We start from the raw sequence: 72,089 nt of genomic DNA on the forward strand, positions 1-72,089 counted from the left end.
CAGTTAGTAAGCAGCATTCTCACGCGGCCAATCGGTGGCCAAGCTGGGTCTTCTTCTGGCCAGTCAGTCGCGATTGAGTGCATGAGCCCAGCTGCTGCGCGGCCCGGGGAGAGAAAGAGAGAGTATCTGTTTGTGTGAGAGAGATCCCCCTTGGGGGGGGTGCGTGTGCACATTCAAGCCATTCCGTGGCTGCAGGGGGCGCATTTTTGGGGGTAGAGCCCCCAAACTTTCAGCATAGCTTCAGAGGACCCTTCTTGCAAGAACCCCCATGTTTTGTAAATATTGGATCAGGGGGAGCGAAATATGGGCCCCGGAAGGGGTCCCCCCCTTAATATGCATTTTTATTCCATTTACAGCACACATTTGCACCATTCCGTGGCTGCAGGGGGTGCATTTTGGGGGTAGAGCCCCCAAACTTTCAGCATAGCTTCAGAGGACCCTTCTTGAAAGAACCCCCAAGTTTTGTGAAGATTGGGTCAGGGGGGGCTGAGATATGGGCCCCGAAAGGGGCCCCCTCCTTAATGTGCATCTCTGACAATGGGAGTTTGCAGTTAGCAGAGCTTGCCGCCCACGCTCAAAGCTCCCAGCCCCGACAAACAGCTGAGCTGCGGGAGCAAGGGCGGGGCAGGTGCGAAGAAGATGGAACAGAAGACATCCACAGTAAGACCAGTTTTGGGGCTTTTCGCTATAATATTTCTCCTGTGTGTGTGTGTGTGGGGGGGGGAAAGCAGAGTCTGTGTGTGTGTGGGGAGGGAGCAGTTTCTGTGGGGGGGGGAAGCCAAAGGGGGCTTTCGCCTGTTCTGCCTGGGGTGTGTGTGCCCCCTCGAGTCTCTATCTCCCTGGTTTGAGGGGGGGGGCTTCAGTTGTGTGTCCTCAGCTTGTGCTCTGGGTCCTTGTCCATCCTTGGTTGTGGAAATCATCTAAGGACCATATAAATAAATCATTATTGTCAGGACACCTTCCCTAGGCCACTCTTAGAGGTGGTCTTCCGCCCCCTTGCTTTAAAAAAAAATCCCTAATCCCTACAGAAAAGTGTGCCAACTATTGTCTCGAGGAATGTGATCTTAGATACATCTGGTCCAAATATATACCTGATAAATACTTTATCAGTATTTTTCTAAGTATCTTCAGGTATCTAGATGATATTTGGGATTCTCAGGAATACAGGTATCCGGTCTCAAATGTTTCTGGAAATATTCAGGAACACGCAGGAATATCTGGGGCTGGCATTTTAAGGATCCCAGGTCTGTTTCCCCCCCCCCTCTATTTAACAGATTACCTGGCCAATAAGAGGGAAGCATCTCTTCCAGGGAAATAGGATCTCACATAAGGGGGAGCTTTAACTGTCTGCCCAAACATGGCAATCCTCTCATAGCCCATAGTTTTTTGACAATGGGCAAAGAGGATAAAAAGCAGGCATGTTGATAGCTTGCCTATATTTTAGGACAAGATTTTTTGGAGTGCTGGAGTGCCTCTGGCCACTCTAACAGTGCATTCCTGACCTTCGAGGGCAAAAGCTCTTAGGAGGCCAGGAAGAGGCCGCAAACGGTCCCCTCCCCGGGCTGGCATCTGGGCTACTTGTGCCGGCGCTAGTGGCCCCAATGCCGGTGGGGAGGCCCAGATGCCGGTCTCTGGGCGCCGGTGGGGCCTTACACTGACGTCCCACTGGTATAAAGGCCTGCGCCAGTGTTCCAGGGGCATTCCGGCATCGCTTTTCTCAATGCCGGTGGGGCCTTCCATTGGCCTCTGACTGGCATAAAGGCCTGTGCCAGCGTTCCAGGGGCATTCTGGCATCCTGGGAGGTATTCCTGGGGCAGGCCGGGGGGAGGAGCTTCTGTTAGGCAGCCTCCTGTCCCCTTTCACCCCAGGTACGCCGGCGGCGAGAAGAGCGAGGCTGCACCTGCTTTTTAGCAGACTTTTTAGCCTCGCTTTTCTCAATGGGGCGAGAAGCTGCTGGCAGCCGTGGGATGGCTCAGGAGGCCCTGCAGTGGCATCTCCTCCCCTCTGTCCCCGGCTCAGGAATGCACTGTAATTCTATCTGTGTCTTGGAGTAATTCTGCTGTCTGTTACTGCCTGCCTGCCCAGGAAGACCCTCTTCTTGTTTTGTGCCAGGACTGGTTTGCACTTTGTTTTAAAATATGGTTTAAATTATTATTTCAAGTTTTTACATTTTTGTTTTGTTTTATTTGCCTGGAGGGTTGTAGAGGGGTGGTGGTTTTCTATCTGGCTCTTGGCTTGTTTTAGAATTTTTAACTGCTTTGCATTTTGATTTTTAAAGAGTTTGCGCTTGGGGGGATTTTTCAGGTTCTTAGTGGTTTGTTTGATGGTTTGTCTGATGGCATAATTCTGATTCTGGTTTTATAGTTCTTCTATAGCAGTTTTAAAGTTCTTTCTATGTTGTGTGTGTGTTTTTTTGGGTTTTTTGAAAACCATAGTGTTTCAGATACATGTAAGAGCATTACCCTGACATGTTGACATCACTTCTTGTTTACACTGGAAATGATGCCAGGGATTCCCAACATGGTAGATTCCTGCCCCCTCATGCACTGTGTGAAAGATTGCTTACAGATGCTGAGAATGTTGTGATGACCAGATATGGCAGATAGACATACCGTATATACTCGCGTATAAGCCGAGTTTTTCAGCCCAAAAAAAGGGCTGAAGAAGCCGGCCTCGGCTTATACGTGGGTCAATACGGTAGAGGAGGGAGGGGGGAGGGAGGAGGGAGGGGGCAACTTACGGCTGCCGCTGTCGCCATCGCCACCGGGCCCGCGCGGCTACCCCCGGCCAGGAGCGCCCTGTGATGGCCTCCTGTAGCCATGGGAAGGTCACGCCGCCATCGCCACCGGGTGCGCCCGGCTCCCCCCGCCCAGGACCAGCCTGGGGGAGCCTCCTGCGGCCGCCGGAAGGCCACGCCCCCACCGCTGCCGGGTGCGCCCGGCTCCCCCCGCCCAGGACCGGCCTGGGAGAGCCTCCTGCAGCCGCCAGAAAGCCGCGCCGCCACCGCTGCTGGGTGCACCCGGCTCCCTCCACCCAGGACCGGCCAGGGGGAGCCTCCTGCGGCCGCCGGAAGGCCGTGTGGCCGCCGCTGCCGAGTGAGCCCAGCTCCCCCCGCCCAGGACCGACCTGGGGGAGTCTCCTGGGGCCCCCGGAAGGCCTCGCGGCAGTCACTGCCAGGTGCACCCGGCTCCCCCCGCCCAGGACCAGCCTGGGGGAGCCTCCTGCGGCCACCAGAAGGCCGCACGGCAGCCGCTGCCGGGTGCACCCGGCTCCCTCCACCCAGGACCGGCCTGGGGGAGCCTCCTGCGGGGGGACCTGCCGCCGCCATCGCCTTCGCCAGGCCTGGAGTGAAGGTAAGCCTGCTTGGGGGGGGAGGGGTTATAAGCCATTTTTGGGGAGAAATTAGGCACCTCGGCTTATACGCGGGTCGGCTTATACATGGGTATATACGGTACCATTTTTTTGCAGTCAAAATCAGACATGAGCCGATCCTCCAGTCTCCTCAACTTGCCATCATTCAGCTTGAACAGCTGGTGAACAGGTTTGTGACTGTGCAGTAGCTGTGATTGGTAACTTTTGTTTCCTTAAACAATTGGCTAAGCACCAACCAACAAGTCACCGGTGGATAAGTCCCATTGGGCTTTTCAAAAAGGCACATCTATGTGAACTGCTGCCCATCCAAGCAACCATTAACATCATGGACTTCTCAGTAACTTTCAGTACCATTGACCACGGTATTCTTCTGGTCCTCCTGGCTAATATCTGACTAATATTAGCCTCCTGGATAATAATCTGGTTTGTTTGGCTAATATTATCATAATATGGGATTGGAGGCTCAATGTTGTGCTGGTTTTATTCATTCCCGGCTGATAGGCATTAAATGGGGTCTTCTTCTCAGTTCCATGAATAGCGCAGCTTTCTTTTTCCTTACCCTCAAAACCCATGGAGGCAATGGAAGTGTTTTAAATGAATGTGAGGAAACAGTGGATGACTGCATGAGTTCACTACATTTAAATTCCATTTATTTCAAGAGAAAGAGTTGTCATATACTTCACTGTTGCACTGAAAACAGTGTGACTGAAATATTATGACGTTTCCCTGAATTATGAGTTATTTTTATTTAAATTGTACATTAATTTCCTTGTCTTAAGTATGCTGCTTGCATAATGACTTTCTAAATGGACATTGAAATTAGTTCAATTAAGGCTAGGATTGCCAACATCCTGGTGAAAAAAATGTTCTACCAGGTGATAATATTTACCTATGCCATGAAAAGTTTCACCTGCCCATTTCCACAAATTAAGGTTTTACTAACAGGGCAGGGTATTATTTTCTCCAAGTTGTTGGCCACAAGTTAATTCAATGACTTTCATTAAGTTGACAAGAATTTATTCTGCTAGTACCTCAAGGTACTAATTGTCATGAAAGCATACAATCCATATAAAATTCAAGATACATATTTTCATCAGAAAATAATATCACCATTCTTATTGTTATAGTACTTGAGGATAGAAAAGAACTGGTTAGGGTTCTTTTTCTACTCCCTTTTCTGCAAATAAACTGGTTTTCCATTGAAATGAAAATGGATTTGAATGCAGAAAAACACTAAATTTGATTACCATTTGAATTTGACAGTCTCTGGTGATAATTATAGAAATGTTCATTTCAATTTAATCGAGCTACTTCCTACAAGACTGCTTCATACATCCTGTACAAAAAAAGAGCCCTGTTTCTAAGGAAAATCTGTACCTGGATTAGTCAATAGAAATTTATCTGAGAATGCTATTTGGTTTTTTGGTTTTTTAGAGTCCAATAGTATGACTCTATTTCATCACAGTTCAAAAGGTTAAACCAGGGTGCCTAAACCTGTGATAAATTATCAACTGGAAGACGTTCCAAACAATTAGTTCTAGAATCACAGTACCTGTTGCAGGATCATGATTCCTGACTTTTATTCCTACTTGTTTAGAGTAGAAACACTTTTTATAATCTTCTTAAATAGAGTGTTAGACTCCAGTGTTCACTATGTTTTAAGAGATTATGACTCTCTCTTCTCCTGGTGACTACTCTGCACTACACTTGGTTTTCACCTCTCCACTGCCTACCCTCTTATTCCTCCATGGGTGCATTTTATTGTCCCAAGTTCTTCAGATGATGGTTGTAATTGCCAGTTGGACATGGTAGCACCAGCTGAACAGCTCCTACACCAATATAGGCTTTATTCATGGTGTCCTTTAATTCCTGGTTGATTAAATTTCTGGGGCCAATGACCAGACCACATTCTTTCATCATAGCTGTATTTTAGGAAAACCTCCAGCACCTACACTGCCGTTGAATTGCAAGTTAGTATTCATGCAAAGCATCCATCAGTTTAAAAGTGCTATTCATTTCACCGCTAACATAAATTTCCTTGACTGGTGAATATTCAAGTCGGTGTAGATTCTCTGATATTAATTAATGCAGAAAATACAGCAACATTTTTCAACCATCACCAGCTGGTATAACACCTGACTGGTTATAAAGAAGCATATCCAATTGAAATTGCTCCTCTAGGCTAGAATATGCTAAAGGTGAAAAATCCTTCGCTCTTTCAGACAGCAGGTATTTTTCACATTGAATAATGAGAATAAAACATCATGCAGCCATTGATGCATAGAGAAATAACAATGGTTCTTTCCGATTGCCATTCTGATATTGTCTGAGAAGATATGGTCAGTGGAAAAAATAATGCAGGGAGGAAAAACCACTATATCAATAAAAGAAATCATCACTTAAGGTAGGAGCATGATAACGCATGAGGTCCTAAAAATGCTTTGAAAGTAGGCATAATTTACAGGTTTTATCTTAAAGGAAAGTATCTTTGGTGGCAAACCAGCACAATATGGCTGATATGTTACTCATAATTAGGTCTGCTGATGACACAGCTTCCTTCAGCATTACTCTATACCTTTGGCTATATGATCCCTAATTCTTCTCCTCATACCCCCAATTTATCACTCAAGTGCCATCAGTCTTTCTCTTCTCCACCACCAATCAATATCTATTTCCTCTTATAAATCCCTTTTGAAAACATATACCCTTCTTTATGTGTGTGTGTGTGACATCAAGTCATAGCTGACTTATGGCAATCCCATAGGGTTTCAAGGCAAGAGACATTCAAAGGTGGTTTGCATTGCCTGCCTCTATACCCTTCCTTAGCCATAAGATAACTAGTTTCATGTTTTTTCTGCACTTAACACTATCAGCAAGCATCCCATTCACTCCTTTCAAGATGCTGTTGTTTCAGATAGTCCAATGCTGACACTAAATAAATGTTTAAAACTAGTATTTATAGTTAACACCATCTCTGCATTCATAGCATTTATAATGAAGTCAATATCCGGCTTCTGTCTCTTGGTCATATTGCCCTTCCACACTTTTTTTTTTTTTGGGAGGGGAGTGCATATTTGATGTATAAGTGTCAGGTTCTGACATAATGGTTTGGGCTGGGTAACAAAGCCTGGAAATTAAGCTAGGGGTCAGGTAGCTATACTAACTAAGGTCAGAAATAAGTTTGTGAGCTGCAGCAGAAATAATGCTGGGGTCCGTCCAAAGATCTATGGAGGAGAAAGTTAGGCAGAAGCAAAGACGAGACTAGTCAAGAGGCCAGAATCCAAAAGGCAGTCCACAGCAGACGTAAGGCACAAGGTCAAAACAGGCAGAGGTGAGGAACCAAAATCTCCAGAGTAGCACAATCTTCACCCTATACACACATTTCTCACTCAGACTGCAGGGTCCAGCCTACAGCAATAATTTAACACTTCCTGGCTAGATAGTATTGTCGCTTTCAATCCCCTGCAGTTGCCATTGGGTCCTTCCAGGAAGAGTTTTGCTTCCTTTGCTGGCTATTTTGAGAAGTTTGCTGCAGTGCAGGAAAGATTGGGCCAAACGTTCTCCATAAAAGCAGGTAACTCAGCTGAGGAGTTGTCAATCTCCAGATTAGGGTTGCCAGGTCCCTCTTCGCCATAGGTGGGAGGTTTTTGGGGTGGAGTCTGAGAAGGGAGGGGTTTGGGAGGGGAGGGACTTCAATGCCATAGGGTCAAATTGCTAAAGCAGCCATTTTCTCCAGGTGAACTGATCTCTATCAGCTGGAGATCAGTTGTAATAGCAGGAGATCTCCAGCTAGTACCTGGAGGTTGGCAGTCCTACTCCAGATTGAGGCTGAAGTTATCCTGGAATTACAACTCATCTCCAAACTACAAGTTTAGTTTTCCTGGAGAAAATGGCAGCTTCAGGTAAGGAACTCCCCCTAAACCCGCCCTCCCCAGGCACCATCCCCAAATTTTCAGAAATTTGCCAAGCCAGAGTTGGCAACTCTACAAGCTGGCACACAGAACAAGGACTTTGAGTTGTAGGCCCCAGGTTCTGGGCTCAAATTGTCATGGCACCTTGACATCAAAGGATTGTGGAGGGGAAAGTGTCTCTGTGAAGTTCAGCATACAATGCCAAAGAGAGACATTTCTTCCCCTCTTCAGAGTTCTTTTCAGCAGGATACTGCTACTCAGTGAACAGGCAGAGGCAACATAGATCTACAGCCTACTTACTCCTCAACAGTGGCAATGCTGGCAGAAGCATGGAAAAGCATACAATGTGGGCACCGAAAGCCAAGGACACAGGAAATCATCTTTTTTTTATTCCCTCTTCCAGTGACAAGCCTGCTCTTCCAGGAACAGGGGGAGGGCTCCACAGAAATAGTGTGTGTGCCAAAACGTTGATGGATTTGTTGTCACTAAACTTCATCCTGAAAACTCAATTCATTCATCAATAAAATGTTATAGAAAACACCTGCAAGTTCTCCAACTTAGCTTCATATTTTCCAGCAGTATTGATAACAGTATCTGATTCTTATCACATTCCCAATGACAGTGAAATTGTGAATGTTTTGATACTTTTAAATCATTTTAGGAAAGCACATTATTTCTTACATAGTCACCACAATGATAATTCTTATGCTGTCAAGGGCTAAAATAAGTCTGATGTGGATAGCAGGCTAATAATTATAGAATACATAGTGAAGTGGATTCAGGAATGTCATACCAACAGGCTCTCTTTGAAGGAGGTGATGTTGTCACAATGCCTTGTAGGGGACAGTATTTTTCTAATGATCAAAATGTAATTTCTTTTCCAAGACGACCTGAGAGCAGATCATACCTTCCAACATAACTGAAGGACAAATTAATGCCACAGAATGGATATGTGCAAGAATGAAAGTCATAGGAGTCTCTCTTTATCCATTGTAGTATAGAGGTTAAAGTGTAGGGCTATGTTCTGGGATACCCAGGTTCAAATTTCCACTCTGCCATACAAGCTCACTGGATGAGCTAGTTTCTTGAGCTAGTTTCTGTCAACCTACCCTGCTTCACAGGGTTGTTGTGAGGAGAGAAAATGTTATAAGCCACTTTGGGTCCCCACTGGAGAGAAAAGCTGAAAGTAAATATCTAAATAAATACATGAATAACCCTTTTCAGAGACTATGTTTGGGGGAATTCAACCACATGTACTGAGAGTACATGCGGCCCATTAGCCTCCTGATACACATGCTTGCCATTCTGTCTGAAAAGGGCACCATTAATATTTTCATCATTAAAACCTTGAGTTGCATGTAGTGGAGCAGAAAATATGCACAGTGCACTATTCTAAAAAAATGGTAACCACATGTGCCAGGAAGATCATGGGTACTGGATACTGCTGGTACATGTGGTTTGATACCCCCCAAATAATGACTGAAAATGCAATCATAGGCTAGCCATCTGTGAAAATGTGAAAAGGCTAGGGCAGGGAGATTGCAGCATATTCTCACCCAGTTTGCACAGGGTGATACTGGATTTATGGGACAGGGGTTCAGAATAATTTTTGTTTGTTTAGGTAATGTTGTCCCTTTTTAATGGACACCCAAAGTGGCTTACAAAAATACCAAAATCACAATCAATCCACCATTTAAATTAAACAAATGGGGGGAAATACAGTAAATTGAGCTTCTCAAGCTAACCCACTGCTTAGTTCTTCTGCATTTCTCAGATGGACAAGCACTTGTCGGGGATGCTCTAGGCTGATCCTACATTAAGCAGGGAGTTGAACTAGATGGCCTGTATCACCCCTTCCAACTCTATGATTCTATGGTTCTATGTTCCTGCCTCCCTTCCTAGATGTCGTTAAGCTACCACAACCTCCCACACAACCCACAGGGCCAAGTAAGAACCAATTCTAGTCTCTACAATGCCTTCCCATGCTAGAAGATCAGTGACCTGCTGCATATTTTTCAGATGCTCCCTCTCTCAATGGCTGCCAACTGGCAAGGTGCACAGTCAAGTTAAAAACATAAGGCCTCTAGCACAGGTAAGATTTTCACGTTCAATATCTACAAACTTAAACACCTGCGATGTACAATCTTACATTGACCAAAGTAAGATCCAAAAAGGACCAAACGTGTTTCGGCCTGAGAAGGCCTTCCTCAGTGGTCAGTTGTAATCCAGTTGTTATGATACTGCAGTAGGCTTGCTCAGGGACACTGCACAAGGTTTTCAGGACTGGAGCTAATGTGCAAAGGATGGAACAGTGCTGTGTAGCCAGAGATTAAAAGGGGTCTCTTGGCATCCATCTTGTTTATGCCATGCTGAAGAAACCTGACTGGGCTGAATCCAGAGATGTTGTACTGGACTTTCCCCCGAAAGGAATGTTACTGCTTTTCCATGAAGACAAAAGAAGGCCAAGACAAGCATTTAGCATTTCAACAGTTATCCTGCAGTAGATCGCAAACACCCCGGCCAGATCTCATCAACTCTATTCAGATGGACTTCTAGCCCTCTGACTCAGTTCCTCCAGACCCCACCTTAATTTCCAGTTCTATAACTCAATGCTTGGACACTTAAATCTCAAGTGTCCAGCCATGATTTCTGATGACCTTATTCACTGTATCCTCCTAATCCTATCTCGAGCAATCAAGCCTTTGTCACTGGCAATGACCAGCCATTCCCAGAAATTGCCAGGCATAGCCTACAGCTACATTTAAAGGTATAAGTATAGCCCCATTGGCCACAGTAAAATTGCTACCACTTCCTGGATCCAAAGTGTGAGCCATGATACTTGTGTGTATTGTTTTCCTTGCCAGTAGTGCTGGTCATTACTTGCTTTTCACTCAGCTGCCTCTGTCTGGGACCTCTCTCTTCAGGAAGGTAACTATAACTCCCCTTAGACCCTTTTATCCTGGTGGCTACCCTCTCAAACCTTTGCTTTCTTAGCTCTGTATATGTTGGGAATTTTGTGTGTATGTGAAATTCCAACAAGGAATGTTATATGTAAAATGCTCTGTCTAAATCATTCCTTTCATACACAGGGGGTTAATTTGAGAAGAAGGGGAATTAATCAGGGAAACATCTGAGAATGCAGATAAGAGGTTGGTCAAAACTCCTGCTTAACACTGAATCTCCCAGAACATTTTGTATGATTATTTTCAGTCAGTTCCTCCCGCCCCAAATGGATTAACAAGATACTTGGGAATATACATGAAATTGCCTGGTCTTTTGGTCCTTGTACTCCCAGCTGATAAAACTCTATTAAGAGGAACTGGTGTGTTTATAAGAGCATCATAAGATTCCATGAGGAGGGAGGATAGAAGGAAATGCCCCCTCTCAATGAGGTGATTATTGCGCTTTTAAAGTAGTCGCTGTCAGTGTTAATGTACTGGATGAGTGATGTTCTTTGAGAGGAAACATGACTGAACATCTTGCAGGTCCAATGGAAGCACTTGATAGACATCCAAGTGTAGCTTCAGGCTGGGTGTGGGAGCCAAGATCACTTTAGTATTCGTGATTAATGGTATTTGGCTATAAGGCTATTTGTTGCACATTTATTTGGAATATATATATATGCCACTTATGCAGAGACCTGCTCAAGGCAGCTGTTGTGCAGGCCTACAGAGTTCTTCACCTTTCCCTCTGTTCATAGCTGTAGGAAGCCATTGTGAGAGAACATCTGAAAATTTGGGGTTATGGTAGGTGTCCAAAGAAGCGTTGAGATTTAGCTGTGTCCTTCTTATTCCAATAATCCAGGAGCAGTGATCTCCCTACTTGTCCAATGCCTGGCTGAAGTAGCAATTACATAAGAAAATGTACTTATTAAGTCTGAAGAGGTGCTGTTGGGAACAATCCTTATACACTAAGAAACTTTTGCCTATTATTGAAAAGGTAGTGTTAGTCCTCTCTAGTTACTCAGTTCCCTTATGTAAGGGATACTTCTAAAGCAAACCTTACTGCTAGAATCAAATGCAGAAGAAAATCAGGATCTTATTCTTTGAACTACATCTTGTTGGTTGGAATGTTTTATGGACTGAAAGAAAGTTCAGTGGGTATGTGTTATGGTTTAGAAGAATCTGGCAACCATCACCCATGCAATGGAGCCAAAAGACTGAACAGCCATCATAGGCTCTATATGGAACTTCCACTGGAGAAAGTATCAGAAAACTTGGCTTCTGGAGCCACACCTTCTGAAGGAGATAAATCAGTATGAACTTATCCAAGCAGTTTGCAACCTGCACACTTTGATAGCTTTGATTTTCTTCAAGCCTTGAAACAGAACAGTGATCATCCTTTAAATAAACTTGTTTTATGTGTGATAATTGGGAGATGAGGGGGTAAAAGAAGGCCTTTTAGGAAAACAACATAAAAATATGGGCACCAACTGAATGTTAAAGAACATGAATTCTTTAACTGAATGTTAAAGAACGATAACAAAACCTGGTGAACTCAGTAAATGTTTAAAGGTGATTTCTGGAACTGTAATAGAATGAGAGCAGAGCTCAAATAAAAGGGGACACATTGATTAGATGAGAGTCAGATGCAGTTCCAAGGATTAATTAAATTAAAGTTAGATGTTCGTTGTCTGAATTGGTGTTCAGGGAGATTAGGATGCACACAGCTGGGTAAATTGAGACAAGAAGGCAGCAACTAGACTGGGGATTTCAGAAACAACAAATACACATTTTGTTGCCTTGTCACCATCACAATCTTACTTCTATTCATTCTTTCACTGAGATATAGAGAGTAATGGAAATCAATATCTGAGACGCGATGCAGCGATCAAATGATGAGCACGTGGAGCTGCAAGCCACGGATCCTGAATTCTAGTCTCACTTTCACAAACACATTTGGCATGACCTTCTGTAAATGACTTTATCTTTTTCTGTCTGTTTTCCTTTCATGTAAAATGAAAAAGGATCAATAGTTCGAGCACTCTGACATCAAGGCCTTGATAATTAAATCTTCTAGTGAGGCTATGACAGTACCTGGATATGAGAGAATGGTGAATGTTATGTATTTCCACAAGGTAGCATTTTCACAAAGTAGGAGATCTAGCAAACAAATGCATCACTTGGTATTTCCATTGATTTTGACACTGAAGGAAAGCACCAAATTTAATTTTAATGGTGAGCTCTCTTACTTTCTAAGCAGACAAAACCTAAATATCACATTAAGGTGCACTAGGCAAGCAGTACTGCACAGCTGTATGAAGAAATACTTCACACAAACATCTTAGCACACTAACAGTGCAATCCTATGCAGAGTTACTCCAGTTTAAGCCCATTGGGGAGGGGGTGTGGCTCAGTGGTAGAGCATCTGCTTGGCATGCAGAAGGTCCCAGGTTCAATTTCCGGCATCTCCAGTTAAAGGGACTAGGCAAGTAGGTGATATGAAACACCTCTGCCTGAGACCCTGGAGAGATACTGTAACTGCTGGTCTGAGTAGACAATACTGACTTTGATGGACCAAGGGTCTGATTCAGTATAAGGCAGATTCATGTGTTCACGTGAAATGAAGTCACCCACTAGGGTTGCAAACCTCCAGGTACTGGAGGTCTCCTGCTATTACAACTGATCTCCAGCTGATAGAGATCAGCTCACCTGGAGAAAATGGCTGCTTTGGCAATTGGACTCTATGGTATTGAAGTTCCTCCCCACCCAAACCCCGCCCTCCTCACGCTTCACCTAAAAAATCTCCAGGTATTTCCCAACCTGGAGCTGGCAGCCCTTTCACCCACCCAAGTTTCCATGGAAAAGTGGGGATTCAAACCAGTATTGTCAGTATTGTCTACTGGAGATCTTAGACTGACATTCTAATCACGACATCACATTGGCTCTATCTCTGCCATTTTATATGAAAATCTAGAATTATATAATTTACGATGTGCTTTCTCAAGTGACTACACATGACATTCTAAAAGTCAGCCTCCAGTCACAATCCACACTGCTTCTTTGCTTCATTAAAACATGTATACAGCCATGTTCTTTATAAATCTCTCTTTAAGCATCCACTTTCTAATTTTTCCATGTATTATTGTAACTTTAGAAAAATTATAGTTGGATAGAGGCTTGCCTGACATGCCTACAGGCAACTAGCAGTGCATAATGGCAACCTTTCAGTAATTTTCCTATGTGTAATCTAGTGTTAGGAGCCCCATGGCGCAGAGTGTTAAGCTGCAGTACTGCAGTCAAAAGCTCTGCTTATGACCTGAGTTCGATCCCTGCGGAAGTCAGTTTCAGGTAGCCGGCTCAAGGTTGACTCAGCCTTCCATCCTTCTGAGGTCGGTGAAATGAGTACCCAGCTTGCTGGGGGTAAAGAGAAGATGACTGGGGAAGGCACTGGCAAACCACCCCACAAAGTCTGCCTTGAAAATGTTGAGATGTGACCCATGGGTCAGGAATGACCCGGTGCTTGCACAGGGGACCTTTACCTTTTTGGTCTAGTGTTAGGTAGAACAGATAAAGTCTTCCAACTTACAATAAGCAAGAGTTTAAATCATATTTTGCTCAACCATATGTTGGTTATCCAAGGGCTGAGAATATGACTATTGCTATAGTGTGACGTAAATAGAACCTAATTTGAAGGGGGGGGGGTTACAGAGCTTTGCCCCAATAATGCTAATGGTTTTAAATTACCATGTGTATTTCCTCAGTGAAAATGAATTATTAGGAGATGATACAATAATATCTCCTGAATATGATACCCATCAAAGACTGGAGAGATGTCACTCTCTCGCTGAGGGAAGGAGGCATATGTGTGAATGTGTGTGGGTGGAACACCAGTCTGCAGTTTGTGGGGGGGGGGGGAGAGAGAGAGAAGCTGTGAGATGGCTGAAAGAGAAGCACCTCAGTGTGCAGAATCTCTGGACCTGAGGAAGCCTTTCTAGCTTATAGAAAATAGAAGTGAATCCTTTGTCTCTTTCCAAAGATGCCAGGCTTAGGGAGTAAAATGAACATGGCTGTGGAAATGTCTGCATCTCCCCCCCATCCCAATTTGACTTCTATAATGTATGTATTTTAAAAAATCATATCCTACTGCTCCGATGGTTTGAAGTGACTTACAATAAATCAACAAGAATAAAATAAACAGAAAAAGGCATACAAATACAAAATGGATTATTCGTTTTCGATAGAATGTTTAGTAGAACAAGGCAAGCTTACATGCAGAGTGAAGGAGCAGTCCGCAGTGACTTCTTCCAAAAGCTTGTTCTAGAGGATAGGAACCATCACAGTAAAAGTCTGTGCTTTAGTCGAAGCCTGCAACATTGACAAACAGTAGGATACTCAGAAGACATTTGTTAAATGCCTAAGCTGGTGAGCAAAAGTGTACAGACCTGGACAATGAAGGATTTTATATATAAGAACCAGCACCTTGAATTAATTTCAGAAACAAACCAGCGGGCAGTGAAGCTGTTTTAAAACTGGCATCAAAAGGCTGGCTGCCACATTTTGAATCAGCTGAAATTTCTGAGATACCTTCAAGGGTAAACCCCCATACAGTGTATTATTAACTGAACTGAGACATTACAAATGCATTAACATGTGTGCCAGGGCCAGGAGAATCTATCAAAGGCAGTAGCTAAAGCTCAGTATGAATATGATACAATCACTCATTTCTACTGCCACTATAAGCTGCTTTTCTAGCAATCAGTCTATATCAATTAGTACCCCTAATCTCTTAATGTGATAGGACAGAGATAATTTCACTATGTCAAAGATGGGTAAATCTAGGCACTATCATGAATTTGTCTTCCCAATCACCATCACCTTCATTTTGGGAGGATTAAATTTAACCTTTTTCACTCTCATCCTGTTGGCGACCACACTGACTTAGAACATAAAGGGCAATATACAGTTGTAGTGTTAAATTAACATAGACCTAGGGTTTCCAACCTCCAGGTACTAGCTGGAGATCTCCTGCTATTACAACTGATCTCCAGCTGATAGAGATCAGTTCACCTGGAGAAAATGGCCACTTTGGCAATTGGACTCTGTGGCATTGAAGTCCCTCCCCTCCCCAAACCCCACCCTCCTCAGGCTCCGCCCCAAAAACCTCCCACTGGTGGCGAAGAGGGACCTGACAACCCTACCTAGACCTGAGTGTCATCAGCGTATTGATGACATTTGCCTACAAAACTGGGGAGCAATGCAGCAGTACAGAGAGAAAACAGAACTCCATGAAACACCACAATCCTACCTGAAGAAGCTGTCTCCTATTGACAAATCTATCTGACAAAACAGTAGGGCCGTTAAGGAAAATCTCTTAATTCTTCTTTACCCAATTTCTCCTTTCAATCCAACAACTCTTTTTCTTTTTAGGAGTTTGGAGTCAGTTTCTAACCAATTCTGTTTTGATCAAAAAGAAATTTGAAGACAGGAGGGGCAGGCAGGTTCTGCAAAAATTCAGAATTTCAGTGTGTAGATGCTCAGAGGCAGGCAGTGCCTTCCCATACTTTCCTATTCTCCTGCTAAAACATGACACTGTGGTGTATAACATAAAACAACTATCAAGTCTGAAGTTACTAAAGGTGCATTGATTTCTTTCCACAGAGAAATCAAAGAGATATGAAGGAGAAAGGCCTCTTTCAAAACAGAAAAAAGAAAATAAGAGGAATTGAAGTTTCTCCCCCGCCCCCCCACACACACACACACAGTTTGGGCTGTGGAAAACAGGAGTGATCTCCTCCTTTACTTTAAAGCCTGAAGTGACAGCTTGGGGTTTGGAAAAGGGAAGGGGAATCAGTTGATACCATCCTCCCTGCCAGTTTTTCTGCATTTTAGCACATCTAGGGGCTCAACTACATGATGTCACAGCTATTTTACTACAGGAATTCTCTTGTTTTAATAATGCTGCAGGGGGGTGATCCTGCTCTGGACTATGGTGTGGGAGAGGGCCTACTGTCCTCACCCTGTGCCATTTCGAAAGAGCCCAAATGCTCCAGATAAGAATTGATGATACATTAAGTACTGTGACACATTGGAAGTAACTAATGGTTGCGACTGAGAAAAGACTCTCTCTGCCCTCCTTATATTCTCCACATTAAAAAAACAAACATTAGTTACAGAAGATGGGTGATCCCCTTCAGAGCTTCCTAATTCCTTCATGTGACAGCCAACGAAATGGACAAGCAACAGGGAACACAGTGATATCATATCATGCATCATTTTAATCCAAATGTTAGCAGTGGAAGCAAAGAGCAGATGCAGGCCAATGGTAGCTATTTTTGTTCCTCGCATTGTGGCTTTGGCCTCCATTTCTTGGGTAACATGATTTTAGCCAGAAATTCAACAATCTACATTAACCAACCCTGAATATCTAGACTGAAATTTACAGACTTCAGATTACTTTCTGCTTGCAAAAATTAATCTTAATATAATGTCTTGATCACAAGAATCAAGAGAATATTTAGAACAGAATGTAAAATTAATATAATGGTCATCTTACTTCTACAAGGAGTGTATTACAGAAATGTCGATAATTATAGATGGTTTATGCCCAATCCTATTCACCTCTCTTTTGCATTTTTATCCCACCCTTCTTCCAAGGAGCATTGGGCAGCATTGATGATTTTTCCCATGTTATACTTACAGCAACCCTGTGAATTAGGCTATCACCCAGTGAGCTTTGGGACTAAATGGATCACAGCCCTTTCTAGTCCTCATAGTCTGATGTTGATCACTTCACCACAATGACTTATATGTTTATTCAGAATTCTTTATTATTATTATTTAAAATATGTCTATGCTTCCTTTTGACCAAACTGAGGGCCCCCAAGGCAGCAAACATCAAAACATGTCAAACATTAAAACATTCCAAACATTAAAACGGCATTTAAAATACAACTATATATAAAATATACAGAACAATTAAATAAAACACATATAAACACACAAACAGGGAGGAGGGCTAATAAGAGTTGTTGAGGGAACACCAAACAACAACAACAAAAGTCTTCACCATTAGAGGAAGACAATAATAGTAGAAGATAGACAAATCTCCCTGGGGAGGCATTTCCAAAAGTTTCAGCACCACCACTATGAAGGCCCTTTCTTGGGTTGCCTCATGTCTCGCCTGATGGTGGGGGCACCTGAAGCAGGGCCTCCAAAAAGGACCAGAGAGGTCGGGTAGGTTTATAGGAAACTAGATAAGTTAGCTGTGACTTGATAGCAAAAAATATATGACGGTCCTTAAAGTATGCTCCGCCAGGCTATATAGAACTTTAAAGGCTAATACCAGCTCATTGAACTGAGCCTGGAAGCAAATTGGAAAACTAGAATAATATAGTCCCTACAAACCACTCCAGTCAACATTCTGGCTGCAGTATTCTGTACCAACTGATGCTTTTCAAGGACAGGCCCACACACAGTGCACTGCAGTAATCTAATCTAGTTGGTGGCAAGGAATGCAACACTGTGCACCACTGTGCACCTTATCTGCCCACGAAGGGCCACAGCTGGCTCACCAGCCAAAGCTGGAGAAAGGCATTCCTGGCCACCGCTGCTACCTGTTTATTAATCAGGACACCAGGGTCCAGCAGCACCCCACTGCTATGAACTTCTCCTTTAGGGGAGTGCAATCCCATCAAGAAAAGAAGAATCCCAACTCCTGGGTCAGACCTTCCCCCCAAATATAGTACTTCCATTTTGTTGGAATTAATTGTCATCTTGTTAGCCTTCATCCATCCCAAAACTGTCTCCAGACACCTGTTCACATTTTCCAGAGCCTCACTGGAATCTGCTGGAAGCATGAGATAGAGCTGAATGTTGGTGACAGCTCTGTATATTGGTGACAGCTCATCCCAGATCTCCGATTGCCCTCTTCCAGCAGCTTCACATATATGTTAAAAAGCATGGGGGATAAGATGGAACCTTGCCAGATCCCTCAAGCCATGGGCTGAGCAGCAGCCCTCCAGTACCACAGCCTGAAACCTACCTTCAAGGTAAGACTAAAATCACTGCACAATGGTGCATTCCAGTCCTAACCTCAAAAAACAGTCCAGAAGGATACCTTGATTGATAGTATCAAAAGCTGCCAAGAGGTCCACCAGAAATAACATGGTCGCACTCTAGGGTTGGGAGGTCCCTCTTCGCCACCAGCAGGAGGTTTTTGGGGTGGAGCTGAGGAGGGCAGGGTTTATTGAGGGGAGGGACTTCAATGTCATAGAGTCCAATTGCCATTTTCTCCAGGGGAACTGATCTCTATTGGCTGGAGATCAGTTGTAATAGCAGAAGATCTCTAGCTAGTACCTGGAGTACCTATCTCATTCCCCTGTCCATTTCCTGGTGCAGGTCATCCACCAGGGCTACCAAGGATGCTTCAGTCCCATAACCTGGCTGAATACCAGATTGGAATGGATCCAAACAGTCCACTTCATTCAGAAATCCCTGAAGTTGCTCAGCCAGCCACCATTCATTCAATCATCTTGCTCAAGAATGGTACATTTGAGAATTATCCTACTGAAGTCACTATTCAAGAATGTTTATTTCTAGTTGAGTGTGTATGGTCTTCCAACTGTAGTTGTATAACCAAAATATACAATACCCTAGATCTTATTGCCTGTTCCTGTTCCTGGTGTCATATGGCACGAGTGGTAGAGGTGTCATATGGTACTGGTGTCATACGGCAGTAGAGCCAGTGTAGTGTAGTGTTTAAGAGCAGTGGTTTGGAGCAGTGGAGTCTGATCTGGAGAACCGGGTTTGTTTCCCCACTCCGCCACATGAAGCCAGCTGGGTGACATTGGGCTAGTCACACTCTCTCAGCCACCTACCTACCTCACAGGGTGTCTGTTGTGAGGAGGGGAAGGGAAGGTGATTGCAAGCCAGTTTGATTCTTCCTTAAGTGGTAGTGAAAGTTGGCATATAAAAACCAACTCTTCTTCTTCTTTTTCTTCTTCTTCTTGTAAGTCATTTTTTCAGATGTAATAAATCAGTACTTGTTTATACAGTTTCTCAAGGTATATTACGCCTCACTGCTCTTAAACAACATTAGTCATGGCATAACTGGTCAAGCCTGGTTATCACACAAAAGAGGAAGAAACTTTCATTATGCTTTACTGCAGTTTACAAAAGATTATGATACCTTCACCTGCAGTAAAGCATCTATACTTGTGAGAAGAAATATAAGTATTTTGATAATGCACCCATTTGTTACAAATCTCTCTATTGGAAATGGGGCATGGATCCCCATGGACTTTTCATTCCCACATCACTTGTGTGGCTTGTAGAGCAACATCTACCCTTCAATTTTTGCTGTTATTACCAGGTTCAAGTATATTGTACTACTGGCAGTGTAGTGATGTCTCTGTCAGACCGCAGTATCCAAATGCAGCACGTTATTTACTGTGGTGCTAGAAATACTGGATTTGCAGTATGACCTGACATTCACTACAAATTATCCAGCCCCAGACATAAAAGAGTAATAGATTCGGAACGATTACCTTATGTTGACTCCCCAAATCTAGTAGTATTAAGGAATAAAACCAGTCAGATACTATGAAAGTAGTAATACCTGAAATCACAACCTCCAGACTTCATTTTGAAATTATTCTTGAATATTTTATATTCTGTACTCTCAGAAATCAAAAGAACCTGACCCTATTGACAAATTCAGATAATGTCCTATATCCCTTCTCTCTCATACACACATGCACAGCCCATTCTTTACCTTTCGGCGTCTGGGGATGGCATGGCCGAGGCACCAACGACATGCCTCCAAACCCATTTCCCAGCCACCAAAAGGCTTTAAAAAGCCTTTTGCCAGCTTTTAAAATTTTAAATGGGGCATTTTGCCTTGTTGAGAACATCAACAAAAGAGAACTGCAAAAAAAGCAGTCACAGCAATGCCATTTTCCCTGCCTACTGGCAGCTTCCCCCCACCCCCCGGCACACCCCAGGAACACCTCCCAAGATGCCAGTGCAGGCCTTTCACGGGTGGGAGGCCCAGCTGGCATCCCTGGGCGGCACTGCCATGGCAGAGCTGGGAGACCAGCGTCCAGGCCTCCCACCAGCGTTGGGGCCACTCTGCATGGCATAAGTAGCCTGGGTGCTGGTGTGGGGGGCCCCAATGCCGGCGCAGTCCCTTTTTGTCCTCCGAAGGACTTTCATCCTTGGAGGTCAGGAATGGGCTGTTAGAGAATCAGAATAGCTTTAGTAATTTTCACTCCGTTTACTTAGATATTTTGAAAATTATCCTAGCTTGATTGTGCCTTTTAAGAATAAATCCACCCTTCCATATTCTTCACAAATTGTTTCTGTTTTTATTCTATGGCTGCATGTAGACATTTCTGGAAGAGATGAGAGTGCCCTTGTCATATGACACTGTAGGAAGCTGAGATGTTTTCATTCCAATTTGCATCAAGATTAGATATTGCTGATTATCCCTGCTATTTATGGTGCCATCCTAATTGACTTCTATAGACTTAGAAGGTTGTAACTCTGCTTAGGATGGCACTGTAAATTAGTTTTAGAGAAATGTACTTAGAAAGTGCCTGACACTTAAAGGGGAGGGGCTGTGGCTCAATGGTAGAGCAAGAGGTCCCAGGTTCAATCCCTGACATCCCTAGTTAAAGGGACTAGGCAAGTAAGTGATGTGAAAGACCTCTGCCTGAGACCCTGGAGAGCCGCTGCCGGTCAGAGCAGACAATACTGACTTTGATGGAACAAGGATCTGATCCAGTATAAGGAAGTTTCATGTGTGTGTGACACATCAATGGACCATCAATCTACTGGTCTGGAGAAAAGTAAAATAGTTTTGTAAAAACAACAGTCTTCTGTCTCAGTAAACCAGTATCCTGCATCAGAAATCCTATCTTTTTCTCATTAATTATTTAATTAAGATCAATAAATGTTTGAAATGGCTTTATTGTTGCTTCTGTCTGACTGACACCTCCAATAAAACCTGAAGAACAAAATCACATGGGAAGTTACCATGTAGCTATCATCAGTCCCCAGAAAGGTATGCTACTGTTGTAGGAATTTGCTACATAATCTTCCCAAAAGTGGTACTAGAGCAATATAGAATCAGGCCACATGGAAGCACTATCTACTGGTCCCGTAATGTATGAATTAGGTCCTGCATTTGAACTGGGCAGTAAAGCTTACTTTAAATGTACTGCACATTTTTTTACTCTATTCCCAATGTTGGGACTGTATGAGCTATTTTATAAGACAAGATGGTATTATCAGCAAATATTTCATCTTTGGAACATTTTATTATATTTTATTGTATGATAGTTTTGTGATGAGGTTGTCATAAGAATGGTGTTCTGTGTTTCCAAATTGTCGTTTATTATGGAGTGCACTGAAAAGTTAATTTCAAGACGAACATTCTCAATAAGCATTGTTGCAACATCCACTTGTATTGTCTGTAGTGCAATAAAATGTCTTCTGATTTACCTGTCAATAAATGGCTGATGTTTTCAGGACTGATTCTACCTTCTGAAAAAAGTCGGTGTATGGAGATCATATAATTATCACCCTTGAAGAAACTTTCTATTTAATGAGCTATCCAGATACATTCATCTGGGTAACACAGTAGGAACATTACTGTCAAGGTTTTAAAAAAATTGTTTGCTTTATTTTATCTTGCCCTCACTTGTTCCTTGATTTTGTTTTTCCTCTTCTTATGGAACAATCCCTTTCACCTTCACAGTGCAGAATAGTCCCTATAAATCTCTGTGGAACAGGCAGACAAATACATCTCCTAAGTCATTACTTGAACTGCCAGAAAACAAGCATAAAGAATGGTCGGGAGGCAGAATTTGTTACAATGTTGTTTAGCTACCAGAAGGACCTCATGCTCAGGCATTCTTGGATGAAAAGAAAAAGAAAAAGAAAGCAATAGGAAGATAGATTATTCCATGGTCCAACAACACCGCTGTCAACAAATACAAGGGCTCAGAGTTGAGTCAAAGTAAGCATATAGTTGCAGCACATGAGAAGTGTATCTGAAGACAATGCAGAGAGAGCAATCCAGAGCAGATCTACTCAGAATCCTGCCCACATCTATTCACTGTTCCATGCATGTACAGTTCCAACATAGGATGGGTCAAATAATTCCCCCCAGGGCCATTTCAGCTCAGGAACATGGTGCAGGGGGCCAGGAGTCCCTCCTCTCTCCATGCCATGGCCCTGAGCCAAGTTGAGGCCCCATGGACCTTTAATATGCTGGTCCTTGCAGATGTTGTGTGGCTATGGGGAAAGTGGGTCAGGTTCTGCAAACATGGACCTGAATAATTTGGAAAGTACCATGCTAACATTCAAGATATCACAACTCAGGCCTCAATTATCTGTGAAAAAGAGAACAAACCCAAACAAATATGCTATTCAGATGCATCTAGCCACCTAGCTAGTAGGATATTCCATCATTCCTGTCCAGCCAGGCTCAAAGCGGAACTATTTTATTTTAAACTTTATAAGCCTCTCACATCAGCTGGATTTGAAAGTTAAATATAAAATACAGCAGAGATAGCTGAAGTTAAAGGTTGTGAACAATTTTGTTCTAATCAGTGTGGACTTTATATGAAGATATGAGCTATGTCATATCTCAAAGACATGCTTTTTGCAGATGGATCTGCATATTTATAAGAGAAGCTGCTAAGTCTCTATGAAGAAAAAAATGACTTTGAAGTACTAGAACAGTTCTTTTTTTGGCAGCAACACCGGAGCTCTTTACTCCAGAAGGGCTGTCGATTATCATGTCAGTTGACTTTTAGGAAGTTGTGCCATAATTTTAAAAGGACTTTTAGCCACCCTTTTTCTTGTCCCTCTGTCTCATGTTCATCATATCCCACTGAATTCAGTGGACTTAGAAAAGACTGCCCTGTTAAAGCTGCAAGGTGCCTTCCTATGTCCCTGGTAACCATCTCACTTGGTCGTTGTTAGTGGCAAAAGTGGGTGTACTCTTTAGATCAGCATGAAATTCATTTGCCTTCTCTTGCTGACTGATGAAAACTCTTCTTGCCCTCTCCCCAATCTACCAAATGCTTGTTATTAAATCTTGTTTCACTAACAAAAGAGGTGTCTTGAAGCTGCACAGACTGTTTTCACTGCGTGGCCCATCTCACTGGCTCAGCCTCAATGTTTGTTAATAGGAAAGAGGCAAACTGTTCAAATCAGACACAATTTACACATGCAAAACGGCTACAAAACTGATTGGTGTTTTGGTTCAAATTGAACATGTTAAAGATATCTGTTGATGTGCCGACGATCAGTTTAATCATGGTAAATTCAAATATCAGTTAAGCAGTTCTGCCTTGTATATAGTAAGCATCCTAGAGGCACATGGTTGGCCACTGTATGAACAGACTGCTGGACTTAATGGACCTTGGTTTGATCCAGCATGGCTTTTCTTATGTTCTTATGTTCTTAAGCTTGAAGCAGACTACATGTTATTTCTGCTCTGCTGTAAGTCAGCTCATATAGAGAGTCATTCAGGAAGTACCAGTACCAGTCTTCGCTTCCTTCGTATGGATTGTACCCAAAATTAGGCCATGTCACATTGTGGCCTGCCTGCCCAGTCCTTGAAAGGGCCTGATGTTCCTTCCTTCCCCACTCTTTCTCACATGGTGGAGATAGAAAATCTTCTCCCTTTCCATGTAGAACCACCATGCCTTCTTCCTGCTCCTCTGGTTTTGTTGCAGTTTTTAAAAGGACTGTGGATGTGCTGGGCTACTTGAGCCAGTCACTGGTAGTCTCCAATCTCAGATCATCATTTCCAATCCAGATTTCTTTACATACAACTAGGCCATTCATTCCAGAAACAGTCAAGAAACCACCCAAAGTCTTACTAGGGTTACCAACCGCCAGGTACTAATTGGAGATCTCCTGCTATTACAACTGATCTCCAGCCGATAGAGATCAGTTCACCTGGAGAAAATAGTTGCTTTGGCAATTGGACTCTATGGCATTGAAGTCCTTCCCTTCCCCAAACCCCACCCTCCTCTGGCAGGAAAACTATAGAGATGCTAAAGACTTGTCTTTGTCTTCTTTTGTCTTCATGGAAAAGCAGCAACATTCCTTTCAGGGGAAAGTGTGGTACAATATTTCTGGATTCAGACCAGACAGCTTTTTGCAACATTGTCACAAACAAGATGGATTCCAGGAGACCCTTTTAGTCTCTGGCTACACAACACTGTTCCATCCTTTGCACACTAGCTCCAGTCCTGAACACCCTCTGGGGTGTCTCAGGGTAGCTTAGGGCCTATTAGGATACCATAACATTAGGAGTAAACGGACATGATTTTTTTCTTGAGGATGGTGATACACTAAAGAAAATTTTAGAAGAATAAAAGAAATGAAGGAAAACAACGTAGTAATATAATGCAGAGGAAGAAATAGCAATAACTGAATTTGTCACAAGATAAGGTATTTGCCTAGTTGAAATAATGGTCACTGATGCCCATCAGTGTGAGACTGATGGGGGATCTCCCAGCATGCATCCTCATTATGACTCACCTGAATATAATCTATATTGTAGATGACAAGCTGGGAGAGGCTGCAGCTAATGGTTCAGTAATGGACAGGAAGCTGTGCCAGTAACTATTTAATATGCTTTTAAAAAGCCTGCCTGTTCATTTGCATAAACTTAAATAATCAGGCTGGATGATTCTCAGATTACTTTGTGACTAAAATGACAGGTTGAGGTTACTGTGCAAGTGACTCTAGAGCATCTGGCAGCATGGATACAGCAATATAGATAATGATAAGTAGTGGAAAATATCAAACTGTATTAAGAACCCATTGACATGTTACCACAAGCAAGGAACATACCTAAAGTTGTATAGTGGTTAGAGTGTCACACTAGGATCTGGGACACCCAAGTTAAGATTCCCACTCAGCAATGAAGCTTGGTAAAGGACCTTGGGCCAACCAGTATCCCTCAGTCTAACATATATCACAGCGCTGCTGTGAAAATAAAATGGAGAAGGAGAAAACTATGTATACTGCTCCGAGTTTCTTAGAGGAAGGGTGGAATAAATATTAGACTGGGAAAGAGGAGCCATTGGTCAGTCTCTATCCTATTTCCATGCTTTTCCTGTAATATCCCAAAAGGGATTTCACATCTTCCCAATAGTGAAGATATGCAAAAGGAATAACTTCTCCATGAAGGCATTAATGAGTGTCTTTTAAAATATTACAGAAGATGTTTGGAACAGGAAGTATGTTGCCAGTTTCCCCTGGCCACTGGTGGGGAATAGGGAGTAGGGTTGCCAGATCCAGGCTGAGAAACCCCTGCAGATCTGGGGATGGAGCCTGGGAAGGACAGGGACCTCAGGGGAAAGCAGCCATAGAGGCCACCCTCCAAAGAATCCATTTTCTCCAAGGGAATTGATATCTGGAGTCTGGAGAAGAGCTGTAATTCCGGGGGATCCTCAGATCCCACCTGGAATCTGGCATCCCTAATAACAGTCTATATACTGACCATTCAAGTACCCCAAGAGAGAAAGGTTCTGATCGATTCCTAAAAACTGTTGCGACAACAAGCTCTGTCTTTTTGAAAGACATGGATCTCTGACATTTACATGCAAGAACCCATTTAAAACTTATTTAATACAGGGCATCAGAGATCAGGATCCCTTTTCCCCCTTCTCTTCCCTTTTCCCCTCTTCCCCCTTCCCCTCTTCCCCCTTTCCTTTCCAAGTATCCACATGAGAATGCTAATTTGAACAGGGAAGTAGCACTGGAGGGCAAGGTGTTTCAGTCTTTCCTTCCATGCTGTTTTCTCAGTCCAAACTGACCTCCTTTTCTGGAGCTGCTGTTAGCTCTGCGGGAGGAAAAAGGCAGGTGTACCATCTAATACAGCAGCAAATACCAGTTTTAAAATGCTGTTGACTCTGGATTTGTATAAATGATTACAATTAGAGTATCTCTGAATATGTTTCAGGTTCATGGCCTTGGTTATTCATAAAGTGCAGCAGGATATTAATAGGTAATAGAATCTGTGACACGATGTAGCTGATCGGCTGATATTACCTTCACAGTGTGAAAGCCACTGCAACATGTTATTTTCCTGGATCATAATTCATTTATCTTATTAAAAGACTGATACCCTGCCTTACCTTCATTTGAAGTGGCTGACAATCAGCAAATTGAAAAAAAAAATCTGTGTGATGATGTAATAAAACCTCAATATAAATAAGAAAAAATACATGATAAAATGACAGATATACAAGCAATCTAGAGAAACGCCAAATCCAACAATGTATGCTCCAGAAGTCATTCTAACAAGTATGGGCTTATATTGTCTTCATAAGGACAGTAGGGAGGAAGTATGGGTGCTTTTCAAACCTCTTCAGAGAGGCCATTCCAGAGCAATATTGGGGACACAGCTGCAAAGGCTCTGGATCTTGCCGAGGAGGTCCAGATTTTCTGAGTGGAAGGCATAATCCACTCAGAGGAAGTATGATGGCTCAATGGTATGGCATCAGCTTTACATGCAGAAAATCCTAGGCTCAGTTGGTATCTACTCTCCCTCCCTGGGTGGTCAGTCAATGCATGGACTGTATAGGGCTTCTGTAAGTCCAGAAGGAAAGTCTGTTTCTTAATCAAACGCAGATGACAAAAAGCCATCCTAGGAAATACATACACACCTGAAATTCAAGAGGTAGGGCAAGATCTAAGAGTACTCCTAGGCTTTTGCCTTGGCCATATCTAATGTTGACAGAACACCAGCCTTTGAACACATGAAGCTGCCTTATACTGAATCAGACCCTTGGTCCATCAAAGTCAGTATTGTTTACTCAGAGTGGCAGCAGCTCTTCAGGGTCTCAGGCAGAGGTCTTTCACATCACCTACTTGCCTGGTTCCTTTAACTGGAGATGCCAGGGATTGAACCAGGGACCTTCTGCATGCCAAGCAGATGCTCTACCTCTGAGCCACAGCCACTCCCCAGCCTTTCCTACCAAAATCACTCCATCTTATCTGTATTCCATTTGAGTCCCTTCCCCCATCCACTTAACATCTGAAACCCCAGTTTCCGAGAAGGCAGTGCCGTTCATTTAAGCCATAACTTGAGGAGCCATACTTCAGCAGATACCGCAGCACAAAGGTGATGGCAGAGAAGATCTTTTCACATTTTTGTGCAACTTTTATTTTCCTACCAAACTTGTGAATTGATTTTATGATATGCTTGATTGTACAAAGTTGCATTTGAGAGACAAAATTGAATTTGCTCACCACTGGTTAACACAAACAACTCCTATTACATAAAAAGCAGTTTTAAAAGGCATCCTTCTCTAAAGCAATCTGCTTACCTAAACATATACTGATGTCTGAAGGAACACTTCTGAATTGCTATCACATTATTCTTTAATTCATCAAAAACTCATGTCAACATAATTTATCGTACAAAACTGACGAGTGTTTTGATAAATCTCTGGTCTACAGTACCTAGCCAGAAGAGCACAAGGGAAATTAACACTTCCTTTGTGATTCTTCTCTGGTATCTGTAAGAAGTTACATATAAAGAAAAATATCAGTCAAATTTCATTAAGCAAAAACATTATGCAAATTAAAAATCATAACAAATCATTCTCTAATATTTAATCATTTTCTACTCCTGTAATCTCCCTTGTATAAATAAACCATCTGATTAAATGCATCTGAAATTGCATTTGAATTCTAGTGAAGATGCTAAAGATAACTTAAGGGATATGGAAATCAACCCTGAATGTGTAGATAATTCTTTGATAGAATGGCTTTAAGCATTACTTCAATTAAAATTTTGTTTAATTTTGGATCTGGGGGAGGACTTTATCATGATTCCTGGTTTTCAGGTAGGACATCACTGGTTCAGGATTACATCTCTGTGGTTTTATGGCTGCAGTTTTTAGGTTCTGGGTTAAGCTTCTATTCTCTCTAGAGTTGAACGGATACTTACACCTACTGCAAGCTGATTCTTATTACAGCTCGTGGAGCAAATTGATTGAAAGTCGTATTCAGACTTTAGGAATCTCTCTTTATGACTTAAAAAAATCATGGGCCATCAGCAGCTCTTTCTTTCATCCTGTGCTGCTTGCAAAAACTGGATTTTAAAAACACTATGAAAAAAGCATGTGAAGTATACCTAGGTTTAATGCTGCCGCATAGGGAGTGCTCAGCTTAAATGGGGAAAAATTGTCATTATGAGAAGGTAAGTTCAACTTTCAGACTTATTCTTTGCCAGCGTGGTATAGAGTTAAGAGTGGTGGTTTGGAATGGTGGACTCTGATCTGGAGAATCGGGTTTGATTCCCCACTCCTCCACATGAGAGGCGGAGACTAATCTGGTGAACTGGATTTGTCTCCCCACTCCTACGCATGAAGCCAGCTGGGTGACCTTGGGCAAGTCATGCTCTCTCAGCCTCATCTACCTCACAGGGTGTCTGTTGTGGGGAGGGGGAGGGAAGGTGATTGTAAACCTGTTTGAGTCTGCCTTAAGTGGTAGAGAAAGTCGGCATATAAAAACCAACTCTTCTTCTTCTTCTTCCTCTTCTTCTTCTTCTTCTTCTTCTTCTTCTTCTTCTTCTTCTTCTTTGCAAAGCAATAACAACAACCCTGAAATATCATTAGATCTGTCATCCAGGTACACTTCCAAGTATTATTAAGCAGAAAGAATATTGAAGTCACCTCTGATTATCCGCTGTGGCTAAACATGTGGGGAAGAAAAAAGCTCCTAGGTGTGAAGAAACAATACACTGAAATATGACTATCAATACTGAGGCTCCACCTGAAATCTGAGTTATCTCAAGATGCAGGGAGAAGTACTAGAAAAGGACACATTCCCTTCCAATCAATTGGCCAAATGAAGCAGACTGAAAGCACAATTCACCATCCACCTTTTTGGGCAGAGGAACATATTGGCATTGGTGGGATAACTTTTTATGTTGGTCCTGTTTGGTTGTGTGGCTAAACATAATGGGGGAGGCTCCTTACCCTTGGTGACAATTTGCAAGGTAACGTGTGTGTGTGTTTTTGTGTGAAGTGCTGTCAAGTCTATTCTGATCTATGGTGACCCTATGAATTAACGACCCCCCAAACATACTGTTAACAGCCTTGCTCAGGTCTTGCAGATGGAAGGCCATGGCTTCCTTTATAGAGTCAATCCAGCTCATGTTGGGTCTTCCTCTTTTCCTATTGCCTTTAACTTTTCCTAGCATTCTTCTTTTCCAGTGCTTCTTGTCTTGTAATAATGTGCCCAAAGTACAATAGCCTTAGTTTAGTCATTTTAGCTTCTAGGAGAGTTCATGCTTGATTTGATCTAGAACCCACTGAATTCTTTTTTACAGTCCACGGTATCCCTAAACTCTCCTCCAAAACCACATTTCAAATGAATTAACTTTCTTCCTGCCAGCTTTCTTAATTGGCCAACTTTCAAACACATCCATAGTAATAAGGAATACTATGGCATGAATTAACTTGGTGTTGATTACCAGCAACACATCCTTACACTTAAGAATATTTTTAAGCTCCTTCATGGCTGCCCTTCCTAGTCTCAATCTCCCTCTGATTTCTTGGTTGCAGTCTTCCTTTTGGTTTGTTGACGGAGTCAACAAACAGAAAATCTTGAACAGTTCCAATTTCTTCTTTGTCAATCTTAAAGTAAAGGTAAAGGTCCCCTGTGCAAGCACCAGGTCATTCCTGACCGATGGGGTGATGTCACATCCCAACGTTTCCAAGGCAGACTGTGTTTACAGGGTGGTTTGCCAGCGCCTTCCCCAGTCATCTTCCCTTTATCCCCAGTTAGCTGGGTACTCATTTTACCGACCTTGGAAGGATAGAAGTCTGAGTCAACCTTGAGCCGGCTACCTGAAACCAACTTCTGTCGGGATCGAACTCAGGTCGTGAGCAGAGCTTGGACTGCAGTACTGCAGCTTACCACTCTGCACCACGGGGCTCCTTTGTCAACCTTACAGTTGTATAATTTCCCCGTAGTTATTACATTTGTCTTCTTGATGTTCAGCTGTAATCCTGCTTTGACACTTCCTGCTTTAATCTTCATCAGTAGTCATTTCAAGTCTTCATTATTTTGTGCCAGTAATGTGGTGTCACCTGCATATCTCAATTGTTAATGTCCTTCCACCAAATTGTTCATGTCCTTCCACCAAGCACAAGTTGGTAAAATTAGGCTATGACATATTTGTTTTTCCTTTGGTTGAAAGTTTGGCAGAAAGGGCAGACATGGAAAAATAACTCTAGGGGCAGTATTGGAAAGTCCATTCAATCACATATGAGGTGAGGAATAACAGGTATCCACATGGCTGGAATGGCAACAGAGTGGAACTGCAGTCTGTGACAGTAAAAGTATGGTGCAACCAGCAAAGGGGGCAACCTCTTTATTCCTTCCCGTCAGGAAATCCTTTAAAAAACCCTGCCATTACTTTATTTCAAAGCACTTTTCCTGAATCCATGTAATAAATATTGAATAAGTTTAAAGCATATAACAAGAATGCATATGATCTCAGAAGGACTATAGAATATTGAAAATACTTTTCTAAAGGGAGATGCAACATTGTTAATTTTTATTAAATATGCATAATTCTACATTTGCAGATGAACACAGTGCCACAATTTATATTTTAACAAATCTCTCAACAGCTACTGAAATTAGAATGGCTATCATATAGAATTAAATCCAGAAATCCTTAAACTGAGTTACACCCAATGGATTATGACTTTGCTTAGGATCGAACTCTGTGAGGGCCTGCCTAGATGTGCTGGAGTTAGGGTTGCCAACCTCCAGGTAATAGCTGGAGATCTCCTGGTATTACAACTGATCTCCATCCGATAGAGATCAGTTCACCTGGAGAAAATGGCCACTTTGGCAATTGGACTATATAGGATTGAAGTCCCTCCCCTCTCCAAATCCCACCCTCTTCAGGTTCCGCACTAAAAATCTCCAGGTATTTCCCAACCCAGAGCTGGCAACCCTAGCCAGAGTCCACAGGTCCAACCCTTGGACACTGCTACCATTTTAAAGTAATTTAAAAATGCCATGAGGGCCAATTCCTGATATGGCCATAACATGGAAGGCTGGAGTGCTCTTATCTTTCCTCCACACCTTGTCAAGTGCCAAAACAGCTGTGAGAAGAGACAAGAGCACCTCAGCCCAATGTTCTGTGACCTGATTATGATCAGGCCCTTGCAGCATTTTTAAATTGCTTTAAAGTGGCATCATCATTCACTGGCCAAACCCATGGATGCTGGCACATCTAGCTTGGCCCTGAGTCATAAGGACCTAGCAAATTTGCTATACAGCTGTAATCCATATAGGCTCAGGACATTTATAGGATGATTTCAAATAAATATAGAAAATATATTATCATTGGAGTGATCTATCATTCTTCAGCTACCATACGGTACATTTAGATTCATCATCCTTATGCAATATATTTATCTTGTTTTGCACAAAGTGCAAAGTCAGCAGGCCCCAATTTAGACTGCTACGTGATAAATCATTTTCTGATAATGGGTCTTCTGGATTAATTTTCAGTGGCCAATGTAGTGTCATGTCTGGATTTTTAGCACTCTTAAAAGTATGGTAGCTGTAAAATGCAAAATATTTATTTCTGTCAATTCACATGTCTCATAAAATTTTTGGCTTGATGTTCTAAAACTCTTGAGATAAGTCCAGTGAACATTTTGAACAGAGCAGTTCCTCGAGCTCTTCAGAAATGTTCATTATAATACATTCTGAAACTTAAGAGCCCAACTTGGCCTCTTGGAGGGGAGGGTATACTGTTTTGGGTAATTGGGTAGTGGGTGTTTAATTTCATGCATTCAGGAAGCATATAAAATGGTTTTATTTCAAAAGATATTTGATGGATGATAAAGTATTTTAGCCGTTCCTGCTGTGTTTTTATCTTGCATGTTGTTTTTATCCTGTGGATGGGCTTTTTTATGTTGGCAATCTTTTGTTGCTCTGTTAGCTGCCTCCAGTGTAAGGAGATAAGGCAGCCTACAAATATTTTAAATAAGTAAACAACCCTTTTATCTGTGTGCATTTCCCTGATAGAAATCCCTTCCATCCCTCAGTGGAAAAATAAAGCCAGGTACCCATGTATGCCTTTTGCTTACCAATAGCTTAGGGGCGTGGCTTTCTACTGGATTTCTCCCATTGGTATTGCCTGGATTCAGTGCTCTTTCCCAGCTCTTTTTTAATTTTAAAGAAATGTTATGAGGTTCCTTCACAAACCTCCCATTTAATGTTTACTTTGAATCTAAGCTTATTCTTAGGCAAGGATCAATATCATAAAGTACACAAAAATCAAGCCATCTGAACTTTAACAGTTGGAATAGGAGCAACTTCATTTAGTCAGGCATGTCTAATAGTTAGGGTTACCAGCCTCCAGGTGGTGGCTGGAGATCTCCTGCTATTACAACTGATCTCCAGCCGATAGAGATCAGTTCCCCTGGAGAAAATGGCCGCTTTGGCAATTGGACTCTATGGCATTGAAGTCCCTCCCCTCCTCAAACCCCGCCCTCCTCAGGCTCCGCTCCAAAAACCTCCCGCTAGTGGCGAAGAGGAACCTGGCAACCCTAAGTTTCAGTGGTAGGTGCAAAGAATTGTTGCAAAGCTGTGTGCCCTCTTTAAATAGTGGGGTTGTTAGTATTATTGCCAATAAACATTCTTTCCAACACAATTTTAAATTTTCATCTCAAAGTGACTGAAGCAAAGGCCACTTTAAATCTCACATGTGAAAATTCTTTGTGTATCTGAATCAAGCCTCTGCGTGTTGGATTCTGATACAGAGAGTGCTCAGGAGCTCCATTTGCATAGACTGTTACTGCAAATGGCTGTGGTTGGTTTCAATTTTAATTCTGGATCAGCCAGGAAGCAACATGGCTAGGACTAAACGAAATGGACTCCTGACAAAGGGAAACCATAGGCATTGCTAGAACCATCAGATTCAAAACAATTGATCTTTCCTCCCAGTAGATGGAGCAAAATACAAAAGCAAATTATCTAATTTACTGAGAGTTTAAGTAAGACGTTATAATGTTGTGAATTTAGTGTCCTGTTACTGTAAATGGGTCTGTCCTTTAGGCTTGGCCTAAAGTGGCATGCCTTGGGAAGCCAGAACCTATACCAAGAGAATGGTAATGTTTCTTAACAACTGTGGATGTTTTTAGCAATGAGCCTACATTTTTAGGAAATGGCTGTGTCCAAACACAGTTGTAAGATGACTCCCTCTCTCATCTGAAAGATGAGTATTCTATACTTTTGGAGTATTCTATGAACCCAAAAGCAGTGTCAGGCAGGCCCTGACTTTAAAATAAGACAAATTGATATTATTTTTTATCCTTTTTTTGTATTTGGAAGGGTACTTTCAATATGGTACTTGCATTTTACTAATTTAGCTAACATAGTTTTGCATTTTACTAATTTAGAATATTTTTCTTTTTTATGATGTATATTTATACATCCCCCAACTCTACACTTGCCGAATATTTGGCAAAAAAATTAGCTATTGATTTTAGTACTGACAAGTAATAGCTATGCCAATTGCTTGTGTTCTTTGGTGCCTATAGTGAAACTCTATTATTGTATTATATTGAACTTGATAAGTACTGTACTATCTTAACATGCTTTTTCTATGCTTTTTTATGCCATTAAAGGTTTTTGATTTTGACTTTGATTTATACATCATAAAAATGGTAATTGTTGACATGTTTGTAATGGCCTATGGCTACATGCAAATAAAGCTCATTCATTCATATGGTACTTTCCATTGCAGACCACTACATCATGTACAGTGCAGTTCTTGGGAGTTCCTGACCACCAGCTAAGGTTGCCAACTCTGGATTAGGAAATTCTTGGAGATTTGAAGGTAGAGACTGGGGAAGGCAGGGTTTGGTAAGGGATATCACTAGGGTATAATGTCTTAGGGGCTACCCTTCAAAGCAACCATTTTCTCCAGGGGTACTGATCTCTGTAGTCTGGAGAGTAGTTGTAATTCTTGGAAACCTCCAGTCCCCACCTGGCGAGTGGCAATCCTACCAGCAACTGCTTTTTCAAGAGGTAGGGTGGGCTTCCTTGACCTGGATGGCCCAGGCTAGCCTCATCAGATCTCATCAGATCTCAGAAGCTAAGCAGGGTCAGCCCTGGTTAGTATTTGGATGGGAGACCACCAAGGAATACCAGGGTTGCTGTGCAGAAGAAAGCACTGGCAAACCACCTCTGTTAGTCTCTTGCCATGAAAACCCCAAAAGGGGTCGCCATAGGTCGGCTGCGACTTGAAGGCACTTTACACACACACACACACACATGGTGGGCTTCATCAGGAAAAAGGGTATACAAAAGTTCCATTCCACAAGCAAAACTGATTGGACTTGGATTTCAGAGAGTGTTCATTTTACAAAAGAACCTCACTTTTCTTAATTTTAATATTTTAAGAATTCCATCATGTCTTTATTCCATTCATTTTATCCAGCGACTGGGCTGCATACGCAATTATTCCCAATGTAAATTGGAAAACTCATACAGGGGCTATCTTGTTAACTATGAAATGGACTTCCATTGTTCTCTCTAAAATCACAAGAAAGAAGTGGAAGCATTCATACACTTCAGATGGAGACAGATGAACTCATTGTCAAAACAGATTACTTTATTCCCTGCTTTTCAATGCCTTTTGGAGAGTCATTTGAAATTATCATCTGTGGAATGGAAACTGATGCCATTTCCTCAGTATTAATGTATTAAATCAGACTTGTGAAAACATGTGATAAGGTTGCTGTTTACCACATCCTTGGTTTTCAAGGCATGGTAACTTGTAATCTTACCTCTGGGAAACCTTTCAAAGAAGCATTTTACCAATTGAAGACTTAGGGCGGGGGGGGGGGGGGAGGATGTAGTAAGTTTTCTGCCTCAGACATGCCTTGCAAGTGAATCAAGTCTCAACAGGAGACAAAGTGGGCCATTTATAGTGCCATTCTATACAGTATTGCATCCTTCTAACTCCACTGAATTCAGTAGGCTTAGAAGAGTGTAGCTCTTTTTAGGAAGGCACTTAGCTTTGCTAAATTAAAGCAACTGCCCAAGAACTGCATTGAACTGGGGCTTGGATTTTAGAGAGTGTTTGTTTTGCCATTTACTCGAAAAGAACCTACATTTTAATTTTAACATTTCTAGAATTTCAGCATATCCTTTCTGTTAATTTAGGGAACATGAAAACGTGAGTGTGATCTATTTGATTAAGACTGGACACAGGAAAATTACCCTACATGCCGATTTCAGTCCTCTCCAGGCCAGATAGCTGCAGTAACATTGTCAATTATGTTTCTTTCAATAGAGGCTACATGTGGTGATGAATTACTGTCATTTCAATACTCCCTGGTTTGGATTACTGTTTTCTTCCCCTAAGTACTGTGGAAAGCATGGACATAAACTGACCACCTGAGAAAAATTATTAGCGGGCTTTGCTATTGTCAAGAGCGACTGAAAGAGCTCGTTCAAAATCTTATAGAAGGAAGTCCATTAAAAGGTCTATCTCCATCCTTATATATTCACATGAGTATTATAATTTGATTACAAGCAAAATCAAACTAGGCAGAAAATCTGTCACTAATAGAGATGCAAGGTTATTAGTCCTAGGAAAGGAGAAAAAACCCAATTCCAATTAAAGTGCCTCTATTTTCACGATTTTCTTCTCTACATTTCCACTAGGTCAGCGTTTGCCAAATTTCTCTGAGGAACTTTTAATGAATCCATTTGTTCTCCAGTGGTACATTTGTTGCTTTGTTAAGGGCATTTACAATAGTTTTTCCTCATCTAATTGTCTTTTCTTCAAGTGGATAAACAAAATTGAGATTCCAGTACCGTTAATTTGTTACTTTCCAATCCTTTGTTGACGTCAAATACAGTTGAATATGAGTTCTCAGACCTTACAGCAAAGAAAGTGATCAATAGCAAACACATTTTTTTATTTCTGACATAGCAGAGAATTCACATAGAAGTAGGATTTTTTGAAAACCCTTCAAAATTGCACCTCATACACAAATCCTGCATATCAAAAAGTTTCTAGTCCAGCCTCTTCCCCGTCATATTACCTGAGAATACGAGGACACTTTCAGATGATACCCACACACACACACACACACACAAACTTTAATTCAAAATGGCACAATGGCCTTGGAGGACCACAGCACATCACAAACAGAAGGCCTTAATTGGTTCTTGAGTCAGAGACCTGGAGAAGAGGGCCACACGAATGACAGAGCAAAAGAACAAAAATGAGGTGGTGCAATGGGGGGGGGGATAGTTTTATGCCATTATACTGTCCCAATGTGTTTTCCCTATGCTTCTTCAAGTGGGATCAGTATAATAGTCTCTAGCAGTTCCCAAAGGGAGAACAACAACAACAAATTTCAAAGGACTGAGCTTCCACTTAAAACTCTATAAACCCTGTTCCATCTTATATGTTGCTCAGAAAAATTAGCATGCAACATATAGTTTTGTTTTAAACCATGTATTTATAAAATGCAATTTTGATCATTTCCCCCCCTTGGTAAACTGAGCCTTTCCTTATTGTTAGGGTTACCAGCCTCCAGGTGGTGGCTGGAGATCTCCTGCTATTACAACTGATCTCCAGGTGACAGAGATCAGTTCCCCTGGAGAAAATTGCCGCTTTGGCAATTGGACTCTGTAGCATTGAAGTCCCTCTCCTCTCTAAACCCCACCCTCCTCAGGCTACACCCCCAAAATCTCCAGATATTTCCCAACCTGGAAGTGGCAACCCTAGTTATGGTCTAATTCCAGGTATGGACACTTTGCTTTCCAGGGTGGTTTCTTTCATGCACTTGGCTATGTTTTTGTGATTCCATGTCCAGTTTTGAAAGAATGCTGATTCACAAGGGGCATATGTCTAAGTACAGGCCACACCCACAAGAACAAGGCGTGTATGTTTGTGTGTGGATGTGTGTTGGTGCGTGGTTCCTTTTCTTCTATGTGTATGATTGCCTAGCAGCAGTAATGAAAAAGAAAGAATTTTCTTTTGGGCTATCAAAGATGAATAATTTCACATTCCAAGTAAAAGGATTTTTAATCTTTTTCTGGCACAAAATAAATGGTAGAGCAAAATCAGAAGAAAACAACAATCGTGATTAAATCTTAACTCTTGAAAGTTTGTGAACTGAAAGAATGATAAAGCTGCTTAGACAGATTAAATTGCTTTCTTGTGAGTCAAGGAAGGATAGCAATTTGTAGGCCAATTGTTAGATTATGGGAGCAGTATGACAGACACCCCCTGATAGTTCCACCCCACACTCCTCTGTTATGATAAACCTGTAATAGGGAAGGATGAAGCAATAGGACTGTGATAACCACACTGATCCTGTGACATAAGAACCTTTCCTAAACCATTTCAGTACTACACTTCAGTTTTCCAGGTACTGGAGAAAATTCAGTTGGTAATCATTTATTGCCTTTGAGTCTTTCCAACAATATGCCGGAGCTAAATTGAATAGCCAAAACCTGCAATAATCTCCTCATATGAGTGGAATACGATAAGAACTGTGAATGATTCTCCTTCCATTTGTAGAAATGTCACAAACATCACTTTTTACAGTTTAATGAAAGTAATAAACATGCTGGCTTGAATTTTCAGCTACCATGTGACCACTATTTACACAATTCATCTTCTAGCACAGGGGTCTTGAACCTTGTAAAACCTTGGGCACATATGGAATTTTGAGAGCAGGGAGTGGGCACCACAAGTAGGGTTGCCAACCTCCAGGTAGTAGCTGGAGATCTCCTGCAATTATAACTGATCTCCAGCCGATAGAGATCAGTTCACCTGGAGAAAATGCCCACTTTGGCTCCCCTCCCCAAACCCCACCCTCCTTAGGCTCCACCCCAAAAACCTCCCACCGGTTACGAAGAGGGACCTGGCAACCCTAACCACAAGTCATGTAGCTTATTCCTCAGACTCCCCCACATCCCAGCTCCCTGCCACCACCACCTTCTCCTCCTCCTGGAACTTCTTAAATAGTTATAGTACTAATTACTAATTCAGGTACCCCTACAGTGGGTGCCCATTGTAAAGATACGTGTCTCATAGCAATAGGATGATTGATTCATCACATGCAATCGCATGTACACACATGCTCATTTTTTAAAATGTGAACTATTTTCAAAGATTGGATGGACAGGGTGCAGGGGTGGCTCTTCAAAGGAAGCCTTCTTTACTTTGTGAAAGGAAACAGTGGACCACAACAAGGAAGGATGGCAAATGCAGAGTTTTTAGCAGAAAGGTAACAAAAATTGTCAGTCAGACACTATAAGATTATGTTTTATTTAAAAAAAGAATACGAATATGTATTTTTTATTTAAATGCTGGTTGCCAGTGCCATTTCCTTCCTCCACCACCATCACCTCTGGAATCAGTGGAGAGAAGTGTTCCTGCGCTGAAAGGCACTTGCTTTTGGGGGTCAGTAAATCTTCTTGAAACGTAGGGGTCTTTAGATGAGGGGAGAAGACTGTGTTCTGTGCAAATTTGGCCCCTTATCTTTAAGAACAGCTGCTCAAGACCCTCACATTTGTTCCCCATTAAAAATGATAGCCCTGAAACTCCAGAACCTGAAAAAACATACCATAGATTTGAATCCTGAACTAGTAATATTCTAACCCCAAACCAGCAATCACACTAAAGGTTACCACCCTGAATCCAAAATAATGATTTTTTTTCTCTGCGCACACCCCTACTTTTGGGGCTCATTTCCACTTCCTTTTTAATTCTGTCAATCGTGAGCAGGTGGTCACTGATGGCAAGACCTGCTGAATGTCAGCCTGTATGTTACATGTGAAAATCGTGAGTACATTAAAATGAGCACTTATAAATGAAAATAGTGCCTTAACTTTTATGTCATTTAGATTTCCTGTAAAATACAATACTGCACCCATGTTTATTTATTTAAAATACTTTTACCCCACTTATTGGTCACAAAGATCCCAAAAGCTGCTCATAATAATGATGATGATGAAATAGCACCATATTAAGGATTGTTAGCTAACTAAAACCATCAAAAATAGAACATAACCAATTAGCAGAAGGTCAATCAAGAAACTATACCAAACCAATACTAAAGGAGAACTAATGATGCAACGATTTCAGAAGAGCCCAAAGGTTCTCTAAACAGGATTTTCTTCACCAGATTCCTAAAAGGTAGGAGAGATGGAACAAAATAAGTTTTATACTGAACTCCAGAGTTCCAGTGCTGCTACTAAGAAAGCTCTGAGCTGGGTAGCCACCTGCCACACCTTTAATGGTCAGGGCATCACCATGTGACCTGAGTGTTTCTGGCATTGTGTGGCTGAAAGTGTTTTTTCTATATGCTTAAGATCTAGATTTAAAAATACAAGCTTTACCCACCCTTTATCCATTCTATTGGTAATATATTCTGGGTTAGGTCCAATTGATCATTTTTGCTAATAATCTTGTGCTAAGGAAAGGCGCCACCATTATCAGAATAGCTCTGTGGAATCCAACCCATTTGCTGTAAGGTATTCGTTCTAAGCCAGCAAGGGGTGATCCATGCAAAGAAAGATGTATGAAACCAAGAGTCTACTGTCTAAATCTTCACTTGGACCCACAACCACTATTGCACCTAACATAATGCTCTGCATGCTTTATGCATTCCAGGGAGATCCCATTAACCATGCCTTTCTTACAGGTAAAGGTTAAAAAAATCCCTCTTCTCTCAGTTTGGCAGGGAAAAGACTCAGGGAGCAAGGGCTTCTCTGTCTGAAATCTCTAGATAGAGCAGATCGCATATAAAGCAAATAATAATCTTCTTTTATTAGTTTTAAAATTAAAACTAGTTTCCAGCTGTCTGAAAGATATTCACACTAAGCTATCAAAGGAAAGACTTGGAACTGCTGCTTGTATTCCACTAGCTTGCTAATGAAACAAGAAAGCTTTACTGGCATTCTTTTTATGATGTACAATTGTTGGCAGGACTTGCCCCTGATGGATATGCTGCTACAAATTTAATCACAAAACCATCTCTCTTCCTGTGCTTTGAGCCTCCAAATCTTTTCAGCATTCTCCATATCTTGTCACTGCTTATTGGAATTCCTTTGAAAACATTAGGAGCCATGGAACCTCATATTGTACATATTTAAAACCCTTTGTTTGGGGATGAGACATTGAAAGTGACATCTAGCTACTTCCACATCCTGTGAGTCTTCAGATCCTCTGTTCTGTTTATTCTACCAGTTATAAAATGTGCATACAGATTTTCCCAACTGAACTATTTCAGTGCTATCAGCCGCTAACTGGAATTTGCTTGTAATCTGGAAAATAAATGACAAGTCTGGGTTGCCTGAAATGAAGGCCATGTTCTGCAGCATTATTTCCATAACAACCCAGGAATTATAGACTTATTTTGTGCTTATTCTCATAGTGTTTTTTTGTCTATTGAAAAAATAATAATTACTTTTGTAGCACACTACTACATTCTTTTCTTAAATAGTATGTGTGACTCTACCTCCAAAAATGCCCCCACAAAAAAATTCCCATAGACTATAATGGGCCTGAATTATTCAGTAAACCTGGTAATAAGCCAAATACCAGTCTGGTATTTGAATCACTACTAAACTGCAAGTTTGCCTGCCTGTATGCTTCCACACCACCATTACCGATTGCTGAGCCAGTAAGCTAGGATTAGATCATGCTTTTAACAACTATGCTACAACTCTCTCACTAAATACAACACCTCTATCAGAATCTATTGAATTAAGAATGATTTAGAATTCATTATCCCTTCTATTTCAATTCAAATTCATGTAAACTGATCCCACAGTTCTTTAGTACTATGCCATTTTTCCCTTATACCAATTTTCCCCATTTAATATATACATTTGTCAACATTATTTTGGCCATCAATAAATCAGCATTATAGAAACTGTAAAATGTGCTAAACAATACAAACAAAACTACAACATTGACAGAGATAGCAGCAAACAAAACCATTGAAATGGAAATAAGAACATTTGCCCATGCCTGTTTTAATGAGGTATTTGAGAATCCCTGAGGATGCTTTAAAGCCTGTGGTTGTGAGAATACATAACCAATTTGCTTTTACATAGTTTTTGTGATAAACCTTGTGATGAGAATAATGTAGAAATTGCATTGAGAAGAGATGTTACTGACACAATAGAAGCAGAGTTGGCATGATGGCTGGCTGCATTTGGGGGGAAGTCAGCAGTTCTGTACAGTTTATCTAAAAACATGGAACACAAAATGAATTACAATTTGAAAGAATAATTACTCATTTGCAAATCTTCCCAAATGCAGGGGGAGAAGTATTGTAATCTCTTCAGGTATAATGAATTCATACACAATTCATTCAATTCATGCAGAAGCAACAAAATCCAAAATTCACATCATAATCCAATACAGTACCACCAGAAATTGCCATTCATTTGGCTGAAGGTGTTAATGGTTATTTCTGTAAGAGACTTGCTTATTTTAGATACTATTCCATGTAGGGAAGTAACTCTTGGATTTCCTGATGTGTTATTAGCAGTAACAAACTGTTTGGGAAGTACTCTGTAGTATTGCAGTAAAATAGCACTTGATTACTGGCTAATTGCCCTCATGGCAGAGATCCCCTTTCTCAGCCAGTATTGTCAGGGTGCAGTACTACTTAGAGTTGTCAACTCTGGTTTGAGAAATTTCTGGAGATTTGGGGGTGGAGCTTGGAGAGGGAAAGGTTTCAGGAGGGAAGGGACCTCAGCAGGGCATAATGCCATATAGTCTACCCACCTAAGCAGCCAATTTGCTCCAGGGGAACAGAGCTCTGTAGTCTAGAGATCAGTTGTAATTCCAGGAGGTCTTCAGGTTCTACCTGAAGGTTGGCAACCCTGTTAGCTTGCTTTTCTCAGAAATATATTGCTTTTTTGCTACTTCACATGTTGATATCCGTAACATAATGAAGCCAATAGGAGCATACATAGAAACTAGACTATCAAGCTTCCATCTTGGCTTGTCTTTCAATCACCCTCTATGGCCTCTCTCTCTGTCACATAAGGCCAAGGAAACAAGTCTGGCCATTTCAAAGGGTAAAAAACAGGCCAGCAGAGGGAGGACAGGCCTCATTTAATCTCATCACATTTACTAAAAACAGTAGCCTTGCCCAGTACCTGGTGAACAGATCATTAATCAAGGCCTCTCTGCAATTAATCAGGGAACTTAACCATGAAAAGCTCCTGCTTTATTATCACTCTTCCATTGAAAGAACTCTGCCTTCCCACATTAACTTTTGCACTAAAAGGTTCCCAGTTCTTAATTTTGCACTAGTTAAATCGTTGACCAAAACCTCTTTTCAGTGAGGTAACCAAGATAGCCTCCAGATATACCTCTTTCTCTGCCTAGGTATCTCACTGCTGCTTACTTAGGTGGAGATATTCATTTGCTTCGACCACTTATGGAAGAGGAAAAAGGGCGCTCAAGAGATTAGGGCCCTCTTCCCCTTGCCTACTGCAGCCTCCCAAACCATGTGGCTGTTATTCCATGTGGGTCCTGTAACCCTGGAAATAGATTTTCCCAGGGTTGGAAACAGCTGTCAGAAGAGGGGAAAGTAGGGAAGATCTGTGTGGCTCATGAAATCCTTGTGCTGGATCTAATCTTAAGGCTTGTTGCAAAAGGAACTTCACAAAAGATGATGTTGTTGAGAAATTATGCAGCTATGAAATCTGCAGATAGATAGGTTCCATCAAACATTTGATTACTGTTTGTTGGTGCATATTTTATTTCAGTTTTAAACAAAGAAGTTGAAAACATAAACCTCAGTTTTTTTTAGAATCACCTCCCCCCCTTTAAACTCTACTTATTTTTACAAGCATACAACTTAAAATGTAGCCACTTAGAAAAGACAAGTTACTTTGGATTGATCATAGAGACACTTTGTTATATAAGGGAATCATTGATGGCAAGCACCATAACAGAAATGAACCTTCCAAGTGTCTTATGTAGGAATTATATGCATACTAGCCCGATTTGTAAATGGACCTGGTTGGCTTCCTTTATCAGCAACTGAAATTTTTGAAGCCTTAAGTCATATTTTTCATAAATAAAAGTAATAATTGTATCATGAATACTAAATGTAATTTTATATATACTAGGGGTATTATCTTGTAGTTCGGTATAATGAAGTGCATAAGATATTAACCTATAAACCAGGAAGTTCCCAATAAAAATTTGTCTGCCATAAACTCACTAGTTGGCTTCAGACAAGGTATTCTTTCTCTGCCTCAGCACCCCCATCTCTAATATGGGAATAATAATACTGACCTACCTTAAAGAATTGTTTAAGTATCATAAGATAGTATATGTACATTTCAACATTTGAAAGCACTAAGCAAACACAAAATGTCTTAAATATTATGGCTTGACTCTGTGCAAGTTCCCCTTTGCTATATGAAACAGGTCCCCCTTCCCTTTTTCATACTTCAGTCAGCCACAGAAGATTGCAAACATAATTTGCTAATGGTCAATCAAAGGAAAGAGTGTCTGTAAGGTTTTAATATATATTTAATGACTTCTGATCCAATAAACCAATGTCAGAATACATACTCATTAGACAGGGACATTTAACAAAATGTTTCACAAACGGTTTGCACAAGAAATAAGAAATGGGTTATTGATCAACTAACTGTAATCCAATGGCTGCTATTTAGCAATCTAATTGTCCTTTCAGTTACATTGGATTATGATTAAAAGCTGAATACAGGAGTCACATTTTAAAAACAGAAGAGCATAATGTGTGTGCAACTGCAATTATAGTTAATAGGTTTTTAAATAATGTGGTAACTGTACACACAATTTGATTATATAGTGCAGTTGTCCAAATAACTATTTTTGAAATCATGGAATGTTACAATGGTTACAAATATAGCAGTTTCATTCAGTGTACACCTAGCCCGTGAAAAATGAGCCTTGTTTAAATTATTTTATGGTGCTTGGGTGCATAGCACACCATTTGTGGATCTGAGCTTTTCTGATCTCCCTTTTCACTGCAGCCCCTTGTAATCTCTGCAAAGCCGAACAAATGAACCTGCCTTATACTAAGTCAGGCCATTGGTCTGTCAAGGTCAGTACTGTCTACTTTGATTGCCAGTGATTTTCTAGGATCTCTGTTGTCTTTCACATCATTTACTACCTGATCCTTTAAACTTAAGATGCCAGGGATTGAACATGAGACCCTCTGCATAGCAGATGATTTGTCATTGAGCTACAGATATGCAGAAGGCTTGGGGAGCAACTGAATTAGAACTCAATGTAGCCCAACAGCATTCAATTAAAAGGGGGAATTGGCAGCTTAAAAAATAATTATTTGTCCTAGATTTCAGATACAGTCCTAGATTTCAGATTTCTTACTATTTTATACTAAAGAAAATATTGCTGTGATAGTTATAAAAGGACAAATATTACCCTTTTAAGTAATTGTATACTGAAATTTGGATTGGCAAATAGTTCCTTTCCAAACCAGTTAACTCCTGGGAGGTCAAAAAGTAAATATTACAATTTGTACAATTTTTTTATTGAATGCCAAAGGGAAATGAAGTTGTCAGCTTACCTGCTGAGATAACATCCAGATTTGCAATTCAAAATTAGAATAGAGGTGAAAAGCATTAATAGGCAAATAAATACTGTGTAGCTTAAAAATAATCACACCCTTTCAGTTTATTTGAATACAGACCTTTCTGCAACTCTGCAAGAAAACAGTGGCTTTGAGATCCAGGAAGTCATAAATCTAAGCTATCACCCACAAAATCCATTGGCCTTCAGAACTGAATTTTCCTTATGGCAAAATATGAAAGAACTAATTTTCTCCACTAGCTTATCCCATTTGGTTCTATGAAAAAAAACGCATGTGAAAAAAGTCTACATGAAAATTGTGGACAAAAAAATCCCATGTCATAAATGTGCACAGAAAAAAGCTCAAGTGGAAAAACAGCCCCATGGAAAAAAGCTCACGTGGAAAAATGCCCACACAGTTAATTGCCCACACAGAAAAATAATCACATAGAAAAAATTTCATATTCACAATATGTTTGGAAATAAACAGCATACTGTATATACTCGCGTATAAGCTGAGTTTTTCAACCCCAAAAAAGGGCTGAAAAATCCCCCCTCGGCTTATACGTGAGTCACCCTGGGGGAGAGGCACCACTAAGGGGTGGATTTCAGCTGGAAACTTACCTCCTCCTCCCCTTCTCTCCTCTCCTGGCATGTCCCGCGGTGGCAGCAGTAGCGACCCACCGCCCGACTTCTTGCTGCTCGAGAGCAGCAACCACCACCACCACCACCGCAGGCAGGCCTCGCCGCACCCGCCCAGCCACGCCGCCTGGGCAGGTTGCGCCGCTCGCGGGGCCGCCTCCACGCCACCCGCCGGAGCCTCCTCCACGCCACCCGCCGGAGCCTCGGCCTCCTCCTCCGTGCTGGCCGCCACCGCCACTCCTTCCCCAGCTGCGGCTCCTTCTGCCTCCTCCTCCGCGCTGGCCGCCCCCCCCCACCCCACCCGATTGTGCCTTCTGCGCGGTGGCAGCTTCTTGCTCCCCACCCCACCCCACCCTATTGTGCCTTCTGTGCGGAGGTAGCGGCAGCTTCTTCCCACCCCACCCCACCCAATCGCGCCTTCTGCGTGGCGGCGGCAGCTTCTTCCCCCACCTCCCCCACACCCCCCACCTTCCCCAGGCCGGTCTTCCCGCTTGCCAGCTGATCCGCGGGCCTTGTCCTCCCACTCTAAAATGGCAGCTGCCATTTTAGAGCGCAGCATCGCCACCTCTCCCGGTGAGTAGGGGGTTCAGGGGCTCTTCCCCCTCCCCCCCTTGGATGGCGCTGGGGTCGGGGTGGGTCTGGAGGGCCCGGGAGGCCGGGCGGAAGGGCAACCTGGGGCAGAGGCGAGATCGTCCTGGCGCTCTAAAATAGCGGCCGCCATTTTAGAGCGCAGCATTTCTGACCCTCGGCTTATACTCGGGTCAATTAAAAATTCCCTTTTCTGGCCTCAAATTTGGTGCCTCGGCTTATACTCGGGTCGGCTTATACTCGAGTATATACGGTATTTGTTTAAAATGATGAGTACCTTTACTTTTAATTACAACTGTAATGGAATTTCAAAGAAATGCACAGCCCATTCCTGAAGGAGGAGGCCAAAACTCCTCTGGAGCAAGCGTGACCCCATGCTGGCTTAGGTGCCACCTTATCACGGAATAAGGTGGACAATTATGTGGGCATTTTTCCGTGTGCATATTTTTCTGTGTGGGCATTTTTCATGTGCACATTTATGACAGTGTTGTTGTTTTTTTAATCTGTGCAATTTTCATGTGGATATTTTTCATGTGCGGTTTTTTTCTGGTTACCATCCCTTTCTAGTATTAAAATCACATCATCTAAAATGTTTAAATAGTCACAATATGTTGGAACATCAGGATGAAATCAATAGTGTGTACTTTGATAAACATGTACCACCACCAAGAGTTAAACTACCATGAGGAAATCTTGAAGACTGACAATGCAAACCCATACCTTGAGCTGAAAGTCTTTAGGAAGATGACTAAGCCCTCAACTTAACCTCAGCTATCTTCCGCATACAGGTGTCATGGAGAAGGGTCTGGGGACTATACGTGAGTTGCAGTATGCTCTTCCAAGGGGGAGAGTGGTCTACTACACATCACCGCTGGCATCTGATAAGCCACACAGGTTGCCTATGAGAGGGGTAGAGATTCTTAGATTAGCTGAGGTGAAAGGGAATTAATGGTGACAGAGGCAGAAGGGGAAGGTAGGGGGCATGTCTGTCAGAATGACAGATGTGAGAAGCAGCCAATCAGCATGGGCAACCTGTCCCCCATGACAATGTTTGTAGAGCCAGAACTTCAGCTATGTGCAACTGGACTGCCTTAGGGATCTCTTTAACAGTCAGACTGGGGACCTTGGTCGTGCTATACCAGTGCCTTTTTCCTGGATCATGCCTGTCTTTACTATGGTCCATGTCCTGCTCCATATGGCTGGTGGTGGTGTCAGGGCTTCTTATGAATCTCCAGTGTCTTTTTTGTGTGTACCTGATTTGATGAGTGGTTAGGAAACTGCTTCTGGTGTGGGAAACTGCTTCTGGTGGGTTCAAACCCAACCCCTGCCTCATGTTTTGCTGCTGCTTGTCCCATTAGTAGGCAAGAGGAATCAAACCTATGTCTCCTGTTTGCCCCAGTACTTCCCTTCTCCAATGAGGTGTCAGAAGGAGGGACAAATGGCAAATGAGATTCAATGTGAGCAAGTGTAAAGTGATGCATATTGGGGCAAAAAATCCCAACTTCATATATACACTGATGGGATCTGTGCTGGCAGCAACAGACCAAGAAAGGGATCTTGGGGTGGTAGTGGATAGCTCGATGAAGATGTCAACCCAGTGTGCTGCTGCTGTGAAAAAGGCAAATTCCATGCTGGCCATAATTAGACAAGGAATTGAGAATAAAACTGCTAATATCATACTGCCCTTGTACAAATCTATGGTGAGACCACACTTGGAATACTGTGTACAGTTCTGGTCATCACACCTAAAAAAGGATATTACAGAGCTTGAGAAGGTGCAGAAATTTCCCAGACTAAATTTTTTATTTCAATTCTTGCCGATTGACATTCCTGATAGAATATTAGAAAACTGGCAAAAACAAATAAACCGATTTGTTTGGAATGAAAAAAAACCGAGAATCAGATTTAAAGTACTCCAAGACGAAAAGAAAAGAGGAGGGTTGGCATTGCCTAACCTAAAATTATACTATCATGCTGCCTGTTTAACTTGGATTACAGAATGGATAAAATACCCTAAAAGCCGGCATGTTATTTTAGAGCGGGCGGATCTTAGACAAGGTTTTCATAAAGTCTTGTGGGATTCTACAACAAAAATTCAAAGAGAAAAAGTATCAGAAGACTGCGATGTCAAAACAGCGCTATTGAAAGTGTGGAAAAGATACAAGAAGAGAATAAGCCCTTCTCCACCTTCTATAATGTCGCCAATCGAAGCCTACCATGACAACGTTAAATTGAAACTGGGTGTTTATTTTACTTACAATGACATGATAGAGCCTACGGGAGAAATCAAGACTTTGATCAAACTTCAAGAAAAATTTCAAAAGTTGAATTGGTTGACTTATCTACAACTGAGGTCCAATTTGCAAAAAGATTGTTTGTATCCTCAGTCATTCCATGAACTAACAGAATTTGAGCAGTTAATATCTAAAAATGATTCACACGTATTAGGAAAAATTTATAAGCTTCTTCTGAAATACGATACTGAAGAAGAACAAGTGAAAATAAATATGATAAAGTGGATGCAAAATTTTGGAGAAATTATCAATATGGAATTATGGGAAAAACTTTGCACTTCCGAATTGAAATATACTGTTTGCCAAGAAGTGAAAGAAAACTGGTATAAAACCTTTTACAGATGGTATTTGACCCCTAATATGCTTTCCCAGATGATAACTCCATGGAAAAAAGGTGCATGTTGGAAATGTCAAGTGACAGACGGCTCCTATTTTCATGTCTGGTGGACATGTCCAAAATTACAACTATATTGGAAAAGAATTCACCGAGAACTACAGCTGATGTTAGACATGAAGTTTACTTTTGACCCCAAATTTTATTTACTCAGTATAGTCCCGCCAAATTTACCTCCGAAATCGCATGACGTCTTTAAATATGCCACAACAGCTGCAAGAATGGTGTTAGCAAGAACCTGGAAACAAACTCACACTCCTGAAATAGATGATTGGAAAGAAAAACTCTTGGAATATGCAAGTATGGCCAAAATGACTTTTGAATTAAATCCTAAATTCAGTGAATCTACTGAGCAATTTGAGGAGAAATGGGCGTCATTTTATATTTATATAAAATGTAGCTAATTTGAACGAAGTATACAAACTATGTACTATATTTTCTTACTCTAATTAACTGCCAAGTAAAATATGAATTTTTAGATATTAGAAACCAGCCTGACATAAGTATAACAAACTAAAGATACTCTGTAACTATGTTTTATTCAGAAATTATTTTATAATATTGTATTGTTTTTATAAACTTAACGTTTACCCCTTCCCTTTTTTTCCTGTACCCTTTAATTATATAAATAAAAAACTATTTTAAAAAAAAGGTGCAGAAAAGAGCAACCAAAATGATTAGGGGACTAGAGCAACTGCCCTTTGAGGAGCGGTTAAAACACTTAGGGCTGTTTAGCTTGGAAAGAAGGCAGCTGAGGGGAGACATGATAGAGGTCTATAAAATTATTCATGGTTTGGAGAGAGTGGACAGGGAGAAGCTTTTCTCCCTCTCCCATAATACTAGAACACGGGGTCATCTGCTGAAGCTGGAGGGTGAGAGATTCAAAACAGATAAAAGGAAGTATTTTTTCACACAATGCATAGTTAAATTGTGGAATTCCCTGCCCCCAAAATGTGGTGATGGCTGCCAACTTGGAAGGCTTTAAGAGGGGAGTGGACATGTTCATGGAGGAAAGAGGTATTCATGGCTACTAGTTAAAATGGATACTAGTCATGATGCATACCTATTCTCTCCAGGATCAGAGGAGCATGCCTATTATATTAGGTTCTGTGGAACACAGGCAGGATGGTGCTGCTGCACTCGTCTTGTTTGGGGGCTTCCTAGTGGCAATGTGTGAACAGACTGCTGGACTTGGTGGGCCTTGGTCTGATCCAGCATGGCTTTTCTTATGTTCTTATGACTGCATGGTCATTGTTGAAGGTAAAGTTGTGTGTTCTCTTGTTGATGACCCATTGTCTGCATTTATCCCTCATTGCAAAAGGAAACTCATCTACAGGGAGAGACTTGAACCCACATCTGTGGAGCTCCCTGCAGTGACCTAACTCCATGGCTTCTGGAGTTCACACCACCAGCCTCATTGGGAGCTTCATGGTTGACATCAAGTTCCTCCATGTGTTCTAGTGCTTCCACTGTGGCCAGGGCCAGTGTGACATCAAGAGACCATAGCTGCCTTGATTGATTACTTTTGTGGCATCAGTTCTTCATTGGTGGATATTGTGGCACCATTGATTACTTTTGTGGCCCCACTTCTTCATTGGTGGATATTGCTAGAGACTCTGGTGTCCTCATTATGCAGCTTGGGTATCACAAAGGGGTATTTGTCATTTCTTGCCTCTCTGAGGAATGGCCGTAGGATGCCAATTAGCAGCTCCTGTGTTGTGCCAGTTCCCAACTACCATAATTATACTGTGATCAGTGGGCTTTTCACATGAGGCTGTTAGTGCCACAAATAGCTAGAAGTTAGTGTTGATACTTTCAAACTAAGGGCCAAATACATACCTAGAATGCTTGACTTTGATCAGATTTCTGGGAAGCAATATTGGATGAAGAACCATTTTCCAGATGTAGTCCCCCCCCCTCATTAAGCAGTTATTAGCTCCAAAAAGAAAGAAAGAAAGAACAGGTATAGAGCTAAACAGGGACTAATAACAGCTACAGGACCCAATTTTAATTGGGAAAATGTTGCAGAGGAAAGAATTAGACTCCAGTTTTCCCCTGTGTCACTAGTCAGATCGAATTTGGATGTCCATGTGTATGTTTAATGAGTTTCTTAAGTCATATGATTCAATCATGGATCTCTTGAATCATGTGTAGTCTGACCATAATACAGCCCCTGTCATTGAAACATGGTGCAAATGCTAAAAAAAACATAAAAGTGTACATAAAAAATGCATAAAAGATGGTGAGGGGTCTGGAGACCAAGTCCTATGAGGAAAGGTTGAAGGAGCTTGGTATAATTAGCCTGAAGAGGAAAAGACTGAGAGGGGATATGATAACCATCTTCAAGTACTTGAAGGGCTGTCATATAAGAGGATTGTGCCGAGTTGTTTTCTGTTGCTCCAGAAGGTCGGACCAGAACCAATGGGTTGAAATTAAATCAAAAGAGTTTCTATCTAGACATCAGGAAGAATTTTCTAACAGTTAGAGCAGTTTCTCAGTGGAACAGGCTTCCTCGGGAGGTGGTAAGTCCTCGTTCCCTGGAGGATTTTAAGCAGAGGCTAGATGGCCATCTGTCAGCAATGCTGATTGTATGACCTTAGGCAGATCATGGGAGGAAGGGTACCTTGGCCACCTTCTGGGCATGAAGTATGGGTCACTGGGGGTGTGTGGGGGGGAGGTAGTTCTGAATTTCCTGCATTGTGCAAGGGGTTGGACTAGATGACCCTGGTGGTCCCTTTCAACTCTATGAGGGAAATTGGACTGTGTCTGCTGGCCCCATCTCTGACATCCACATGTACAGCTGAACATGCAGAGAGCCTTACACACACAAAAATGTGTCACTCTATCCATATGCCAGATCTAGGGACAAACTAAATCACATATGACTGACACATTGCCCCTGCTCTCTCCTACAAACATTTATAGGGATGTGGGCAGAGTGCCTACATAGACACACAAGTAGACTTTATTCCAGTAATCTGGAACAATAGGGTCCAGAAAAATGGGTCCCCAAAAATCCAGGAAATATTTGGGATTAACCGGGAAGCTGGCATTTGCAGGTTACCAAGACTGGTTTTTCCTCCCCCCACCCATGTTTCTGAGTCCCCCCAGAGCTTGGTATCAGCTTTCCAGGCTGCTTTGGGTAAGATTCTGTTAATTTCAAGTTTATTTATTTATTTATTTAAAGAGCTCATTCTTTGCTGGAGTTGGTTTGTGTTGAGTTTGCTTTTTTTGTGCATTCTTGCATTTTACATTGAGATTTTTGCATTTTACAGAGGTCAGCATTCTTGAGTTTACATAGTTTTAGATACTTGAATTTTACATAGTTTCAGATTCTCAGATTTTACATTGGTTGGGCTTAGTGATAGCTTCCTACGAGGGAAGATTCTCAGGTTTTACATTTTTCACATTTTTTCCCTCCATAGGAGAATGGCTGGGGATACATAGAATTGCTCACCTCTGGATGATCTCGTCAGATCTCAGAAGCTAAGCAGGGTCAGCCCTGGTTAGTATTTGGATGGGAGACCACCAAGGAATACCAGGGTTGCTGTGCAGAGGAAGGCACTGGCAAACCACCTCTGTTAGTCTCTTGCCACAAAACCCCCCCCCCCAAAAAAAGGGGTCGCCATAAGTCAACTGCGACTTGACGGCACTTTACACACAGAGAGATGGGTAGGAGGTAGTAGGCCAGTGCACTGAGTCATGTTGGGAGCAGAGCCAGTATGCTTACTGCTCCCTGTCTATATGTATTGGCTTTTCCTTTAATATGCCATGTGTTAGTGTAGGCTCTTCGCATATGACTGGGACCCTCCTTTTTACAGCCTTTTTGGATTGCATAGAAGAACTTATGTATGTAGACTTGTACCCATGTAGAGTTCTTTGAAGACACATATAAGGTTGTTGTTGTTGCTTAAGTGAAGAAATTTGTAGCACAGTAATAGTATGTGTCTTGGGACCACTTGTTACTTCTGCAACTCAATGTTAATAATTACATTTACTCATGTTATTAGTTACTGTGACTTATAAGACATTACCTTTCTGTTAAGATTCACGGAGCTTTGTTTTCCAATTACATTTGAAATGTACTACAAACCAGTAAAGATTTATGGGTGTTGCTACATCAGTGAGAAAAAAATATGCCTTTTGTTTTGTTTACTTGTATGAAGTTACTAACAATTTAGAATTAATACATTTCTGTCTGCTACCAGTCTTTATATAATGAGCTCTGATTAGCAACATTAATAATGTTTCAGAATTAATTAGCAAGAAAATTTCCTGGTAATCCCCAAATGATCATACCTTAAATCATTCTCTAACCTAGTGAAAATTCTTGGCTCATGAGCCACATGTGGCTCTTTGACATACCTCCTGTGAAACCACTGAGCACCGTTCCCCAATATGACATCCACTCATATTCAGGGAAGCGGGAAGGCCATTGCCCAGTAGACCTTGTGGTTGGCATGTGGTTCACACCTTGAATCAGCCACCATCAGAGTCACCAGAGGACCGAAAAACTGAGGTTCCCATGTCAGGGATAGAGTAAAGTGCCCGTCCTCCCCAACAACCCCCACCCTTCTCCACAGCCTCTGCACTCTAATCCCAGCACTTGGGGGCCGTAGAAGGAGCACAAGCTGGCCACAGAGAAGGAAGAGTAAAGTCATCCCCAGTCAGGAAAACAGCAAGCTGGCCCCAGTGTGTGTATGGGGGGATGTTATTCCCTCTGGGTACCTCTGACATTAAATGTATATCTGGCAGAGAACCATGCACAATTTATTTATTCATTTACTTCATTTATACCCTGCCTTTTTCCCTGATAGTGACCGAAAGTGGCTTATATTATTCTTCTCTTCTCCATTTTATCCTCATAGTACTTCTGTGAGATAGGTTAGATGGAGATCATGTGACTGGCCCAAGATCACCCAGCAAGCTTTCATGGCAGAGTGGGGATTCGAAGCTAGGTCCTAGTCTGACACTCTAACCACTGACTGTACCAGCTGTCACAGCTTTCTAAAAATGTACCAGCCTTGATAGATTTTTGCAGATTTCACACTTCACATTTTACATAAATGCAGGGATGCCATAAGTTTCCCAATGAGCATGTTCCACTACAGTTACTTTCTTGTGGAAAGTTCATGAGTATGGCACGATCTGGAATTCAGAGGTGCACTTCCTGCGAATATGAGAGCACATGTCTCTTCTACCCAGTTCTGCAGCTTTGATGAGACATGACAGCAAAGGGAAAGGTTGCAAGGTATCAAAAAGAAAAAAAAAAAAACCGGATAGTAGCACAGGACTGTCGGCAGCATGTATTGTCTGTTACTAAGATATGGTTCGCTACAGATCCCCAAAAAACAATTGCTCATTTGTGCAAAGCCGGGGCTCAGTCACCATGAACAAAATTGCCAGTTCAGATTTGTCCTACCTTTTCTTACTTGAGTGAGGCCGGAAAATGCAACTATGTAAGCATGAACTCCATTGGCCCAGGCTCAGAAGGCAAGGATTCCTATCTAATCTTACATAGCATGCTTTCAATTAGCCATTTCAGCATCTGATATACATACAGTGGCATTAGATGTAACATGAAACACAAAGCTGTGGTCACTCCATGTCTCCTGTCCCCTCTTTTCTGTAGCATGGCACCATTGTGCTGTATGTTTTGTCCCCCACTGAACATAATTGGCTGGCTGCCTGAGGATAGGGATATGAACAGCTTTGCATTACACTAGATGTTACCAGGAGAAAGGAAGACATACATAGACTGAATGGAAGTGAAGTGTGTGGCATTTTTATATTCTGTTTTTGGATGACTTTCCCCAAAACAGGTCATTCTTCCCTTGTGATTTATCTTCAATTTCTACATCAATCTTCACTTCAGGACATTGCTGACACTGCTTTTGGAATACAGCTTCAATCCATCTATTCTACAGGGCATGATGGTTTAGTTGCTGCACAGATCATGTGAGAACATTAAGAAAAGATCCCCCTCCTGTCCTCCTTTAGACCACTTTAAAAAATTTACACACTGACGTGTCAAACATTCTATATATGTCACCGTGTTACATTTGCAAAGTTAGTCAGAACCCAGACGTAGGACCAAGCACATTACCTCAATTACATCAGTGATATTTTCAAAAGCAACTTAGAAGTGCCAAGTCACACACACCCGCCTCTTAACAATTTTAATAAAATAAATGCCTACTGCAAAAAAAAAAAAAAATCAGTAACATGCTAAGATTTCATCAACACTTTTCAAGACAAGGTTCTTACGAAATCTGATCTTTTATGCAGATCTGATTGCTTCCTGGCTGCAATTAGCACCGCTGAAGCATGATGTTTGCCTTCCCATCTATGAACTCTATCTTAATTTTCAGGACTCTTGACTGCTGTGCTAAAGCTGAAAACGACCTTTTTTATTATTTTTTTGCTAAATCTAGAAAAAAAAACCTTTAATGGTTTAGATGGGTAGCAAGTTTTATAATCTTACCTAATCTTACGAAGGGCATCACAAGCCCTCTATTTTTGTAGTTGATTCTCCTCTAGAACTTTCCTCCAGCATCACAAGGATAGAATCAATGGACCTCTCCTCTTCAAGACAGGCAGAGTACGTTTTTTTCTTTTCCTCATCCTACTCATCATACTAAATTTAACCTTCCACATTTTTTCTACCTGCTTCCTAATGCTTAGCTCCTCCATCTCCCATTCATGGCTGATCTGCCTTATTGTCAACAGCTCTTTTTCTATTGCATCCCTTTCCTGCTCAGGAATTCCTTCTTTCCTACCCAAAATTCCTTCCCTGTTTATCCTACCACATATTCCCATTCTTGACAACCCCTCACTTATCTCCTGCCTCTGGCTTTGTTTTCTCTGGACTAGCCTCATCAGAGCTGATGTGGAAAACACAATTTGGACTAGAGGTAACTATAATTAGATATGGAACTCATGCTCCAACTCTCTATCTCAGTGTGCTCTACATGTGCCAGGTCTGAAACACAGCAGGACTGAGTTAGGGAATACACTAACTATTGATAGAATTCAGCTTTCTGAGATTAAATAAGCTTGCAGGCTTTATCTCATAGCTGAGGCTTGAGACGCGATTGGCTGTCTGCAAATCTGGTCAGCCAGTTGGAGTGGGTGGCAGGCTGCTTTATACAGGTGCACCCTCTCTCATACAGCATTTTTGCTGGGGCTGGCACACCCTCCCCATGGGCAGCATGGGATTAGCTGGTTCCTATATTTAGGGCCAAGCAGGAAGCGCCAGCTGAGTTTGGAGCTGGGGTGGACCTGTCTAAAAGGCAAACAAGGCAAACACCTAGGGCAGCCCACCTTCAAAATCATTAGCTTTTTGAAATAAGCAATGACACAGATCAGCCATTTAGTTAATTTAAATAATTTTAAATAAATAAAACTAGTTGAAACCATTTTTTCCTGTTGTCTTATATTATTATTTGGTGGGGGATTCCGAGGGCAAGCTATTATTTGGTGTGACCCCTGCATGTCCATGCCACGTGCTGGCCCCCCTGGACAGCAGCAGTAGCGCAGCCCTTGAACATCGGCATGGCCACCCACCGGCGTTCTCTCAGCACATGTCCCCAAGCCGGCATCCAGGGAGGCATTCCAGGGGCGGAGCTGCCTTTAGGCACCTTCCTAACCCTGTTCGCACTGGGAACGCCCCCTAACACAAAGGTGTTACTGCTCCACCATTTTTCGGGGAGCAGCATTACAGTTTGCAGTGGGGCCTTTCCCCCCATGTTATGGTTTTTTTTTTTGTTCAATCCCCCCACCCCAGTGGCAGCTGGGAAGCCCCTGTGAAGGTGCTGGGGCAGCGGCGGTGGCCCTGGCTGCTGCAATTCCCAGGATTGCTCTGCTTGTGTTAGTATTTATAGTATGATAGTTTTAAAAATGCATTTACAGTGAGGGAAAAAAGTATTTGATCCCCTGCTGAATTTGCCCGTTTGCCCCCTGATGAAGAAATGACCAGTCCATAATTTTAATGGTAGGTTTATTGTAGCTGTGAGAGACAGAATAACAACAGGAAAACCCCCAGAAACCCAGAAGACAAAAGTCAGAGATTGATGTGCATTATAATGAGCGAAATAAGTATTTGATCCCTTTGCAAAAGATGACTTAGTACTTGGTGACAAAACCCTTGTTGGCAATTACAGAGGTCAGACGTTTCTTGTAGGTGGCCACCAGGTTTGCACATATCTCAGGAGGTAATTTGTCCCACTCCTCTTTGCAGATCCTCTCCAAGTCAGTAAGATTTCGAGGCTGATGTGTAGCTACTTGAACCTTCAGCTCCCTCCATAGATTTTCGATGGGATTAAGGTCTGGAGACTGGCTAGGCCACTCCAGGACCTTAATGTGCTTCTTCTTGAGCCACTCCTTTGTTGCCTTGGCCGTGTGTTTTGGGTCATTGTCATGCTGGAATACCCATACTCGACCCATTTTCAATGCCCTGGCTGAGGGAAGGAGGTGCTCACCCAAGATTTGACGATATATGGTCCTGTCCATCGTCCCTTCGATGCGGTAAAGGTGTCCTGTCCCCTTAGCAGAAAAACACCCCCAAAGCATAATATGTCCCCCTCCATGTTTGACGGTGGAAATGGTGTTCTTGGGGTCGTAGGCAGCATTCCTCCTCCTCCAAACACGGAGAGTTGAGTTGATGCTAAAGAGCTCGATTTTGGTCTCATCTGACCACAACACTTTCACCCAGTTCTCCTCTGGGTCATTCAGATGTGCATTGGCAAGCTGCAGACGGGCCTGTACATGTGCTGTCTTGAGCAAGGGGACCTTGCGGGCTCTGCAAGATCTCAGTCCTTCACGGTGTAGTGTGTTACCAACTGTTTTCATGGTGACTATGGTCCCAGCTGCCCTGAGATCATTGACAAGTTCCCCCCCGTGTAGTTCTGGGCTGCTTCATCACCGTTCTCATGATCATTGCAACTCCACAGGATGAGATCTTGCATGGAGCCCCAGACCAAGGGAGGTTGACAGCTAGGGTTAGGGTTAGGGTTGTCACCTTCTCACCAAGCTGCTTGGCAATAGTCTTGTAGCCCAGTCCAGCCTTGTGCAGGTCTACAATCTTGTCCCTGACATCCTTGGACAGCTCTTTGGTCTTGGTCATGGTGGCTAGTTTGGAATCTGATGGATTGATTGCTTCTGTCGACAGCAGAACCCTACCCCTAACCCTAACCCTAACCTGGATGGTTGATAGGGGATCAAATACTTATTTCACTCATTATAATGCACATCAGTCTCTGACTTTTGTCTTCTGGGTTTCTGGGGATTTTCCTGTTGTTATTCTGTCTCTCACAGCTACAATAAACCTACCATTATAATTATGGACTGGTCATTTCTTCGTCAGAGGGCAAACGGGCAAATTTAGCAGGGGATCAAATACTTTTTCCCCTCACTGTACAGCGCCCCTGATCACTTACAGAGTATATGTTCTAGGCAAAAGAAATGTTTCCTTTTTCTCCTGGGTACTGTCAAGCTGTGGCCTAGAATGTGGGTATCCTTTTCCGTTCCTCAGCATATCTGCCCAAAATGGCAGTAGCTTCACAGACAATGCACTGACAGAAAAGGGGTAGGGGATGAAACAGCAACCAGTCTCTTGACTCATGAGCAGGGGACCAGTCTTTGCTGAGGAAAACTATATACGCTTCAAGATTTCACTTTTGTAAGTCATGGGAAAATCATAGTACAAGTGGAGTTACTAATTGGCTGTTTGGATCAGCTTGACTGGTTTTCATTCTCTGAGGCCACCTACCAGACCATACCGTATTTGTTTTGTTTTTAATTGGAGGATGCTGGGTGCTTTTTCTCCAGTAGGTTTCCCTCCGTCTACCATACATACATACATACATAGTGGGTCACAGTCTTCAGACAATATTATCAGAATTTTGAAGCTGCTGAATTCAGGATTTCCCACTCTCCATGTCTTTTGCATATGTGTGGTTAAATTAGACGCTGGTTTTAAACAAATGTACAATTTCACATACTATGCTCACCATTTGTTTGCCACACCGACCAACAGCATTGTTTCATCTTGTAATTTTCTTCCTTTGCAGATGGGGGGAAACATTACCATCTTGTCTATTCTGGAAAAAAAATCCTTGTTATTCTCATTATTCCTAGCATTCATTCACTACGTCCCCAAAATGCAGCTCCATAGTAATGCTTTACAATCACTTAATAACTGGAGCTACCTGTGATGATCTTTATGTCTAATGCTGATTGTAGCCTGCCCCAGAATGTAGATCAAAAACCCTTCAAGCCTGGGGGAGATGGATTTAAAAACCCTGCTATGTCATAAGATCTGCATTTTAGGTATGGCAGAGAAACCCCAACAAAACTAGGCCACAGCAGGCAGCAGGTAGGCAGACATAGGGTTGCCAAGTCCCTCTTTGCCACCAGCGGCAGGTTTTGGGGTGGAGCCTGAGGAGGGCGGGGTTTGGAGAGGGGATGGACTTCAATGCCATAGAGTCCAATTGCCAAAGCGGCCATTTTCTCCAGGTGAACTGATCTGTATAGCTGGAGATCAGTTGTAATAGCCGTTGATCTCCAGCTAGTACCTGGAGGTTGGTAACCCTAATCAGGCGGCCATCATCGGGAAGAAGAAGGCTGGCATCAAGGTAGGTAAATAAAGAGAAAGTGGATGTGAGCCACTGTTGAGGATGAGTAGGAAGTTGGCTGTGTGTGAGAGAAGCAGTAGCAGTGGCTCAGAGACAGAGAAAGCAGGAGGAGACCAATGGCAAGAGAGAGGAGGAGGAGGAGGAGGCACTGGGAGGAGAAAGCAGGGGAAAGACAGGGGGAGAAAGAAGGGAAGAACCATGACCCAATGAAAGGAGTGTGATTTAACACCCCTACAAGATGTTTGCAGGCCCCCTGATTATAGGATCTGCCTCCAAATTTCCATTGCTGTTGTATCCATTCTGAACAGTAAGCTTTCCCTATCATTACTTTCACTGTGATACCAAATTCTTATGAAACATTAATATAGAACTGACAACAGCTTTGGTTCTGCTTCTGTTAGCAGAGAAAGAGAAGTGGAGTTGAAAGACCAAGACAAAATGTGGTGGCGTCAAGGAGTCCAGCCTGTAAACGAGAATAATAAATGAGACCAGATAACATCTTAACTGCCCATACGATGGGAAACTTACCATTCCCATGGTTTATGGAGAATGAATGAATCAGTAAGAACTTTACCTCTTCTCCTATAATGAAGAGTGATTATCATCATCATCATCACCATTATTATTGATTGGAAATCATCTGAGCTAAAACAGTACAAAATACATTATCATCTATGCCACTGTTGGTGAAAGGATAGGATAAAAATAAGCAGAATATTTTTTAAACCCTCATTTCTTTAAATGATTTTTGGATATTAGCCTACACAAACATTTTATTTACATATAGGTTCAGAATAAACTGAAAAACTTGATAAATAGAATTTCTAGATATCTGGACCTTTTGTGCATCTTACTAAAGAGCTCCAGAAAGGACATCTTGCTGATTGGTTGATACCATAATTTATTTCCTGTAAACAGGTTTACAAACGACATTTCAGAAAGTGGCTTCTTTGCACAAGGCCTAGTCATGCATGAAAATTAGACTATTTGTGGAATATGCCTTAGGCAACCTCACGGACCACGTGCTTTATTCACTTATTATCAGTGATGCCAACAAAAAAATGATAGCATTTCCTTTCACCTGCCATAGTCAAGCATGAATTATTCACTAATACCTGCCAACATTTTTATAGGAAGAATAAATGTGAGACAACGTTAAAAAATGCTTCCTACTCAGGAACAAAAATGTAAATACATGATATCAAAGTAGTTATTCGACCACTTGGCAATATATATTCTTTCACAGCATTAAAAACTTTATTTTAACAGTTTTATAGGGAGTCATTGTAAAATCCTGTACAGACAGTAGTCAATGTCTTTGAATTGCAAATGATGTACTCATTAATGTCTAATTGTTTCAGAGGGCAGCCGTGTTGGTCTGCAGTAGAAATGCTAGTTTTGAGTTCAGAAGCATCTTACCTTAGAGACCAACAAGATTTTTGAGGTATAACCTTCTGAGAGTCAAAGCTCTTTTGATCAGATACAGGTAGGAATGGAAGTCATGAGTTCTTATATCTCAGTCAGAAGGTGGAGGAGTGTTGCAACGGAGGGAGTCAGGATACAAAGATGCAATGCAAAATGTTATCAGCTTGATTACAGTAGGGGAGAAATGCTCAGACGGCTGAAAATTACCATCTCTAGTGGAGTAAGAATCCTATGTCCTTATCCAGCCCTGGGGGTGGGGGTGGGGTCCATTGTTCTGAATTTGTGGATGAAATCAAGTTTGGCGATCTTACATTGTGATTTCCCCTTTAAATTTTTCTTTTCAAGAATTGCCACTCTTAGGTCAGCAATGGAAAGTCCTGGAAAATTAAAACATTCTCCCATTGGTTTTTGAGTGCTGTGATACTTGCTATCAGATTTATGCCCATTTATTTGTTTGCATAGGGATTGGTCTGTTTGTCTGTTTGTCCGGTGTAGGGTGTAGAAAGGCATTGCTAACACTTGATAGTGTATGTAATGTTGGAAGATGAACAAGTGAATGAACCTGAGATGGTAATGTTGATGTTGTTAGGTCCAGTGATCATGTTGTCAAACTGAATATGGGGACAGAGTTGGTATCTTGGTTTATTGCAGACCCTTGTCCCAGAGTCCGTGTCCATGTTAAGTATTACATTATTGTGAGTAAGAAGTTGTTTAAGGTTAGAAGGCTGTCTGTGAGCAAGGAAAGGTTGTCTCCCAATGATGCATTGAACCAGTTTGAGCTGACAGCTGTATGTTACCAACAGTGGTGTTCTGTTGTTGTTTTGTTTGGGCCTATCTTCTAGCAGGTTATCCCTTGGTATCATTCTGGCTTTGCTGATCTGTCTCTGTTCTAGATCAGGTGGGTATTGTAATCCCTAAAATGTTTTCTGTAGATCCTGCAGGTGAGAAACTCTGTCAGAGGGATCAGAACAGATGCAGCGGTAGTGCAGAGCTTGGGTGTAGACAATGGATTGTTTGATTTGTTTAGGATGGTGACTGGAGGTGTGTAGATATGTTTGGTAATCAGTATGTTTCTAATATAAGGTCTAATAATGGGGATGCTTGGCTGATTTTCATTGGTGATAAATTTGCTGCAATATTGTAATATTTTGAACAATACATATTGTTAACAAAACTATGTGATACAATCTTTGGTCATCATATTAGCAAATTTAAAAGAAGTAACAAAAAATACAGCATTAATGGTGCAACATAATTACAACATCAAGAACCAACCAATGGCTATCTGAAGGAAGCAGAATTGCCCTAGTATAGATGAATGGCTTAGTGTCTGCAGTACTCTATCAGTGCCATCCTAAACAGAGTTACAGCCTTCTAAGTCCATTGAATAGGATTAGAAGGGTGTAGCCCTGGATAGGATGATACTATATATTTGCTCAAATTGACTCATATAGTCACCTCAATTATTGGAGATGGCGGCAATGTTTTTAAAGTTTTTTTTTTTAAAGGCTGCCAAACAGCTAATTAGATGGCAGTAGCAACAAACAGTATTACCCGATGTAACTGTCTTTTAACCATACTACAAAGGGCACCTTTTAATATTTCCATTCCTTTTGTAATCTTTTGCATTGTGTTTTTTATGTCAATAAAGGAATGGTGATGATGACTCATATAGTCAGACTCCATAAAGAAAGTCAGCCAACAAATGGTGTAGTGATTAAGCCAGCATGGTGTAGTGGTTAAGAGCGGTGGACTCTAATCTGGAGAACCAGGTTTGATTCCTCACTGCTCTACATGAGCAGCGGACTCTAATCTGGTGAACCAAGTTGGTTTCCCCACTCCTACACATGAAGCCTGCCGGGTGACCTTGGGCTAGTCACAGTTCTGTCTGAACTCTCTCAGCCTCACCTATCTCACAAGGTATCTGTTGTGGGGAGAGGAAGGGAAGGCAGTTGTAAACCGGTTTGAGACTCCTTAAAGGTACAGAAAATCAGGGTATAAAAACCAACACTTATTCTTCTTGTGGAGATAAGGAACTGGAAATTTTGCACCTCTGGGTGGGAAGAGTCTAATTTGCTCTTTCCTTTCACACACAGATTAGAAGAATCTCATGGAACCCTCAAAGGCCTACTGATACATTCAAGGGATTTGATCGAGGCTAACATTTCCACAGGCGCAAGGATTTCTGTCAACAGAATATGATTTCCCCTCCCATAGCAGCCAGAAATGTTCCCATAAACCATGCTCATGGGGAGAGGGGACCACAAGGAATAGAACAGGGAGATGATATTTTGGCCTTCTCTGAGAGTGGGAGTCAAGCAAATCATATTCCATGAGTGCTGTTGTGACCACATAACAGCATAAGAACAGCCCTGGGACCCATCTAATCTGGAATCCTGTCTCACATAGCAGCAAACCAGTTATTCTGGAATATCAACCACAGGGCACAGAGGCCTTCCCCTGATGTTGCCTCCTGGCACTAGTGTTGAGAGGTTTGCTGCCTCTGAACATGGAAGTTCCCTTAATCAACATGGCTAGAAGACCTGTCCTCCATGAATCTGTGTAATCTTTTAAAGGCATATTGACCTGTGGCTATCACTGCATTCCTCTGACAGTGAATTCCACATTTTAATCACTTGTCAAGTAAAATATTTCCTTCTGTCCATTCTGAATCAGCTTCATTGAGTGCCCCTGAGTTCTAGTATTTTGGGAGCAAAAGTTCTTCCCATCCATTCTCTCTACCCCTGTGGATAATTTTATAAACCTCTTTTATGTTGTTTGTTTTCTGAACTGAAAACTACCAGACTCTTTAGCCTTTCTTTATAGGAAAGGTACTTCAGCACCTTCATCATCCTGGTTGTCATCTTCTGTACTTTTTCCAGTTCTGCAATATCTTTTTTGAGATGTGGTGACAAAAACTGTTCACCAAATGAGGCTGCACCATAGACCTATGCAGGTCCTTTCCTAATAGCCCCCAGCATACAGTTTGCCTTTTCCACTTCTGCAGCACAGGGGGTCAACGTTTTCAATCAGCTATTCACTACAACCCCAAGGTCTCCTTCCTTTTCAGTAAGTTCAGACCCTATTAGCATATCCTTAAAGTCAGGAGTTTTTTTTGTTCCAATGTACATCACCTTTCACTTACCTACTCTAAACTTCATTGCCCTATTGTTGCCCACTCACCCAGAGATCCTTATGGAGCTTTTCAGTTAGGCTTGGTTTTCTCAATACTTCCCTCCATTGCGAGAACTGTCAGTTTATTCATACTCTCTGCTTCTTGTCATTTAATAAATTTTAAATCCACAAGAAGACCCATTCTCTTATCCAATGTCTGCTAAGCTTACACAGGATTCTTCGGTCAGGTACCTTGTAAAAAGCCTTTTGAAAGTCCAAGCATATAATGTCTTCCAATTCACCTTTATCTACATGCTTATTCACTTTCTCAAAGAAATCCAGAAGATTGGTGAGGCACAACTTTCCTTTACAGAAGCCATGCTGATTTTTTTTGTCTGTAGTCTTTGTTCCTTTAATAATTCTGTCTTTAATTACAGTTTATACTAATTTGCCTGGGACAGATGTTAGGCTAACTGGCCTGTAATTTATTCCTTTTTAAAAAATGTTTCATCAGTTTTATAAAATGATAGGGATACAAAAGGGAAAAAGTGAATGGGTAAGATAAAAGGGAATCCCTCTTGCCATAAAGAAAAAGATAACATAGGCATAATTTCCTTGTTCCACTCTAAACCGCTTTTTAAAATGGGTTTAACATTTATTATTCTCGAGTCCTCTGGTACAGTGGCTGATCTTAGTGATCTTAGTGACAAGTTACATATATGGATTAGCAGATGGACAATTTCACCCAATAGGTCTAGAATGTCAACTCTTGTCACCTCAACTTTACTCAGTTCTTCAGACTCCCTTTCTAAAAATCATTACTATTACCTGGGTACATTCGCCACACTTTCCACAATGAACACTTTCCACAAGTCACAGATGAAAATAATTTATTTAGCTTCTCTGCCATCTTCCCATTTTTCTTTAGCAACCCTTCCTTTAGCAATTCCTTGGCCATCCAAAGGCTCAACCGCCTCTCTGGCTGGCTTCATACTTCAGATATATTTCAAGAAATGCTTATTGTTTGTCTTGATGCTTTTAGCAATCCACTCCACAAATTCACTTTTAATCTGCTTAATTGTTACCTTACTTTTCTTTTTCCATACCCTGTGCTCCCTTCTGTTCATCTTATTGAGGTAAGCCTTCTGCTTTTTAAAATAAACCTTTTTGCCTTTTTGGGCTTTTTTGACTTGGGTTAACCAAAGCAGGCATCCTTTAAAACTTAGCAGTAACTTTCCCAACCGGGGGCAGAGGATATATTTTATCAGGGCTCAGTTATGTGCCTTCCAAGCATCCTCTAGGGATTTGATTCTCTTGAGTTTCCCTTTCAGTTTCCTTCTAATTAGTCCCCTCATTTTTGTAAAGCTCCCTCTTCTGTATTCAAATGTTACCGTTTTGGACTTTAGGGGTAATCTTCCATTGACGTTAATGACATTGTGGTCACTGTTCCAATGCAATAACATCTACATCTCACATCAGGTCTTGAGCCCTGCTCATAAAGAAGTCTAGGATCACTATCATTCTGGTTGTCTCTGTTACCAGCTGTTCCAATGCACAGTCATGAAAATGTCTACTCTGGATCGAAGCCAAAGTGCTGTAAACTTTGAAGCAAGATGTGTGGGATTTGAACTCTGTTCTTCAAGGAAGAAAGCAGAGCCACCGATTTGTCTTCCTATATATTTTGAATTCGTGTTAGTGCTGGTCCAGTATGAACCAATAATACAAACAAAATACTCAAATGATAGCCTGTATTTCGGGTCATTCCATTGTAGCCAAAAATGTGCACAATGATTTTACAAAATGCACATGATATGAAATTTCAGAGAACTTTTCCTCATAGTGTGCATGGGGTGAGTAGGGGAAGAGTAGACAACATGCATTTTTTAATCTGATCACTACATTGTGTGTGTGTGTGTGTGTGTGTAGCTTTCAAGTCACAGCTGATTTATAGTGACTCCGTAGGGTTTTCAAGGCAAGAGACGTTCAGAGGTGGTTTGCCATTGCCTGCCTCCACGTCACAACCCTGGTATTCATTGGAGATCTCCCATCCAAATACTAGCCAGGGTCAGGGTGGAGACTGAGTGACTGGCCCAAAGTCACCCAGGAAGCTTCCATGGCATGAGTAGGGATTTGAACCTGGGTTTCTCAGGTCCTAGTCCAACACCTTAACCTCTACATCACTGGCTCTCTTATTGCATGCATACACACACACACACACACACACACAGAAATATTCACCCTCAGAATCACATGGGTAGCACAAGCACACCAGTTATGTTTGGGCATTTATAATTCATAAATGGCTTTTCACTCAATCATAGTCTTCTACTTCATTCCTGTTGACCCCTACATAAACTCTGTACAGCCATTTTTATTGGTATGCTGCATCTAATCTTTAATTCCATTGTGCCTGCAAATCATAGTTTATAAAGAAATCCTTTGTGCTTGCTTTTGCCAGCGTTATACAAAAGGGGTTTCAGAGGATTATAGCTCATACCAGTCAAGGAACCATCAAGAGTTCATTTGCATTTTGGTGTAGTGAGAGCCAGCGTGGTGTAGTGGTTAAGAATTGGTGGACTCTGGAGAACTGGGTTTGATTCCCCATTCCTGCACATGAAGCCAGCTGGGTGCCCTTGGACTAGTCACAGCTCTCTCTGAACTCTCTCAGCCCCACCTACCTCACAAGGTGTCTGTTGTGGGGAGAGGAAGGGAAGGAGATTGTAACTCGTTTTGATTCTCCTTAAAAGGTAGAGAAAGTCGGCATATAAAAACCAACTCTTCTAATTGCATACATATAAAAAATGCATCTCACTGTACCAGATCACATATCCCTGAGGCAGTGTTATTTCTTTGATCTAGACTGGATCAACACACCTTTGGATATTGGCTGTTGTAATAATTTGCTCCCTGGATTTTCCTATCCAGAAAGGAAACTCCAGGAAGTAAGTGGTTATCATATCACAATATCCAATGGCATATGAATCTCACCTTAGTGAAGTCGATGGATCTAACAGAATGGAATTATAGACTAGAACTCAAACATGTCAGTGAAACAGAGGAGCTGAAGTAAGGCAGCCATGCCCCAGGTAACAACTTTGCTACTCATCCTTTGAACTGGATTCTGAAAGGATAAGTTCCAACAGGATTTTTTTTCAAACATATGTAAGATGATGAGCTACAGTTTTTAAACTTTGCTTGGAACCTTTGATACAGTACTAGGTTGAGTCAACCCATCCTTTCTCACAGTAGTAGCTTTGATATTTTAGTTGGAAATTTTTTTTGTATATGAGTATAGCAGATCAGTTTGAATATGTGTATCTGACTAATTTTATGGTATTTCTGATATAGATTTAAGTTAATTTGAGTATATTCAAAATTGTAAAATCCATATGAACTGTCTTAAGCCTCTGAACACTACAAGAGAATATGGATGGAATTCCAACAGATTAGATTATTCATTATAATTTACCTGTTGCTCTGGACTTGTAAAACACAGTAATCAGGCTCACAGATCTGCTCCTTGTCCCTTAGACGCACAACCTGTCTATTTCATCTTGTTCCTTTGTCTTGTTTGTTCTTATGTTGACGTCTATGAATAAAGAGTGTTATCTAAGAACGAAGTATCATTACTTTCAAGACATGCCTTTTGTTTGGTTGCGTATTGCAATTATTTTGCTGTTCCTTGAATTTTATGTATTACGATTGATGGGTTATGACAGCCCCTTAAGGGACAGCCTAATATGGTTTCTTGTTCTCTGTATCCCCGGGAGTATAATTCAGCTTACATAAATGAGAGCAATAAAGTGCATCAGTACTGCATAATTTTTAACAATAAAGCTGTTGAGATAAAGATGAGGTGGGGAATACATTCTTTCCATCTCAGAATTTCTTCTTCCTCACTGTTTTGCAGTCTTTTATGATCTTGTTTATGACCATTATGTTTTTGACCCTCCATTGACATCTATACTTTGACTCAATTTATTATATGTTTCTCTGTGTATGTCCTTGGGCAATATGTAGCAACGCTGAAACATGTACAAGCTGTTACAGATTCTAGTTTTCTCCAAAGCTCAACATCCTACTGGTGGGCACGTTTACTACCCATGTGACCTTAGAAGTCACCTGACAAGCATGGTGTGGGTGTAGGAAACTCGCATGTCTTCCTCCTATAACAGTGCCTATGTGCAAGACAAACTTCACAAATCCTAGCCACCTCACTGGGTGCACAAAGGGGTCAAAGGTTACAGGTCAGGAAGAATGGAAGTTGAAAAGAAACCTCTATGTTTGACCAAGAAGTAACTATTGTAAACTTTGGTGACTGAAAGAAGGGTTTTTAAGAATGGTGGTGCAATTAAATTCCCTTGAAAGCAAAATGACAGAAATGGAAAACACATGAGGCGTTAAGGAAGCAGTTCATAAAAGATAGATTTAATCATGAACACATGAATCTGCCTTATACTGAATCACATTATTAGTCCATCAAGGGTGATATTGTCTATGTTGACTGGCAGCAACGTTCCATCCATGTTCTCAGGTCAAGATCTTTTACATCACCTACTACCTTATCCTTTTTAAACTGGAGATGTTAGGGACTGAAACTTAGACCTCCTGCATGCCAAGTTGATGTTTTACCACTGAGCCATGGTCCCTGTCCCACTTAGTCATGAATAAGACTAAAAGATTTTTGCTGCTGAAGATACTAGCAGATCTGTGGGGGTATGGCAGAATTCTTTGGAGATAAATGGAACAGAGATTAATAGGAAGTAATCCTTATTTTTACTTTTTAGAGAAATTCATGGCAACTAGAAACCATTGTGCATTATGTATATAATGGTATGGAGTATAAAGTGAATTGCTGTTCTACAGTTTCTAAGTGCAAGTATGTACGGTATGTAGCCTTTTCATAAAGGAAACCATATGCTGACCTTCAAAAAAATGTCTCCTAAGGCCTTTTTTCTATTAGCAAGTGTTCAGGGGGTGGGGGGGATATGGAATAACTTTGTATTGTGTCATGCCCCAGTAGAGAAATAATCCAGGCATAGCTTCAAATTATTTAGTACTTTGCAAATTATTAACAGTGCATTCCTAAAGAGAGTTACTCCAGCCTAAGCCCATTGAAATGAATGGGCATAGACGGGAGTAACTCTCTTTAGGAATGCACTGTAAGACACACTTGCCTATCAAAATAGTTTGACCATTTGGTGCTTTCCCTCTGCAACAAATTAGGGGCTTTTACAGATTAGTGTTGAGGATCCTTTTCTTGAAATTAAGGCTGCAATTTTATTCACATTTACCTGGGGAATAAGCTGTATTTAACAATATGCAACTTACTTTTGAATAATTCTGCAGAGGACATGGATGCAAGTCTGGGCATAAGCAATTAAACAAGAACAATAAATAAAAATAGTTATATATTATTATTCTTTAAATTTGTCAGGGTTTTGGCATTATGCCCAATGCTATAGGACAAAGCCTGGTCTTGAATAAATGCTGAACAGTTTGTAACTAAGATCTGATCCAGAGCGTAAGGGGACAATTCATGTCCTTATGCCAGAGCTACATTGCAGACCTGATAAAGTAGCTGCCTTCTGCAATATTTACATGTAATTTCACTAGACTTCACCATATCAAGGCTGGGGTGTGGCCAAGGAACAGGGCAGGGGTGTTCCAGGAGTTAATGAGAAAACTGGAGTTCTCTGAAGAGACAAACAAAGTCATAGAACACTGCCCCACTTCATAGGCAAAGGATGATACTGTAGTTAGAGCAGCTGCTTTGGTATCGTTATTATCTTCCAGACATGCCTGCCTTATCTGAGAGACAATGGACTACTTTGAGATGGGGACAGGACTAGGCAATATCAGTATGAAGCTGTCTGGACCATAGTTAAAAGCATATGAGACAATATCTAGCGTTAGGTTGCATAACAGCAGCTGCACTGCAACTCATTCTACATGATTTACTGCAGTTTAAGGTTTATAGGCTTGGGTGCCAAGGTTGTCCTGGTTTTGCCTTGTACTGCTGGATGCAACTTTAACACTTGTAATAAATATTATCCATGACTTGCTCACAATCAAGAAGATGCTCACACCATTTCAAGACTTCAGCTTGAAAGTGCCATCAAGTTTCAGCCAGCTTATGGTGACCCTGTAGGCTTTTCAAGGCAAGAGACCTTCAGAGGTGGTTTGTTCAACTATTTACTGCTAAAATACAGCAGGTATCTATAGAATGTAGTCTCATTTATAATGGCACAAGTGGGGACCTCTAAGGCATCTCATTCTCCCCACCTTTGCTTCCTCTTTTCTCCCACACATCTCTCTCCAGGCCGGGGAGAGAGTGAGAGAAATCCTCGTGGGGGGGTGCTTGTGCACATTCGCTCCTTTCCGTGGCTGCAGGGGGAGCATTTTTGGGGGTAGAGACCCCAAACTTTCAGAGGAGCTTCAGACGAGCCTTCTTAAGAGACCCCCCAAGTTTTGTAAACATTGGGTCAGGGGCCCCCGAGATATGGGCTCCACCCCTTTTCCCTCCCCCCTTTTCCATTTCCATGGCTGCAGGGGGCGCTTTTTGGGGGGTGCAGCCCCCAAACTTTCAGCATAGCTTCAGACGAGCCTTCTTAAGAGACCCCCCAAGTTTTGTAAAGATGGGTTCAGTGGGGGCAGAAATATGGGCTCCCCCTTTTCTCTTTCCATGGCTGCATGGGGTGCATTTTTGGGGGTGCAGCCCCCAAACATTCAGCATAGCTTAAGACAAGCCTTCTTAAGAGACCCTCCAAGTTTTGAAAACATTGGGTCAGGGGGTCCCGAGATATGGGCTTTCCCCTTTTCCCTATTGGGATGAATGGATCACCCGATCTTGTATGCATCTCCAGAGCGGCAAATCCAAGGCAAACCTCCCGTGCTTAAATAGAATCATATTGGATTACCCAGTCCTCCTCCCAGCCCCTCCAGATGGAACAGAAGACAGCCACAGTAAGACCCCTTTGGGGGCTTTAATCTATAATTTTTCTCCTGTGTGTGTGTGTGAGGAGGGAGCAGTTTCTGTGGTGGGGGGGAAGCCAAAGGGGGCTTTCGCCCGTTCTGCCTGGGGTGTGCGTGCCCCTTTGAGTCTCTCTCTCCCTGGTTTGAGGGGGGGCTGTCCTCAGGTTTTCCCTCATTCATACAACTGTTAGGTCTATTTTGATGCTTGCTCAAAACTGGTTTTCAAATAGTGACTTAAAGAATGCATTTTCCTGGTCCCGAGTCCCATGCAAAAGGGGAAATTCCACCCCCTCCTGCTCATTATGCATAGCTAGCTGCCTCTGTCCCTTTCCACGGTTTGCAAACTCCCAGGTGTCAGGTGTTGCTTTGCATGGTTGCAAAGGTGATGCTTTGCAGTTGTGTTGCTTTGCAGTGTTGCTTTGCAGTTGTGTTGCTTTGCAAACTTCTTAGCACCCGCCCCGCCCTTGCTCTCATCAGCTGTTTGTCGGGGCTGGGAGCTTTGTGCGTGGGCGGCAAGCTCTGCTCAGAGATGCACATTAAGGGTGGGGGGACCCCTTTCGTGGCCCATATCTCAGCCCCCCCGACCCAATCTTTACAAAACTTGGGGGTCTTGCAAGAAGGGTCCTTTGAAGCTCCACTGAAAGTTTGGGACCTCTACCCCCAAAAATGCCCCCCCTGGAGCTGCGGAAAGGCGCGGTTGTGTTTTTAATGGCTTTATTCGGCCGATTTTTTCCCTCAAACTTTGAATTCGCACCAAATTGCAAGGACCCGAAGCGGAGGAGTTCGGACTTTGGCATATCCCGAACCCAGATGGGCTGAATTCGGCCGAATCCGAACTATACCGATTTTTTTTTCAACAGCCCTACTTCTCCTGTGCAGCTGAGCCCCATCTTTTCCCACCTCCAGTTTAAACGAGTCTGTCTAGCTCAGTATCACTGGGGGTGGGTCCCAGCCAGCAGGCTACAGACCTGGTTTCTTTGCTCAGGACCGCTAGTTGGGTATTTAAGTGTGACCTCACCTCGCTTGCCACATACTTTCTTCAGGTTGTCTCACCCTCTCTCCCTGTATCTTGGTATTTCAGATGTTCTGTCAGTAATTTACCTGTTTCATCACAACTTTTAGTGAGGTTTGTATG

The sequence above is a fragment of the Euleptes europaea genome, chromosome 4, assembly GCF_029931775.1.
Source record: "Euleptes europaea isolate rEulEur1 chromosome 4, rEulEur1.hap1, whole genome shotgun sequence".
NCBI lineage: Eukaryota > Metazoa > Chordata > Lepidosauria > Squamata > Sphaerodactylidae > Euleptes > Euleptes europaea.